This window comes from Onychomys torridus, chromosome 1 (assembly GCF_903995425.1).
Source record: "Onychomys torridus chromosome 1, mOncTor1.1, whole genome shotgun sequence".
Lineage (NCBI taxonomy): Eukaryota > Metazoa > Chordata > Mammalia > Rodentia > Cricetidae > Onychomys > Onychomys torridus.
In genome coordinates, this window is record NC_050443.1 from 97,590,265 (window position 1) to 97,653,016 (window position 62,752).

Consider the following 62,752-nt stretch of genomic DNA (forward strand, 5'->3'; position numbering starts at 1 on the left):
CAGATAAGAAGGCTGAAGTCCAAACAGTGGAGCTTCCTTGGGCTGAGTTTGCCTGGGTCCATCATGAGTTGTGTCCCGGGAAATTTAACTCTTCTCTTTCATGAGACCATTTTCTTCACCTCCCCATGAGCAGCAAGGGGTGGTTAACAGAGATGATGCAAGTGGAAAGATATGGTGATGCTTGATTCAAGGCAATTCTGTGATGGATGCTTTGCTGATATAGAGTTACAGAGATAAAGTCACTAGAGATGGAGCCACAAGCTACATCTTCTGACCCAGTCCCATGCAGGTGACAACTCAAAACTTGGTAGAATAGATGTCAGTATGTTGAGAAAAATTCTATACATGTACACTTTGACTATGTAGGAAGCATAACAATGGCCAACACATTGACTTTCTTGGGACATACTTTATTATGTCCTTTTCATAATTTCCTAGAAGTGAAAGTTCTAGATCAAAACAGTGTGTACTTTTAAGAATATTAATAGCTCTTTTCAAACAGCATTCCAATGGTATTTTTAAAATGAATTGATAGGAACTGAGGATGTAGCACAGTTGTTGGAATGCTTGTCTAGCATGCACAAAACCTTGGACTCAGTCCTTAACACAGCATAAACTGGGTGTGGTGTAGTCAGAGCCCTTGAGAGTAGAGACAAGGGGATCAGACAGAAGTTCAAAGCCATTATCAGCTACATGGTGAGTTTGAAGCCAACTTGAGCTGCATGAGACCCTGCCAAAAACAGTATAATAAAATATAACAACAAAAATAATAACAATTTATAACCTACCCTCTAGTCCAAATTGGAGAGAGTATATACTGTCTCCTTGGTTGGGTTGTCGGGTAGGGCTACTGTTCCCTGCTCTGATCACCCCAGGAAGCCAGCTGGGACCCAGAAAACTGAATACTGCTGCCATTTCCCAGAACCCACTGAAATTTATGAAACCAACCAGTCCTAAACTTGTTTAGCCCACCCCTCCTTTCCTACCTGAAGAAACCTCAGTAGGGTACTAGGAAAGGAACTCAGTCACTAAAGTGTCTGCCACACAAGCTTAAGGACCTGTGTTCAATCCCAAGCACTCACATAAAAAGCTGGGTATGAAGGTATGCTCTTGTAATCCCAGCACTGGGAAGCAGAGACATGCAGATTCCTGAAGCTTGCTGGCCAGCCAGTATAGCCTGCTTGATGAGTTCCAAGCCAGTGAGACACCCTGTCTCAAAAGCAAAGTAGATAAGCCCTGAAGAATGGCACCCATGGTTGGCCTCTGGCCTTTACATGCTCATGTGCACATGTATGCACACTAGCACATCACACACACACACACACACACACACACACAGAGAGAGAGAGAGAGAGAGAGAGAGAGAGAGAGAGAGAGAGAGAGAGAAAACAAAGATTTGTGCACACCTGTACCACCTATACCTCCCCCTTCCTGACTCCTCTGGTACTTCTGCACATATCTTCCTCCTCTGTTCCCCTGGCCTCCATGGCATGCCATGTCACCTTACCTTAGGATCCATGAACATAACAAACTACCTTGTTGATGACAGTGTCATCCTGCCCTTGGCCTTGCCTTATCATCATAGTGCTAAAACTCACATTTAAGACAAGAACCACCCTTGGTGTGTCTCCATCAGTCATTTTGTTGCTCCTCCTGCCTGCCTCAATCCTGTCCCCTCTCGCCAGTTATGCACACTAGATGACGTCCTGGCATCCTTCATGTTCTCTTCATCTTCTCGGGCTACCTGCATCTCTTCTCCTTGGGATGAAGGCCACATCATTCACTTCTTGGGAAGATCCTTCTCTCCTCATGTGTTCCAATATCTTCCCTTATCTCCATTTATTCCCTCCTTCTTATATAGACTAACCTTTGGAGACACTCCTTTGATCCCACACTTGCCAAGCTATTTTATACCCTACTTTTCATGACCAAACTTCTCAAAGGATGTATATACTCTCCAATTCACACCAGTATGCTTTCTGAAGTGCCAGCTCTACTGAAATTACTCCACACCACCAAAGACATCCATGCTGCCAAATGCAGTGTTATTCCTCACTCAGTATATACTTGGTCTTAAAGGAGATTTGGATCCCTTGAAATACGCTTCTCTCTTAACTCACCAACACAGACAGGGCGTTTGATTTGAGTGATGTGATAGCCATTGCTTACCAAGTGCTTCTCTTGGGTGAGGCAGTGTTTCTTCTTCTATTAAAAATAGATTTTTTTATGTATAATATACTTTGATTAGGGTGTCCTCTCCCCTGCTCCTCCCACTTCTTGTCCCATCCAGGTCCACACTGTTTCTGTCTCTCATTAGTAAACAAACAGGCTTCTAAGGAATAATAATAATAATAATAATAATAATAATAATAATAATAATAAAATAAAAAATAAACAAATCAGAAAATGACAAAACAACCAAATAAGAAAAAGAGCCAAAGAAAAAGCACAAGAAACATATATAGGTGCAGACACATGCACATTCCCATACTCAGGAATCCCATGAAAACCCCAAACTGGAAACCTTAATAAATATGCAAAAGACCTGTAGGGTAAGAAGGAGGCGGGGAAAAGCTCCTTGACTTAACATTATGAAACAAAGAACTCCAAAAATAACATTGAGTTTGTTTTGTACTGGCCATCTAGTGCCAGGCATGGGGCCTACACTTGAGTGGTTTGTTTACCCAGTGAGACTCCCTTGGAAGAAACTAATTTTCATGTGCAAGTGATTGTCAGTTGGAGACTGCTTCTGGGTTGGGGTGGGGGCATGTGTCTGCTTCTCCTTTAAATTCTAGAATGCATCTGCTGCAGACCCATGCAGGCCCTGTGAATGCTTTCACTGTCTCTGGGAGTTCACATGTGCTCCCTCCCTGTTGTGTCTAGACGGCCTTGATCCCCTAGGTCCCTAGCCCATCTGGTCTCAGGTTCTTGCCCACCCAAGAACCATGGAGTATGTGTTCCCTCTCATGGAGTGGGCCTTAACTCAAATTAGATATTGCTTGGTTACTCTCACAAGCTCGTGCCATACTATTGCAGCAGCATATCTTGCAGGCAGGTTACTCTTGTATGTTGAAGGATTTGTGGCTGGGTTGGTGTTGACCTTTCTCCTTTGGTGGAATACAGAGCACCTTCTAGGACAATGAATACCAGTCTGTAGAGGTGAAAGCTCTTTGTTGACACCAACTCAATTTCTCCACATTCAGTGAGTTATATAGGTATTGTCTTCTGAAACAAGGCTTTTTATTATCAGCTTGTGGAGAGCCACCCAAAGCCTTGGTAATAGTGTGGGTTGTTTGGAGTTTCCCACTGGGCCCTTTTGGCCAACGATTGGATTGGATGTCACTCATCCTTGGCACTGGAAACTTCCTTTGGTGACAAGAGATGTCCAGATGCTGTTTTAATGTTGTCTTGGTGAAATGGGCGGGAAGACTGAAGTTCAGAGAAATGAGTAAGTTCCCAAGGTTACAGAGCTAGCTAGTGCTCACTGCAAACTGCAGCCCAGATTCTGTTCAGGTTCATCACTTCAGCCAACTTTGTTTCCTGAGGGGTAAAGAGTGTCCCATGCTCAGCCACAGAAGGGTCTTAGAGTGACAGCTGGTTCCATCTTTTTCAGTAGGCTGGAGTTGAGGGGATGGTGGCTTTTGAGAAACTAAGCAGACAAAACAGAAGAGGTTTGACTGACAGGTAGATTCATTGGGAAGGAACAGGAAATGAGCCAAGAGAGAAGTCCTTCCCAACAGAGGGGTATGTATGCCCCATCTCTCAGCTGTTTCTCCTCTCCCCAGCTCTGAGGCTCCAGGTACACCTGTGGAACGTGCATGTTGCAGCCTTGTTCTCCACCTAACTGCTTGTCATGGGCTCCTATACACGTGATTTAGTCTCAGCAGCCCCCATGGACCACTCCTTTGACCGGCAGCCACATGGCTGTGAGGTGGAGGCAGGTCAGTCTTGCACTGTGTCCTGAATACTAAAACCTATCCCCATAGGGGATCTGGCTCCATGGAGTTCCAGGGCCCCAGGCTGTTCCCTGCCTCACCTGGATGTGAGCAAGTCAGGTATGGGGACAGGAGGTGGGGAACGGCTTCTGGGGGTTTAAAAACACAAATAGACTTTGCTTTGTATGATAGGTGGAAAGTACAGCAGCCCAGAGGGCTGTTAGAGTGCACAGTCCCTATAAAACCCCTCACTTCCCTAGGAGTCCCATTAGTCCCCAATGAAATGAATCATAGAAACAGCATGAATATAAAGGACTAAATAATGACCCCCAAATAAATATACCGACATCCTAATCCCAGGGACCCGTGAATATTGCTTTGCAGGATAAAAAGCATTGTGGGGGTGTGATTAAGTTGAAGAGAGGTGGAGTAGGGATCCTAAAGGTTGGATGTGATCACAACAGTGTTTAGAAGATGGATGCAGAGGAACGAGATGTGAGGTTGAGACATAAGGTCAGAGTGATTCCAGGATAAAGAACAAGCCAAGGCATACAGGCAGCCCCCAGGAGACTGCAAGGCAAAAGCTTCTTCCAGAAGGCACTAACCCTGATGAATCTTGTTTAACCCAGTGTGAAAAAAAATTGAGACAAAATCTTACTAGGTATCTCAGAATCATAAATCATAATCTCCCTGCATCTGCCTCCTGAATTTTGGATTTACAGGTGTGAACCATGTCTAACCCATGAAATTGACGTTTGATTCTGACCTCTCAAATCATCTGAGAATAAGTCCATGTTGTCTTATGTCATTAAGTGTTAGTCATTAGTGTGTTAGAAACAGTGAATGCAGACCCAGCCTGGGTCTTGGGACAATGTTCTCAGCTCTTTCCTTGGGGACAACTATGAAATAATGTATCTCCCAAACAGAGGGTGCTACATGATGATTCCACTTGCTCCAGGGACATTTTTATTGAGCAGCTACTATGTACCATGCAGAACACACAACTGGCACTAAGAAAGCGGTATCTGTGTATTTGTGGGTCTGGTCATGGTAGGGTGGGAGCAGGCATTGTGCAATCACTTGATGAAATAGCAAAGTGCTTTCAAATATTAGGGTCCTGGAGGGCCTCTTAGACATGGCAACATCTAAGATCTGAATGATGAAACCACAGCTGTGTGAAGATGGGGAAGGGGGGCAGAGGAAGGTATTCTGAGGACACGCACTCGGATAGAGGAAACAATCCCATGGAGAGAATTTATTGTGTTCAAATAATACACAAGAAATGTGGATGATGCATAGAAACTGGGAGAACTGGAGAGAATAGCGATCCGCAGGGCTACACCTCTCAAGACACCGTGGGAATAAAAAGAAGGTTGGAAATAGTCTAAATGCCACGAAGTTAAGGATGGAGACAGGGCCAACAGTAAGCACTGAGAGCTACGGTGCTTGGAAATGTCTCCAGAGTTGTAAACATGTGGGGTGTGAGGGGGAAGTGGAGAGAGGACACGCAGAATATCAGGAGAGCAATGAATTCTGAGTCTTCTGCTCTCGAGCAATTCAGGGAAGTTAGGTAGAGTCATGTGGAAAGAAGTGAGCAGTCACACAGAAAGAACAGCGTGAGTCACATGAAAGGAAGCGGTGGAGTCCCCTAGGAAGTATGTGGAGTCACATGGAAAGAGGAGAGTGGAGTCACATGGAGGGGGAACAGGTAAAATCATGTGGATCTTCAAGTTTATAGTTGTATGAGAAAAGACCACAGGGCATGAGACTTTTTGATAGTAGGTCACTTACTGGCATGTAGACAGAGTTGGATCTCTCATGGTGCCACATTGTGCCATAAGCCTGTCAATGCACTTCATTTGCAAGACTTAGCTAAACTCCTGAGGGCCCCATGAATGGGAGGTGGCATGCATAGTGAAGAAGCAGACTAGCTCTAGAGTGATGTAAGAGATACAACTCTCAACAGTCCTCAAACTTTGCAATTCGGAATGATTACTCATCTCTTTGTGCCTCCATCTTCTCATCTGCAAATGGGAACAGTGGAACTGGCCTCTAGGGATGGAGGTGAAGGGTGGAGAGTTGAGAACACTTAGTCAGTATTGCTAGCATGGCTCCGTTTGCAGCCCTGGCTGAGTTCCAGGCCACATGACTCTTCCAGTTAGCACCAATCAAGAAACATGAGAAAAGAAGGTCAAAGACATTCATGGACTTTATTGTCTAACCCCACCCACTAAGCCACCCTACCGTATGATATACAGCATTGTTAGAGTAGATTTGCTCAGAAACTGATGTCAGGACCTAGGACTAGGTTCCTTCCTTCCTCGATTCTGAGAAGCTAAAGTTCTTCTTTGACTTCCGGTTTCCTCCCTGGTAGAGGCGGTGGCTTCCCCTGAGCTGCCACCTCCTCCTGCTCAGCTGTTTCCTTCCTTCCTGCTGGCTCTGCCAGCTTGCTCATGCTCTCCAGCACCGGTGACTCTTTCGCTCGCCTGTCTTGTTTGCTTGCTTCCTCCAGCTTGGGCAACTGCTGCTCAGGCGACTTCTCTGTGAGCTGGGTCTCTGGCTCAGCTATGACTTCCTCCTCTAGCTCTTCATTTTGCTCAAAGGACAATGGCTATTAAAGAAAATGTGGGAACAAGAAAGGGAAGGGGAATAAAGAATTACATGTGGTCATTGTGGTGACAATTGGTAAGGCTCTTCTGCACATGCCCAGAAAGAATCATGTTTGGCTTCAGTGTCCTCATAGATACAGTGAGATGACCAAGTACCCAACTGTGGTTTGGATCCCTTCATCAGGGGGCACACTTCTGCTATGACAGATGTGACGGCCCAGCCCCTAACATCAAGACAAAGCAGGTGACTTTGGGTTAGTTAGCGAGATCCCTCTCCAGCCTACATGTTCCAACTACCGAAAAATGGATCTCATTAAACCAGGAGGAGGTAAGTTTGGAGCCATGGGCTAATAGTTACCGTTTATGGGGAAGTGACTGATTGAGAAAACTGCCAAGATGAAAAAAAAAAAAAACACATGAGAAGACAGAGAGCAGATGTCAGCCTCTGGATCCATCTGTGCCAAATGTCCTACTAGGTAAGTGGGATTAAATACCCATTGCTGCTGAAGCAGGTGAGGAGTGTCTTTCATATTAGCAACAAAAAAATCATCCTAACAGATTCAAATGGCACCTTCTATCTCACTGTGGCATGGTTAGGAGAAAGGGGAAACTGTGGTCACATCCATCAGGACAGCGATGCCAAGGGCAGACTTCCATGAGACATTTGATTGCCATCTCAGGAAAGTGACAAACAGACTGTTTTGAAGGCTGTGTGTTACTGCAGATTCTGGCTTCTAGTGATTGCCATTTCTACTGCCTTGTGACAAGATCCCTTAAAATAACCAGTGAGCCCACTCAAAGTGGATGGTTGTCCCTGCAGCCTCAAAACCATCTCCAGGAAGAATGAAATAATTGATAGAACGCAAGGCATAGTTTTTAGATGGGCCATTGGCTTCCTGGGAATTGTGTGGGGGAGATAAGACCCGGCCTGTAACTGTGCCCCTTACCTCATCCTCTTCCTCCATCCTAATCTTGACATGGTGTTCCAGGAAGTCACAAAAGCCCTTCATCGTGTGTTCTCCTTTGTACGGGACAGCCTAGGAAGACAACAGAGAAGGGTTAGGATGGGAGCCTCCTCTTGTAAGCTGCTTGTATAGTGTTACAAAAAGAAACTCAGGATCAAATTCCTGACAATCTGGACCAACAAAAAATGCCTTAGCCTCTCTAAGCCTCCTTTCCCTTGCCTCTGGAATAAGGATAAAAACTCTTTCATCAGAGGGTATGAGGAAAGGATCACATATAAACGATGAAGACCTATGTATGACACATTATAGGTCTAACCCTTGGCTGCATTACTTACCAGTGTGGCCAGCTTACTGGACTTACAACTCAGTTTCCTCATGTGGCATTAATTTCAGGAGCTTCCCTACAGCATTGTTGGATTAAATGAACTAATATAGGACATGTGCTTAAAGCAGTGTTTGGCTTATTATGGTAATTACCACACCCATTTGCTCCTAGGTATTAGTAACGTTATTACAAGAATAAAAAAAATAGCTGTTATTTTATAAAACACCTACTGCATGGTCAGCATTCATTCATAATAGTTTCCTTTCCTTTGTGGGTCTTTAAGGGAATTAGAAAGCTACTTACTACCCACTGGTTGTTTAAGCTGTTTACTGTATAACTTAAGATTGGTGACAGCCTCATCCTGTCAGTCTAACCTCATTTTCTACAGCTTTTCTACATGTACTTTCTGCACTGGGATGGCATCGCACAGTGCCCTGAATATCCTGCCCACCTCATCGCTCATGGTACACATCCTACTTACAGAGTTCATGACCACTCCCTTAACTTAAATCTCCACCATTCTCCAGAGCCCCAAGTCTGCATGGAGACTTTACCCATATCTCTCCTCCAGATTCTACTCGTAGGTGGACCCGTGTCATTATGACTTTGCTTCCCAGTCATCCACTCTTGTCTGGAGTAAGGACCTTGGCTCATGCTCCTTTGATTGACACCCTTCTCCATCAGTAGAGAGTATGTTCCACCAGCCTTGGTGATGGTTTCACAAGAACCAGAATGCCCAGGTGTAAAGAGGACTGTCAGTGTCTGGCACACATTCTTTAATTTGGTAGCATTCCACCCCAATATTCCTATAAAGAGGTCCTTACTTTATTCTCTGTAACTTGTAGAGAGCTCAGCCTCAATACTAGAGGAAACTCATCACTGTCCAATCAAAACATCCACATCCATTTGTCATAGCAATTGGTCAACAATAAGCAATGGACTCAAATTATGTGCAACTATAACAAGTCCCAGAACTTCAGTGGAATATGCTGGAAAATACTCTGAACTTGAACATGAGAACATACTAGGGACTGGAGCTGAGAATGTTCAGTAGAGGGCTGAGCTGGAGAGAAGCTGAGTTCTTGGGGATGGTATAACATTTTCAATTATGTGGTCCTAAGAGCCCCTCACCTCTTCTGAGTCGGTAGGGAAAAGCCTAAAGAACGGGTACTGATCTGGGTTCTCCAGCTGAATGTCATTTGCTGTTATATCAATCTTGGCGATGATGACTGTGGAGTGGTTTTGATACTTTATGCCCAACTCTTCCAGCAGCGGTAACAGTACCTTGCACTTCTCAGACCAAGGTGCATCTGGAAAAGAAGGTTCTTGCTCAGCTCCTGCTGTCCGGGACTCTGAAAGCTGATACCACATAGCACCACTGTGTTCTTCTTACCATGCATCTACTCAGTGAGCCACATACTATTTCACTCATGCCGTAGGTTATTCGTATATCTCAGTATATGATCACTATTAAGTAAATCAGAATAAAAAATAACCTAGTCCTGTTCCTCCTGGACATTAACATTTTCCAATGTGTTTATATGTTCTTAAAAAAAAAAAAAAAAAAAAAAAAAAAAAAAAAAAAACCTTCCTTTTGACATAGTGTTCCACTCTAGTTGAAGAGAAAACCAGGGAAAATATTTATGCTGCTGTTATGTCTGAGAGAGAATGTGTGTGTTTATAGCACAGAAGTTAAGCTGCTTGACCAAGGTCATCCAGAAAATTAAGCAAAGGGAATAGGACTTGAAGACAGGTCACATGGGCATGATTGTACTACAAATATGGCATAGCATAATGTTACATAATATATATTAATACATAACAATATAACATGTCTTTCAGTCCCTTGGAAGAAAACATGCCCAAAATACTGAACAGGTATGCTCTAAAATTGTGACAACTACCCTTGGCAAGGGACTGGCCTTTCTTGTGGAAAGTTCCTTGAGCTGTGAGTGGCCAGACAGCTGGCCCTTTGGAAAAAGACCAGAGCACAGATCCAAAACAGGGAAAGCCAGATCTCACTGGTTTGCCTTCATCTGAAGCTCAGAATTCAAGAGCTTTACTCTGTGAGAGGAGTGACCTCAGAGGCCCTGATATTACACTTTTGCAAGCCCATCTATCCATTTACCAGCCAAGTGCCCCCTATGACCAAACCCCCTGGAGCCTGATGGCTAGGAACACAGGGGATAATAGCTGAAGCCCTAGGGTACAATCCAATAGCCCTACTTCCAAGAAAATAGGCTGGTCTTGCCTTTTATTAAAAGCAAATGAGTGTTCTCAGAACTCTGTGTGTCAAGTAAGTACAGAAAGGCTGCCCCAGCTCTGTCATAAAAGGGACCAGTTTGCTGTGACTCAGCTGCACAGCTCTCAGAAGCACTATCAGTGGACAAGTATCTGCTTCATGGAGGTTGTGACAAGGTGCATGATGGAATCAGCACAGGAATGGCTTCACTTTTGGTCTTCACACTTACCAAGTGACCTTGACCTGTGTCACGGAGAATGCCACCGTGCCTTCCTTAAAGCCCTGCTGTAATACACCACATGCTACACTTCAGCCTAGCTCAGTGTACAAGCTCACTAAATAGTACCTTTGCCTGTCTGAAGTAGCTTTGGAGTCACCTTCTCCAGTGTCTCATGGAGAGAAGGCTCCAGTTTGGGGGGCTGGCATATAAACTAGAAATGACGGGAAAGGGCTGTAGTCCTTGGACAATCAGTGGGGATGGTTATAATGGAAGTAACAGCAGTCATCACTTGCGGAGTGCTTGCAACATGCTGTACACTATACACAGTCCTTGATGTGAAACATTTGTGCCCCTTCTTCACAGGGGCCATTAGATGAGTCATAAGGCCCAAAGTAGGGAAATGTTAGGTGATAGTACGAATGTAGGTGCCAGAGCCAGACTAAAAATGTTCAAATCCTATTCCCAACACTTAGTGATACTGGGAATGCTTCTTCACTGAGATTCTGCTGAGTGATCCATACATGGGAGGCATATGAGCTGCTTCTACAAGGATGTGGTAGGGAATTAAATGACATAGGTATACAATGACTCAAGCCTGAGTCCTAACGCACTGTTGTATCCAACAAAACCACATTGATGTTAACCACCAGTGTTTCTGTTACAAATTGTCATAGGACTAGATTATGTGGAAAGTTGTCATACATGCTAAGAATTAATTTGGGGGCACCAACTTGCCTGTAGCTGCTGGTGTCTTGATCTTGAGAGAGAGGAGAAAATATTCAGCATGGTTTCAGAGTTTACAGGTTTGGAGACTGCACCGCCCAAGAATTCAGAAGCAATACTTGAAAAGTAATATTGGGGCCCTTAGCCTAATTTGTCTCCATAGAGATACTTACAGAACATCACAAACACGTCCTTCTCCTTATCCAAGACAACCACATTGAAGTTCTTCCCCACGAGCTTCTTAACTGGCCCTAGGTCCCAATATTTTGGAATCTCTTCACTGGTTTTGTGTTTCTAGGAAGCAAATTTAAGAGGTCTAACACTCTCCACTCCAGCAAAGAACAAACAGCTGGGATTTCCCATACACACACACACACACACACACACACACACACACACACACACACAATTACAAACAACAAAAGACAAACTCCCACTCAGTGTTAGCTCTTCATTGTCCAGAGTAGACAGGGTCAGAAAGCTGAGGGGGGGTCAGAGCGCTCAAGGCAGGCAGAGCACTGAAGGGAATCAGAGCACTAAGGAGGAGTCAGAGCTCTGGGCTGTAATTTATATACATCTATGATTCTCAGGATTCTCAGATGACAGTAGAACTTGTGCCATTAGCATCTCAACTAGACTGCTTGAAAACAACGCTTGTCCCCAATAACTGTGAGAGTCAAGACCAAGGCATTTCTGTGCCAGCCTCCCCAACTTCACTGCTATTTTGTGTCTTGGCTTTCTTTATCTGTACTGATAATCAGTTGGCACCAAAGCCTAATTGTCTTCCACCTCAGGCTGGTGTGTTCTTCCCATGGCCTGGAAGGCCTTCTCCAAGCTTTACTCTCCTTTCTCTATCTAGTGAACTCTAATTTATTCTCCAAGATGATAAGTTCTTTGAAATGTCCCTTTGTGATACTTTCAGAACATTGTCAATTCCTTTCCTATTTTTCTGCCATGCTAGAGGGTGCCTTAAAGGACCTTCTCATCAAGTATCAGCACATAGAAAGACCTCTGTAAAGAATTTTTAAATGGACAGAAAGAATGGATTCATCAGCTGTTTTGGCTTAAAGATTGTTTTAGAAATCTTATATTTTTCTATACCACCACTGACTCCTGGGTATCTCTTAAGTCTATAACCTCTTTTCCATTTTCCCTGCAACTATCCTAGTCTAGACAGCCCATGCTTCTCACATGGATTCCCCCTGCATCTTCTCCAAATCCTCTCCATGCCTTTACTTTCTACAGCTAGGGTTCTATTTTTATCATGGAGAGCTGCTTTCTCCTTGCATATGAGATGCCAAGTCTTTAGTGTACATATGAAGTCCTTGCTGCCTGGCTTCTGTCAAACTTTAGCTTTCCTTTAGTGGTTCCAAATCCTTCCTCTACCACATAGCCTCTAGAAATGACTTCAAGGCTCTTTCATTGGATGCATAAAGGTGGGTGGGAGGACTGGACATGGAAGATTTGCAGTGATACAAACAGCAAAGAATTAGGACCAGGCAGATCAGGCAGAGATCACTGGCCATGTGGAGGATGTTTATCTGTATTCCAGGAGCACAAGAGAACATGTTGTCCTCTGAAAGGTGGAAAAAGACCTTACATCTGACTAGAGAGAAAAGGCTAGGGAGAGTCTCAGGCACATTGAGGATGTGATAATGGAAAGTGAGGTTCTCTTTCCTTGATGATGTGTGGGTAGAGTGATGAGCCAGGAGAGAAGGTAGGAATGAGACTGGAAGAGAAATTGACCTAAAGATAACGAGATAAATATCTTTAGAGGGATTTAAACAGAAATGCCAAGGCATTTCTTGGTAGAGGGAAGTTTGGTTGGTGTGTCCACAAGGTCAGTCAGACTCATGGTAGAGTTGCTCTTCTCCAACATTACTATAGAAATATAGAACTTAAATGGGTCAGCAGGAGTTGGATTTTTTGCTTGGAGGTATATACACCTTCTACACCTTCAGGGTATAGAAGAAGTGAGACATGGAAAGCATGAGGAAGTTATTAGAGTGACAAACCATCAACTCCAAGTTCACAGAGAAGGCACCAGAAAGACTAAAATAGGATCCAAATGTTGAAGGTCATGGGTGAGGCTCTTTAGTAGTGTGGTCAGTGGAGAAGGGAACTAAGAGGAGAAGAAGCTTGAAATGAAGCCTTTGGAGGAACTTCCAGTTATAGGTAATGAGCACATGAGCAAACGGCTGAAATGCTGTATGCATACCAACCTGTGGAGAACAGAGATAAACATGTTGGATGTTAGTGCCTGGGAATGATGGCAAACCAGCATGGAGGTAGTCTGCACTGAGGAGCCCACATCCTCAGAGAGAGAGAGGGGAATGGTCAGAGGACAGCAATAAGGGATGGGAAGCAAGTGGTATGATGCCCAAAGCATGAAATGGCATTAGATGCTAGAAGGAGAAGTGGTTTGGAGGTACCAGGAAGGACACCAGCTTTTCCATTTGACCTCACAATCATCTGAGTCAGAGAAGAGCTTCTCCTTGAGAAGGATGTAGAGAAGGAAACATGGAAATAGGGAATAGGCAGAAGGAAATGGAAGCTGCCAGAGGTAAGGTCTCCAGAGATGTGGAGTTACTTGAAGACTCTCCCTGAACTCCTGTCATTATCCAAAACATGTTTGAAGGGTTCTCCATTTACACTCAAATATATTTCAGTTTGTAAAATAAAAACTATTACTCAGAAGGTGTACTTATAGTTAACTTCCTGAACCTACCCTTTCAGCAGGATGGACGATGTCTCTCCACCCAACCCACACAACCTAAAAGTCTCTGAAGCTCTTGAAGCCAAATCCTGCCTGCGGTTTGCTCCATCTCCCTCTCCTCTAACCCAAGGTCAAGTGGATTTTCCAAAAAGAGGCTGCAGGGAGGATTAAAGCCTCCTTCAGAAGACAAGTCAGTTTCTAGTATATCTGAACTTCTACTGGGAATTTTAAGAACTGGTAGTGAATTTCCAGCCTCAGAAGAAGCCACAAGCTGCAGTGATTGAAGGTGGAAAATGGAGAGACTGTGCCACATTGGGATGGTCTTCCTATAGGTTAATGAAACCAGCAAAACTGTAAGGAGGTTCTGTGGTTCTAGACAGGACTTACCTGAGAGCAAGCTTACCTTGGCAGTTTTGCTGAGGAAGCTGAGGCAGAATTTCTTTAGGCTTTCATAGGTTATGTCATCTGTGGGCATTTTGTATCTGGTATCAGAGGTTAAGTTCAGGATTTGAACAGATGGGACATTGACTGTTGAGATCCGGAAGTGCTCGAAGACGCGTTTGTTTTTGGGTTCATCCGAATTCACAAGAATGAAAAGGATCTGCCAAACCAAGCAAAACCTCCTGAAGTTCTGGACCCCTCATCAAGGGAAAGGAACAGCTGAGAAGCTAGGAGCTAAGGAAACTCAATAACAAGGCCTAGGAAGTGCCTCCAGGCAGACTCCCTCCCACGCCCAGGAGCAGACAGATAGCCTCCCCAGCCTCCCTGTGCTAGGTGTAATCCACACAGCTTCAGGAATTGAGCAAGCAGTCCTGAGCATTCATCCTTGTTCCATGCCTCGATTTTCTTGTCTGTAAAATGGTGATTCTGATCATATTGCTTTAGAGGATTGCTTTAAGAATGTGTTCAAAGTCCTGGTTTGGAGTGGCAGGTAGAAGAATGTTTATTTACCACATGTGAATTCAAAATTACTCTATGAAGGAAACCCAAAGTCCATTATTCACACATCCACATATCGAATATTCACATTTAACTGGACACTAGGGACACAATATTGTCCAGGAAAGATGGAATCTCTGTCCTGTGGAACTCACATTCTAGTGGAGGAAATGGATAGGAAGTACACGTAACAATGGCAAGTGAAGATTAGAAAGCACGTCCGAGGGATGAGGTGGAGTGACAATGCAGATGAGGTGAGACACCGGCTCAGTAAAGTTAGAGGCCAGGAGAAGGATCTGTTAGCAAACAGAACAGGGAAGAGTGACCCAGCAAGCAGAAACTCAATGCAAAGGAAAGCTATAGTAGTGAAATGAGCATAGAGAATAGAACGTTCTAGAAAGGAGAGACATCAGCACTATGGTGGAGAGCATCATAGGAGATGAAATCTGATGCCATAAAAATGAAAAGTGAGAAGTCCAACAAGAAGCTTGGGTCTGGTTTGATCAGAATAAAGATGGAATCAAGCCAGAGAGTGTTGTGGTGGAATTTTTCCAATAGTAAGAATAGCTGCAGAAAAGAAGCAAGTGTGGATGCAAGGAGATGAATCAGAGGCTCTGCAGACACCTGCTGTCACATACATGGATCACTCATCCTTCTAAAAGTTGGCCCACAAAAGACAGTGTGCCAGCCTTCTGGATGCTAGGGAAACTCCAAAAACCAGAACAGACTGTTAAACCATCTTGAACACACCCAATAAGTACCAGTTATTTCTATATTCCAGGTGCTTGAGTCTAGTGGGTGGGAAGATGGATATAAGATAAGGTTTAATGGGGAACTCCCATCTGGACCACAGGTGAGTGCCTGGGTTATAGTCAGAGAGGCAACTGTGCCTGGGTCCCACTGCTGGACACAGGCCACCCCAGGAGGACCTGACCAACTTGGCCCCAGTTGCCTGCCAATCGGCGACGGGCCCTTTAGGAAGGCTACCCTGCTCCCACACCCATTTGCCCAAGACCCCAGCCACTTCCTGAGACTCAGAGACCAGCCCCCAGTTTCCGTCTGCCCCGGAACTCCCATCTGGACCAGAGACCAGAGGAACTCCCATATGGACAAGAGGAGCTCCCATCTGGACAAAATAAGGAGACATCAGGGACTTCCCGAGACTCAGAGTCCAGCCCCCCAGCTCCTATCCGGCCAGCACTCTCATCTGGACCAGCACTCCCATCTGGACCAGAGCTTCCATCTGGACCAGAGAGAGGCTCCCTAAATCTGTCAACTCTCTCTGGACCAAGTACACTGATAAGACCAAGAACAAACGCAAGAGGAGATGGGCAGACATCAAGGCATAAGTACATAAAACAAAATAAAGAGCAATACAGCATCACCAGAACCTAGCCCTTCTCCAACAGCTAGACCTGAACATCACGGAATGGAAGAAGAAGAAGAAGAAGAAAACAACCTTATAAGTAACATCATGAAGAGGCTAGAGCCTTATATAGAAGAAATCAAAAATAAAGTAGAGGAACAGACAAACAAAAAATGGGAAGAACGCTATAAAAAACTAGAGGAAAGGACAATTAAAGCAGAAGAAAACAATAAATCCTTGAATGAAAATCATGAAAAAGCAAGGGAGACAATCCAAGACCTGAAGAGGGAAATAAAAAAAATGAAGAAGACACTAGCAGAAGGAATGTTGGAAACAGAAAATCTGAGTAAACAAACAGGGACTTCAGAGGCAAGTATAACCAACAGAATGCAAGAGATGGAAGAGAGGATCTCTGGTGTTGAAGAGACGGTAAAAGAAATAGATTCATCAGTCAAAGAAAACACTAAAACCAACAAAGTCATGACCCAAAATGTCCAAAAAATTTGGGACACCATGAAAAGACCAAACCTACGAATAATAGGGATAGAGGAAGGAGAAGAATACCAACTCAAAGGCACAGAAAATGTATTTAACAAGATCATAGAAGAAAACTTTCCAAACTTAAAGAAGGAAATGCCTATGAAGATACAAGATGCCTACAGAACACCAAACAGACTAGACCCCCCGAAAAAAGTCCCCTCGCCATGTAATAATTAAACAACTAAACGTACAGAATAAAGAAAGAATATTAAGGGCAGCAAAGGAAAAAGGCCAAGTGACTTATAAAGGCAAACCCATCAGAATAACACCCGATTTCTCGATGGAGACTTTGAAAGCCAGAAGGACCTGGACAGATATAATGCAGACACTAAGAGACTATGGATGCCAGCCTAGACTAATATAGCCAGCAAAAATTTCAATCATCATAGATGGAGTGAACAAGACCTTCCAAGACAAAACCAGATTTAAACAATACTTATCCACAAACCCAGCCCTACAGAAGGAACTAGAAGGAAAATTCCAACCTAAGGAAGGCAGATACACCCATGAAAACACAGGAAATAGATAACACCACAGCAGTAAACCCCAAAGAAGAGAAGTACACACACACTACCACCAGAAAATAAAAATAACAACAGGAACGAACAATCACTGGTCATTAATATCCCTTAATATCAATGGACTTAATTCACCTATAAAAAGACACAGACTAACATAATGGATACGAAAACAGGACCCATCTTTCTGCTGCATACAAGAAACACACCTCAAATTCAAAGACAGACACTTCCTAAGAATACAAGTCTGGGAAAAGACTTTCCAATCAAATGGTCTTAAGAAGCAAGCTGGTGTAGCCATCCTAATATCCAGCAAAATAGACTTCAAACTAAAATCAATCAAAAGAGATGATGAAGGACATTACATACTCATCGCAGGAAAGATCCACCAAGATGAAGTCTCAATTCTGAACATTTATGCCCCAAACACAAGAGCACCCACATATGTAAAAGAAACATTACTAAAGCTTAAATCACATATAAAACCCCACACATTAATAGTGGGAGACTTCAACACCCCACTTTCACCTCTGGACAGATCGGCCAAATCGAAACTTAACAGAGACATAATGGACTTAACTGATGTTATGGCACAAATGGACTTAATCAATATCTACAGAACATTTCACCCAAACAAAAAAGAATATACCTTCTTCTCAGCACCCCATGGAACATTCTCTAAAATCGACCACATACTTGGCCACAAAGCAAATCTCAAGAAATACAAAACAATTGGAATAACCCACTGTGTTCTATCAGACCACCATGGTTTAAAGTTAGATTTCAACAACAAAAAAAAAAAAAAAAAAAACTACAGAAATCCTACAATTTCATGGAAACTGAACAATGCTCAACTGAATCACCAATGGGTTAAGGAAGAAATAAAGAAAGAAATTAAAGACTTCCTAGAGATCACTGAAAATGAATACACCACATACCCAAACTTATGGGATACTATGAAAGCAGTGCTAAGAGGGAAATTCATAGCACTGAATGCCCACATAAAGAAGCTGGAGAAATCTCACGCTAGTGACTTGACAGCACACCTGAAAGCCCTTGAACAGGAAGAAGCAAAGTCTCCCAGGAGGAACAGATGCCAGTAAATTATCAAATTCAGAGCTGAAATCAATAAAATAGAAATAAAGAGAACAATACAAAGGATTAATTAAACAAAGAGTTGGTTCTTTGAGAAGATCAACAAGATAGACAAGCCCTTATCCAAACTAACCAAAAGACAGAGGGAGAGCATCCAAACTAACAAAATCAGAAATGAAAAGGGGGACATAACAACAGACAATGAGGAAATCCAGAGAATCATCAGGTCATACTTCAAAAACCTCTACTCCACAAAACTGGAAAATCTAAAAGAAATGGATAATTTTCTGGATAAGTACCACATACCTAAGTTAAATCAAGACCAGAGAAACCATTTAAATAGTCCAATAACCCCTAAGGAAATAGAATCAGTCATTAAAAGTCTCCCAACCAAAAAAAAAGCCCTGGACCTGATGGTTTCACTGCAGAATTCTACCAGATCTTCCAAGAGGACTTAATACCAATACTCTTTAAATTGTTCACACAATAGAAGAAGAAGAAGGCATATTACAAAACTCCTTCTATGAGGGTACAATTACCCTGATTCCCAAACCAAACAAAGATGCAACAAAGAAAGATAACTACAGACCGATCTCCCTCATGAACATTGATGCAAAAATACTCAATAAAATTCTGGCAAACAGACTCCAAGAACACATCAAAACAATTATCCACCATGATCAAGTAGGCTTCATCCCAGGGATGCAAGGGTGGTTCAACATACGAAAGTCCATCAATGTAATACACCATATAAACACACTCAAGGAAAAAAACCACATGATCATCTCACTAGATGCAGAAAAGGCATTTGACAAAATCCAACACCCCTTCATGATAAAGGTCTTGGAGCGATCAGGAATACAGGGAACATACCTAAACATAATAAAGGTAATCTACAGCAAGCCAACAGCCAACATCAAATTAATGGAGAGAATCTCAAAGCAATACCAGTAAAATCAGGAACAAGGCAAGGCTGTCCCCTCTCCCCCTACTTATTCAATATAGTACTTGAAGTTCTAGCCAGAGCTATAAGACAACAAAGAGATTAAGGGGATACAAATTGGAAAGGAAGAAGTCAAGCTCTCCCTATTTGCAGATGACATGTTAGTATACATGACTGACCCCAAAAATTCAACCAAGGAACTGATGCAGCTAATAAAAACCTTCAGCAACATTGCAGGATACAAGATCAACTCAAAAAATCAGAAGCCCTTCTATATACAGTAGACAAACAGGCTGAGAAGGAAATCAGAGATACATCACCCTTTACAATAGCCACAAATGTTAGAAAATACCTTGGGGTTACTCTAACTAAGCATGTGAAGGACCTATATGACAAGAACTTTAACTCCCTGAAAAAAGAAATTGAAGAAGATGTCAGAAAATGGAAAGATCTCCCATGCTCATGGATAGGCAGGATTAACATAGTATAAATGGCGATCTTACCAAAAGCAACCTACAGATTCAATGCAATTCCCATCAAATTACCAACACAATTCTTCACAGATCTGGAAAGAATAATACTCAACTTCATATGGAAAAATAAAAAACCCAGGATAGCCAAAATAATCCTGTACAATAAAACAACATCTGGAGGCATCACAATCCCCAACCTCAAGCTCTACTATAGAGCTACTGTAATAAAAACAGCTTGGTACTGGCATAAAAACCAACATGTGGACCAATGGAATCGAATTGAAGACCCTGACATTAACCCGCACACCTATGAACATACAATTTTTGACAAAGAAGCCAAAAATGTACAATGGAAAAAAGAAAGCATCTTCAACAAATGGTGCTGGCATAACTGGATGTCAATGTGTAGAAGGCTGCAAATAGATCCATATCTGTCACTGTGCACAAAATTTAAATCCAAGTGGATCAAAGACCTCAACATAAATCCAGCTACTCTGAACCTGATAGTAGAGAAAGTAGGAAGTACTCTTGAACTCCAGCATTGGCACTGGAGATCACTTTCTAAATATAACACCAGTAGTACAGACACTGACAGAAACAATCAATCAATGGGACCTGTTGAAACTGAGAAGCTTTTGTAGAGCAAAGGACACAGTCAACAAGACAAAGCAATGGCCTACAGAATGGGAAAAGGTCTTCACCAACCCCACATCTGACAGAGGGCTGATATCCAGAATCTATAAAGAACTCAAGAAATTAGATATCAAAATGCCCAACAGTCCAATTAAGAAATGGGCTATAGAACTAAACAGAGAATTCTCCACAGAGGAAGTTCAAATGGCTGAAAGACATATAAGGAATTGCTCAACATCCCTAATTATCTGGGAAATGCAAATCAAAATGACTCTGAAATACCACCTTACACCTGTCAGAATGGCTAAGATAAAAAGCACAGAAGACAGATTATGTTGGAGAGGATGTGGAGCAAGGGGAACTCTCCTCCACTGCTGGTGGGAATGCAAGCTTGTACAGCCACTTTGGAAATCAATATGGCGCTTCCTTAGAAAATTGGGAATCCATCTCCCCCAAGACCCAGCTATAGCACTCTTGGGCTTATACCCAAGGTATGCTCAATCATACCACAAGGGCATTTGCTCAGCTATGTTCGTATCAGCTTTGTTTGTAATAGCCAGAACCTGGAAACAACCTAGATGCCCTTGAACTGAAGAATGGATAAAGAAAATATGGTACATATAAACAATGGAGTACTACTCAGCAGAGAAAAACAATGACATCATGAGGTTTGCAGGCAAATGAATGGATCTAGAAAAAATCATCCTGAGTGAGGTAACCCAGACTCAGAAGGACAAACTTGGTATGTACTCACTCATAGGAGGATACTAGATGTAAAACAAAGATGACTAGACTGCTACACAACTCCAGAGAGGCTACCTAGAAAATGGGACCCTAGGAAAGACCCAAGGATCACCCAATGACAGAGAAATGGATGAGATCTACATGAACAACCTGGATGACAGTGGGAGTAATGAAGGGCAAGATTTGAGGGAAAGAAAGCTTAGGGGATCAGGAGATCCCAGCTGGATCAAGAACAGAAAGGGAGAATGAGGAATAACAGACCATGATAAATGAAGACCACATGAGACCAAGAATAAGCAGAGTGCTGGAGAGGTCCCCAGAAATCCACAATGATACATCCTCTGTAGACTGCTGGCAATGGTTGAGAGAAAGCCTGATCTGACCTAGTCTGGTGATCAGATGGCTAAACACCCTAACAGTTGTCTTGGAACTCTCATCCAATAACTGATGGAAGTGGCCCTAGGCGGAGCTCCCAGTGTCCAACTGTCAAGAAAGAGGAGGGTCTGCAAGAGCGTGAATTGTTGAATCCAAGATTGCAAAAAGCACAGGGACAAATAGCCAAAGAATGGAAGCACATGAATTATGAACCAAAGGCTGTGGAGCCCCCAGCTGGATCAGGCCCTCTGGATAAGTGAGACCATTGAATAGCTTGATCTGTTTGGGAGGCATCCAGTCTGTGGGACCAGGATCTGTCCTTAGTGCATGAGCTGGCTGTTTGAAACCTTGGGCTTACATAGGGACACTTTGTTCAGTCTGGAAGGAGGTGACAGGACCTGCCTGTACTGAATCTACCAGGTTTAAATGAATCCCCAGGGGTGCCTTGATCCTGGAGGACATGGGAATGGAGGGGAGGAGCTGGGGGGAAGGCGGGGGGGGGGGTGGGAGGGGTGAGGACACGGGAACCCATGGCTGATGTATAAAATTTAAAACACATAATAATAAAGAAAAAATTATTTATTAAAAAAAAAGATAAGGTTTAATGGGACAGTTTCAGCCAAACTCTTAATCTGTAGCTCAGATAGTAACAGTGATGACAACTGGGACACTCTCTGGCTGTGGCAACAAGAATTTAGAACCGCATCCCCCAATTTGTCCCCAAATAAATTCCAGCTGCACTAAAAGGTTAAAGAAAAAATGAGGAAATATAGTTGAGAGCCAACAAGATAGCTCAGTGGGTAAAGATGCCTGCTGCCAAACTTGACAACTGGAGTTCAATCTCCAGGACCCACAAGGTATAAAGAAAGAACTGTCCCCTGACCTCCACACATGTTGTGGAATACATATGCACATCTACATACATACACATACATATACTAGTAATATTTTTTAATTAAATGTGGTTAAGAATTGACAATATAGCTTGTGAGAAGTCAAAAGAGCCATCAGGTCACTGTCAGTCACATTAAACATCCAGAAGTATAACACTGAAAAACAACAAGATAGATTAATATTCACAATAGGTATCTGTGATTAGAATCATCTTTCTGAAAACCAGTGTGTTGGGACAAAATATACCTGTTAAGTGTGTTTATGCCTCAGTCTTTACTCCATGTTTACATTTCAAGATTATCATTTCATTTAATTTCAGAATAATTTTAAATGGGAAAAAAAGACCTTTCATAGTCCAGATGCCAGTATGGTAGGTGAGTTACACATAGGTATAGGGCATAGGGGTGAGGATACCAATTACAAGCACCAGGAAGTGTACTTTAGCTCATTGTTTGGGGTGTGAATTTTCTAGGTTAAAGTTAGAGTATAAACATACAAGTTGAAGGAACACCTTTAGTGTATTTATTAAGATGAGTGAAAGACTGTAGGCTTGGCTCCCTGCAAAGAAAGAATGGAACAGAGTTATCTAAAATAAAATAGTAAACATTATATAGCACTGGTATGTAAATCATGAAATATATGCAAATTATGCACAAATCACTCCTGAATTAATTTATAGTGAGTAGAAAAGACAACTACCCTCAGAGTCTGTAGCTCCTGTGTGCCCATCAAAGTGTCTCCAACAACAACAAGTTGGTCTACAAACCTTGTTCTGGAAGTCCTTTGGAATCATTCTATAATGCCGGATTATGACGCTGTATGCCTCTGAGTTTTTGGAGATAAAAAGCAGCATGTGATTCAAGATGTTCAGTTCATAAATCAGTTCCTTATTCTGAAATTGCAAGGAAAACACGTCCTTCAAAGTACACACAGGGGTCCCTGAAGTCCTCCCAGGACCCTTTGCCCACTGACCTCAGGGTTATATTCAATCACAAAATCTGTGAGCTGCTGTTTCACAACCTGATTGAGATAATCTTTGTCGGTATTGTCATTAATAAGCTCTTGACGTTTCACAATTTTTCCCTTGAGCCAAAGAAAAAGCATGTTAGAGGGCAGTAGCTTTCATAATATATGCACCTAACAAATATCAATAGCATCCCCTCACACCCAGGATGAAGGTAAAACACTAAGGATGTCTGCAGGTATAGTAGATAACCCAAGTACTTAATGAATAAGAACATTGAGCAAACCAGTCCATGTGTTGAATGTGGGTGTGTGATAAGGAATCTGACTGACTGACAATCCCAGCTGTTGTGCTCTGAATTCCATCAAAACACGTGTACTATGGCTGAACATGATGCCCCACTGCCACCAAACAATGGCCAAAGGCATCAGGGGTACAAAGGCAAACTGAGGTCAGGGAGACCCTGAGAGGTATCTCTGATCAGAGGTGATCTATCAGCATTCCTAACTACAACTTCACATGGTCTGAAGGTTCTCTAAGTCCCTCACCTCTAATCCTGCTATGTAAAAGCTTCCAGAAGGATCTGGATAAACATGGGGGTAATATGATTGCTTACAGTCTGAGTATTCCATACTCTCTTCATCCCCACCAGTCCTAATTTGGTACAAATTTCTCAGCTAGTCTCTCCAAGTGCTCCCCCTACTGACTTCCACACACAGACACACCCACCACCACCACCACCACCACCACCACCACCACCACCACCACCACCACCATCACCACCACCAGCTAGCCTGATGTTGTTAGAACACAAATCTGATTCTTGTTATCGTTTTCTTGCTTGTTATGGCCCCAAGTTATCCTCTGGATAAAGTTCCATGTCTTTACTGGTTATACCAGCAGTCAATACTGACTAGAGAGCTCGTGCAATGCCAGCCACAGTTGCAAACATAGTATACACATCAATTTACTTAGTCCTCACAGTATCTCCCAAACTCTGCTCTAATATTGCCCTCCCACTTTTCCCCTTTCTTCTTTTTCTTTATTTCTTTCTTTGTTGTATTCACATCTCTCCCACTTTGCACATGAGGAAACTATGGCAGAGAAGTAAAATAACCTCTCTGAGATTACTAAGTTATCTAGTTAATGCTAGGATTGAGTTCTGAGTTTTACATGTACTAAGCATATACTCTACCATTGAATCATACCCCCAACCCCAGAGCCAGGATTTAAAAATGGGCAGTCTAACCATAGTGTTCATATTCTTAGTTGCTTAAGATATACCTTCCTATAACATTATATGGGCTCAGGGGGTTGTATCTATGTATTTAGTTATGTAATGTATATATGTGTATATGTCTAGACAACTGAAGAAAAAGAGGCCATGAATTTGAGAGAGAACAGGGTTCATGGGAGGGGTTGGAGGAAAGAAATCAAAGGGATGGATTGAATAATTGTAGGTATAATACAGAATCCAAATACTAAATAAATGTATTTATCATAATAAATACAAAAATACCTGGAATATATTTGTCGTAGTTGTATTTGGCTTTTGATTTTGTAATTGGTTTACTCTGCAGAACTTTAGATATGTAGACATGTAAACAGTACACATTTAATAGAAGTTTTATAGGGCTTCTCCAGGTGAAGGGACTCCCCAAACTTGGTGCTGGAGAGATCGTTCAGTGGTTGGGAGCACCAGCTGCTCTTCCAAATGATCTTGGTTCTATTCTCATAGAATAGCTCACAATCTTTTGTAAATCCAGTTCCAGGAGATACAATGCCCTATTCCGGTCCCCAAGGCGCTCAGATATACATAGAAGCTAAACACCCACTTCTGTACAATAAAATTCAAACAGTAACAAAAGAAGGAAGCAAACTGTCATATTCCATCACACAGAACCATGGTTTCACGAGTTACAGTTTTGAATTGAGGTCTTATGGTGTACTGCCTGGTTACAGCTTCAGTGTTTTCCCCACTCTGCTGCCTGCTGATTCTCAACATCCTACATTTCATAAGTCTTTTCTCCTCTAGTCTCAACTAGTATCTTTGCCATATACCAGAGTTCTATATGTATTTGGATCTATTTCTAATTCCATGTTGTCCCATGCAAAAGATATTTTAGTCCCCATCTTAGAACTTTTCAATGAATTCTATGGGCCTGAGAGAAAAAGACAAGGCTGAGTGCCCCCTCTGAAGGCCATGAAGCATCACTCCACATACCAAGTGTGGCCTCAGATAAGTGGCTAACCTCATTGGTGAGTAAAATAGCTATTGTACAGATCTGACTTTGTGTGGGGAGACGGGAAGGCATGACTTGAAGGCCCACAGAATGCTCTGCAATGGAGAAAATGCTCTAGTGTCTGTGCTGCTATGCACAGCAGCCAACTGGCCCCAAGTGGCTCCAGGGTAACGGAAATATGCCTTATATGGCCGAGGAACTCTAGAAGCCTATCTAGTATCAGTTTGATTGGAAGATCAGTAAGACTTTTCTGGGTGTGTCTGTATGGTGTTTCCAGAGAGGATTAACTAAGGGGAAGATGTGCCCAAATGTGGGCCGCACCATCCACAGGCAGGGCACCCAGACTGAAAAGAAGGGGAAAGAGGAGGAGGCCATGCAGCACAGACATTCCCTCTCTGTTTCCACTGCTGTGCTGTGAGCACGCTGCTCCACCAGTCCTCCCAGGAATGATGAATGGAAACGATGAATGTGAATATTTCCTCCCTGACTTGTTTTTCTCAAGTATTTCAAGGATGAAAATCTGACACAGAAACTAAAACTGTAATTTAATTACTTTTCATCTAGTCATATCATCCATATAGTTAGACTACCACATGGAAAGCTCAAGTCTAAATCTCAGGGCTGAGGGGTAGATCACTAAATGAGCTCAGGCTGTGGGAAGTCTTATAGACCTGATTAAGAATTTGAGTCTTTATCCTCCTAACAAAAGATCAGTGAGCTTCCAGTTCAGTGAGAGACGCCGTTTCAAGTCAATAAAGGAGGACACCAATATCCCGCTCTAGCTTCCACATGTACACAGATACACATCACATGCATGCACCATACATACACACCACACATACCTTCTTACACAAAGCATTAAATGACTTTCTGAGAGGAGGAAGGACATGACCATCAAATTTAAATTTTGGGAACAATATTCTTCTGCAGACCAGTTTGAAGACTGTTCTAATGGGCTATTGGAGAAGGTGGTCACTTCATCCAGAATGGTCACAGTAGATACATGGAGAAGTGGTAGACCCTAGGGACATCTTGCATGTGAATATTCAGATTGATTATGATGGAGGGCTGGAGAAATGGGAGATATTAGAAGGAAACCTAGAGTTTCTGGCTTCCTCCACTAAATGAGGGGATTGTGGCACTCTTCACTATGACTCTCCAAGTCTTTCTTTTTTTTTTCCTCTGTGTAACAGCCCTGGCTGAACTGGTTCTGTAGCCCAGGCTGGCCTTGAACTCACAGAGATCTGCCTACCTCTGCCTCCCAAGTGCTGGGATTAAAGGCATGAGCCACCATGCCTGGCAACTCTCCCAGTCTGAAGAGAACTTGGAGAGGAGATTATGACTTTGACATGAACCATGATGGTCTATCTGGCTCTACATACCAAAATCTGGAGTTAAGTGAAGTCTAGATGGAGATGGTAGTTGTTGACAGAGATGGATAGGAAACCATGAACCAGAAAAAAGGAAGTTAGTGGGATTGAGTCTTGATGAATGACAGATACTGGCAAAGGCAGAGAAGCAGGAAAGGTGGTGGGGGTGGGGATGGGGGCCCAGGAAACAGAAATACTTACAAGTCAACTAGTCCAGGAACACTTAGTTCACAGGTAATGGAGAAAGGGCGTGTCCCCAAATGCCATCACTTAGTGTGAAGTGAAAGGCCCTCATTATCATATAGGATGAAGACCTACCTTTTTAAACACCAGGACACTGTCAAGGATCACCTGGAAACGCCCAAAGGCATTTTTTATTTCTATCATTCCGAACGTTAGCTCTGGGAAGTCCTTGACGATGTTATAAAACAATTCTGCCACTTCTTCTTCTAAATCCTATTTGGGAAAGCATGTTCTGTAATTCTCTGGAGGAGGTAACAGTGCCTGGCTTGAGGGGAAGGTGGAAATAATAGTTATCTGTTCCTTTGTTTTTCTAAGTTCTGGGTTTTTGCTGGGTGGCCTAAGTCCCCTTTTATGGATGTTTCCTATCTAGAATGTTCCTCTAGCTATGACTGAACCCCACACAGGCAAATCTCAGAGATCAATGGAGAGAACCACGTGTTTTTACTTTTTCCTGTTATTAAAATAAATGTTGTTCTAACCTGTGAATTAAGAATATTTCTAAAATTAATTCCTGCATCACTTTCAAAAGAAGCCATTGATTTGACTGCAGGTAACACCAAATGTGAACTGGTGTCGAGATGCAGCTGCTCTTTTGGCCTTTGAGACTCAACATTCAGCATGAGAGAATATTTGGGCCAAAAATACTTTTGAGGAAGCAGAAAGGAAAGAACCACATGCTCTCCTCTCATGTAATATGATAGCAAAGACTGACATCTATTAAGAGATGAAGCACTGTGGACCTAAAGTATATCAGTTAAGGCACATGAAAAACTCATTTTCTACAAGTAAGTATACTTGGTAACATTTATAACTATAAAGAATAAAATCAATAGAAAATGATCATAAGACATTTCATAACCACATTTAAATTATTTATGAGCTATCCCAAGCATCTCCCTGCACTTAATCTGGATGAGGATTGATTGACCCTCCAATGGTGCATGCTACAGTGTTGATAGTCTAGTTGATATGGAAGCTTGGAAAGTGTTTATGAATAGAAACTGGCTTAGCGTAAGCAGACTAACAAACACCTGTTAGAATCATAGTTAAAATATATAGGAGTCTGTGGGAGTCCAGTTCTGACCTGTTCTCACCTATCAAAGGGTTCTTGGGTGGAGGAGGAATGAGGAAATATTAGGTAGAAATATAGACCTAGACAACAAGGAGAAAGACAGAAATGCAGGATAGCTTCAGAAGGGCCTTGGGTTGATACCCAGCCACCCAGAGCTTTATTCAAAAGGTCTTTTTATAATATGCCCAAAGACCTCCCTCTTGCATGATCAAAGCACACTTTATAGCCAAGGGTAGACCCTTCTAAACACCTGGTAACCATGTCCATAGCCAAATCATCTCATGATGCAGCCCTGTTGGGTAAAGCAAGCCCAGATTCTCTGACCCTGAGTAAGGTCTCAGTAGGAAGCCTCTGTGTGCCTCCACAAAAGTAGTCCTCAAACCAGAAAACAAAGATATCCTCTTATTCTCTGACATTCTAAATAGGTACCCCAAAGATCCGGTACAACATCCAGACCAGCTAAATATGGATGCCAATCTCTTATTCTCTGTTCTAAATAGATACCCCAAAGATCTATTATAGTATCCAGACCAGCTAAATATGGATGCCAATCTCGTATTCTCTCCATTTCTTCCCATCTTCTAACTAATCTCTAACATTTCAGATTCCATGTTTTCTTTCTTCACTTGGAACCAGGAGCTCCCACAGGACACCAGCTCAGTGGATAGGAAAATTGAGCAAGGACCCTATACAAGTCAGAAACCCTCCTCACCCCAAACCCTCCACACACAGTATTCACCATGTGAAAACTACCTCCCACCCCTTAATCCCAGTACCTGGAAGAAGCCAACGATGACCAGGGGCCTGGATTTCACAAAACCTGCCACTTCTTCAGTGTTGTTGAACAAAGGTGCTTTGTGGAGAATCTGTCTTCTCAACCAAACAACCATAGCTGTAGATTCAACCACGTCTGAAGAGAGACATTTAAAGGAATCCCATCAGAACTTTCCTGAATTCAATGAACAGAAGTGTCTTGTCTTGAATTCCACCCTTTGCAGACCAAAGGCAATACCTCCATTTTCTTTTTCTCCCAAACTCCAAGTCATGACTGTATTAACAGAAGCTAATGTCTCACCATGGCTAAGACCCTGAACTGAGTATTGTGCTTACATTAAACCTTCACAGCAACTCTAAGGAATGGGGGTTCTCAATCTTCCCATTTTGCAGGTGAGGAAATCAAGGTTCAGCTTGCCTACAGCTGGTTTACTGGTTTACCAGACCACCTGGGAAACTAACCTGAGAGGAAGCAGTCCCAACCTTCTCTAATATGATAGGAAAATAATTGGTTTTCTTGAAATATAAGTCAAAAGTTCACATATTTCTGTAACTTCAGAGAACATCTCATTTCTGCATCTATGATTCTAATGCTCTCACTGAGACCCAAATATCCCCTAAGGTTCCAGAATCCCAGTTCTATTACTCAGATACTACATGGGAGTATCCAAGTGCAGAAGTCCTGGCTTCTAAAATGAGGACATCTATTCCCAATCTGGAAAGACGTGTTGGCATACACATCTGTGTACAGTTAGTTGTGTTTTTCCCAGGGACATCAATTTCAAGACAGAAAATGAGGTAAGCTCCTGTTTATGCCAATGTCTGGTATAGGGTGGGAAAGAAATTTTTAAATAATTCTTTAAATAAAGCAAAACTTTAAAAATGAGTTTGGGGTGCAGCCTGAACTTTAGTAAATAACTCATTAATTTTTTAAACTATTCATTTACTGGACATATGTATATTAGACTTCCCCTCATAGGTGTCAGACTTAGTCTTGGGGATATCATTGTGAGTAGAAAACAAAACACATCACCACTACTTTGTATGTTTGGGAAGACAATAATCAACTGATTGCACAAATAAGTGTATCGTCACATCCAAAGAAAGTATTTTTAAAAAGTTATATGAGCTTATAGCAAAAAAAAAAAAAAAAAAAAAAAAAAAAAAAAGACCTGACCTAGAAGCCAAGGTCAAGAACCATTTCCCGGGGACAATGGTATAGGAGCTGAAATCTGAAAGATGCCCAGGAAGGAAGCAGAAGATGGCAAGATGAAGAAAAATCCTGTTTGTGCCAAGGCCCTGAGCAGGACAGACTGCCTCACAGGAACTGACTGGTGCACCCGGAATTGCAGCGGTAACTGCAAAAGGCTGTCAGTATCATAGTTTATGGTTTTGTCTTTGTGACCATTCTGCCGCTAGGACAAAGGCACCCTGGCAAAGGCAGTGTAAGAGGGAAAGTGCTTCTTTGGGCTCAGAGTTCAAGGCCAGTCCACCACAGCAGGGAAGTCAAGGTGGCAGGTAGGAGCTGGACATGGGTCACATGGCATCAAAGTAAAACACGGAACAGCACATGCCAGTGCTCGGCCTTTGCCATTTCTTACACTCTAGTACCCAGCAAGAGAAGGCTTCTGCTGGTAGTTAACATGGATCTTCCCACATCACTTAACCCATGGAGACAGTCGTCTACAGGTCTTCCTAGAGACCCATCTGCCAGGTGATGCTAGACTGCTTGAGATGGCAGCATTAACCATCACAACTCCTGAGCCAGTGGTTCTCAACCTTCCTAATGCTGTGATCCTTCAGTACACTTTCTTGTCCTATGGTGACCCCCACCATAAAATTGTTTTTGTTGTTACTTTGTAACTGTAATTTTGCTAATGTCATGAATCATAATGTAAATATCTGATATACAGGATATCTAACAGGCAACCCCTGTGAAAGGGTCATTCACCGCCAAAGGGTCCCGACCCACAGGTTGAAAACCCCTCTCCTGGGTGCATTAGACCCTATGCAGTAAAAACAGGTAGAAGTAAATGATTGTGTACATTTGATGACTTTTCACAAAATAAACATGTGCGTGAAACTGCTACCCAGATGAAGAAATGGGGTGTGGTCCTGGCCAGCCCTTCAGAGTCTTAGTATGTAGAAGACAATCACACAAATACATCTGAATGCTGAGTGCGCCACTGAAGCCTCCCACCCCACATCTAACTGTGTTCTTAACCTCTAACAGCATGCACTGCTCACCTGTTCCTAACTTCCTACAGCTGGGATACTAGAGTATGTTTATCTGGAGCACAGTGACTGACTTCCATCTGTCTGATGGGCCATGAACAACATTTCTGGGCACAGAAGATATCCTGCTTGGCTTTGGTAGATACGATTAAGATTGGAGTGAGGGGGTGATGCCTATAACCCTAACACTTGGGACTGACACAGGGAGATCTGGAGAACCAGGCCAGCCTGAACTACACAGTGACTCCATCTCAAACACGATGAAGCAAAGCACGCACACTCAAAGATATAATTAAGAAAGCCTCCAAATGAGCTTAACCTTCGGGTCATGAGACCCATGGCCGCAGCCTCGATCCCCGCCCCAGCCATTTCCCCACTCATCTCCTCCGTGCCCCTAGTCATTCCATGTCTTACCACTCCTCCCCTGTCCTGCCATTGTCTTAGGACTTCATCTCTTTGCTTCTGTAAGTCTATCACTTTCTGAAACTGTTGGTATGGCTTAGAGTAAACGTGTTCACTGTGAGCTGCCAGCCACATACTTGGTGTTCAAGAAATCACTGGAGGAAGAGGGAGTGAAGGGAGTGGACCACCCGAAAAGCCAGCTTGAGGGAAGTTGCCCCCAGGCCTCTTCATCCAGGGTACATGGCCTCAGCTTGCCCCTCCTGAGCCTGTGGAGCTCAGGTAGTTCTGAGCTTGACTGACATCTTATCCCCAAGTGCCTGCAGCTTGGGCACTGCCCTTGCCAGGCATTGTGCCTCCCCTGGTTCTTGGCTCTGTGCCAGAGGACACAGTGACAACTCAGGTGTGAATGCTGTGTCAATGATTGACTTGGCCAGAGCTTGGCTGCATATTCCAAGCACAAGCTGTGAATGCATCACTAATAGAGGCCCCAGAGGCCATTCGAGTCTCCTTCCTCCAGGGAGGTAGACAAGGCCAAGGCTCCCACCATCAGTCCCTGGCTATTAGAGGACAGGACCGGGATTTGACCCAGCAAGGACTAAGTCCCACCTGTGTCCTGAGTGGGGCTCTGTAATTAATCACGTTGCAGGTGGAATTCCAAAAGGTCCTGTCAAGTAGGCCTTTATTCCTTCTATCTAGAATGAGCAAATATAAGCTGAGGTCTACGGCTTTGCTCAAGTACTCAGAGCCAGAGTGTTTCCTAATTCTGGAGACTTGAGTCCCAGACTCCATCCTGGCATCCCATTTCCTCTTTCTGTCCTTGGGAAGTAACATTGAAGAAGAGGGAGATGCGTAAGTGTGTGTTGTCTTCCTGCATGTGCCTTCCTGTGGTGGGCTCTTGTAATTGCATCTTGTTCAAACTAAACACCTGTTAAGAATGTAATTGTCCCAAGCACTGGACTAGGCTTAAGCAATTAATAGTGAATAAACATGTCTATTTAATATACAGCACAATGTAGAACAGAGTTCAACAAACTATAGCCCAGGACCAAATCTTTCTAACTGTTCGATTTTATAAGTAAAACTTTATTGGAATCCAGCCATGACTGTTCACATTCTACATAGCAGAGTGGGTAGCTATGACACAATTTTTTTTTTTTTTTTTTTTACCTCATAAGGCTTAAATTCCTATTACACAGCTCTTTCCAGAAAAATCTTCCCTGACTTTACTGCTTACTAGCTGGAGTATTGTTTTTATTTTTAAAAAGTTCAGTATTTCAGTTTATTTATTTATGGGCGTGGGTGTACAGGTACCATGGAACATGTCTGGAAGTCAGAGGACAGCTTGTTGGAGTCCAACGTGTGGGTTCCAGAGATAAAACTCAGGTTACCAAGCTTGGCCGCAAGCACCTTTACCTGCTGAGCCATTTGCCAGCCCCAGCGAGGGAGCTGTGTAGAAGTTGCTCCACTCTCTGTGCTCCATCTGTAAAGGTGATTGCCATGCTAGGCTGCTATGGAGCAGAAGCAGTACCTGGAAGCCAGTGCCAGCTGCAGGGATCTGTCAGGCCCTGGGCCTTGCAAACACTGCTTTATTTTCTCAGCAGTTGGGGCCATTGAGTTTTCACATTCCCCGGTTCCAGATTTAAAAAAAAACAACAACAAAAAACCGAGGCTGGACAAGAGGGATTGACTGCTCCTGAGGCAGGAGGTGAGGATGTAGATACAGAGACTGGAACCCCAAAAACAGAGGATAGCGCAGCCTCTGCCCTTGTGGTGCTCATAGAAGACACAAAAGAGCAGAAAGCATTCTGTGAGGCAGTGTCTTGATCGTGATGCACAGATACTGTAGGAACACAGCTGAGGAGCAGGCTGCATGCCCTAAGCACTCAGGGCAGACTCTCTGGGAGAGGAGATGGGGAGCCTCCTGTATGGCAGAGGAGGTCCCTGCCACTCGTGGCCACCACCAAGACTCAGAAACCCTCGAGTATCTTCTCTACCAACATCACACAGGGTGTAGAAGCTCCATCTTGTTGTCTCTTGATAGAATCAGATCTCAGCTTCCTTCAACAGGGAAGGGCAAGCCAGCACCTGAGCCATGCCATAAGCAGATATGGACTTGCACAAAGTAACTCGGGCCTGCTTCTCCGCAGTCCTTCCTGAAGCCAACACATCATCAAGGGCCCCTTGCCTGGGTTAGATGGATCTCTAGAGCTGAGGATCGTTCCTCCGAATTCCTAGCAATCAGATCCCCATCTCTCTCTTGCCATGTCTCCCCACTGGTTTGCACATGCTACCCTCCATTTGGACTGTGGGGTTTGTCTGCGCTGTCCTCTAAGTTTTCTCTCTGAAGCTCTTTCCACAGCCAGCCTGCCCAGTGTCTCTCCCATGCCCTCTTGTGAGCATCTTGTTAACTGCAATGTACTTTTTTATTTCTTGCTCCCAGTGTCTCTTCCTAACACTTGGGCTCCTGCAGCAACATTCCATCAGGTTTGTTCGAAGCTAAAACCCCTACCTGCTCTCCATCTCCTGGGGTAGACTCATCCTTTGTTTGACTCATTTAGTTCCTGGGCTTTTTTGTGCTCACTGCTTAGAAGAAAGCTTCAGAAATGCCAAAGCCTGTAAAAGGCAGAGCCTGTTTTCTTATTCTGCCATTCAACACATATGCCACAGCACCAGTCTGTTGGCATGGTAGAGGATGGGTTAGGTTTCCTTGTTGTATTTATTGATGAATTAACTATCAAGGGTGTATGCCACAGCTTGCCTGTGGAGGCCAGAGAACAACACTCAGGCATCGGTTGTCCCCTCCCACTATGTGGGTCACAGGAGTTGAACCCAGGTTCTGTCTTGGTGGCATGCACCCGGCCACCGCAGCACCCCACTGCTGAGTCCCTTTGGAATTCACCAGTTTTGTAACATCCAGCAGTGGGTCGGCCCATCCACCTGTCTGTAGCCATCTGTTCCACTGCTGTTGACACTGAAAACTTAGGATCGGCCATGTCACACACTGAGCTTTGCAGTTCTCCAGAGAGCTTCAGTACCACAGTAAGCTGTCAGTGAGTGGGCGCGTGGATAGCTGTGAGTGAAGGTAATGGAGAGACACCCCTCCTTAACCTTTTGTTCTATCTCCAGGGCCTCTAGCTTGTCTCTGTGTACGTGCACAGATGTTCTGTAGACACCATCTTTTTTTTTTTTTCTCAAATAGGGCCTCTCACTGGCCTAGAGCTTATCAAATATGTTAGTAGGTGGCTTGCTAACACCAGTCATCTGTGCCCATTTCTACTTCCCCAGCTCTGGGATTGCGAGAAGGCACCACCAACCTAGCATTTTCCACAGGAGTTCTGGGGAATCAAACCAGGTGCTCTGCAAGCACTTTACTGCCCAAGCTATGTCCCCTTGCAATCTCCGCTTTGGCCCAGTGGTGCTTTTCTGTCAAAATCCTCTACAGTAGAAGAGCGGAGTTAGAGAACCTTTAGTCTGGTAGTCTAAAACCCATGTCCGTCCTTAGCTGAGAAGTCATGGTAGAAGCAGGCAAACATTAGCCAAGTCCCATTTTTCCTTCTAGACGCGGACCTGAGCTATATTTTTCAGCCCTCTTGCATTTGTGTGGGGTCATGGATCAGAATTCCAGTCAGCAGATGGCAAAGAGGAGTGATTTTGCCACTCTACAGTCATGCACACCACCTGTGGTGAACTCCTACATCTGGATATCAAGGAAAGAGCAGGTGGCTCCAGAGCTAAGCAAGATGGAGCCACAATGGAAAAGAGTCTGTATCACTAAGAGGCCATGTGGATTGGCGCCTCCCACATCCAGCCTTGAACTGCCCAGCAGGCTTTCCATGAGATGAAATTAACCTAACCCCCAATGACCATTACCTTTGCAACTGATGGGGTCAGACCTGTTGCCTTCATAAAACAGCTTTAACTCCGGGGCCTGCTTGATGTCAAACTCCCGCTTAAGCTCCATCTGCACAGTGATGTCCACTTTGCCAAAGCCCAAGCCATTCTTGCCCTTGCCGAAGATCTCCGAGGCTTTGCCCAGCTCCTCAGCCAGCTTCCTGGACTGCTTCGAGGATGGATTGTCTGAAAGAACCAGTGTGAAGACAGGCTACAGAGTCCCTCTCCCTCGTACCCCTCTGGTCTTTGTTTGCCCTGGGAGCTCCTAGCTTTTCCTGTGTTCACAGCTAAGGAGTGGGTTTCAGAAATGTGACAGGAGATGAGACAAATGGGTCATAAAAATGGAACAACTTTGGAGGTGACCAGAATCAAATGAAATTAATTTAGCAGTCAGTTACATGATGTTTAGTATTTTCTGAGGGTTTTACAGGTACTAAGTATGTTGTCCCTTTCAATAATCTTATGATGTAGATGTTATTATTTTATCTCAGTTTTATAGGTGGGGAAACTGAGGCACAACAGAAGCACATACTTGCCGGAGGCCCTGATAACAGAATGTACTCAAGCAGGCTGCAAAACTCCTGGTTTGTTTGTTTTTTAAACTTTAACTAGGCATGTAAAAACACTTAAATTAATGCCTGGCACATACAAAGGACATAGTACATTTTAATTGCTATTGTTATTAATGGTGTAAATTTTTCTTTGCCTAGAAATTAAGGGCAAGTGATGTGGTTCATTTGCGCCATCTGGTGGAATATTTTGGAACTAAGCAGTCATTGCACCCCCTCCTGCTGTGTCTGGGAACTCTCTCAGACAAAGGTGGGTGAGGTGTGAGGAGCAGGTGGGTAGGTTACACAGTATGCTCCCTCCCCTCTCTGACCCAGCCACCTTGGGGAGGGGTAGCTAGAGAGACCCCGGTACTCTGTTAAAGTATCTGATATTCTGGAATCCTTGGTTGTTCACATAGCTGGGTAGTGAAGTGAGGTAGGGGCTTCTTACTGAAAACAGCCTCTGAGACTGACTTTGGCCATGGGGATGGGCTGTCCTAGCTGGAGTGGGAGGAGCCAAAATAGCAACCTCCTGATGACCTTGCCAGGTTTCAAGTCCTTGCTGTCAGGGCTGGGGGAAATGGATTCTCTTTTAAGCCAGAATGTTCTATCCTTTCCAAACCTCTTGTCCATCTGGAGCATTTGGAGAGAGTGCAGGTCACCTCCCGGCTGTGGGCAAGGCCACATCTGACAGATCTGCTTCATAAAGCTCAGCCAGGGAAGCTGGGCCCAAGGACAGCTGGTGCTGGCTAGGTTGCCAGTCACTGGCTCAGCAGTGGAACCTGAGTATGAGTGATCATTCTCATTAAAGTCCCCACACGTGGGTGGGAAGCAAAGACTTCCTGCCTCCCTCACAGATCGATGCTTCTCCCATCTGCTTCACCACCATTAGCGCCTTCAGTACACCTCTCCATCGCCAGGAGCAAGCTCTGGCCTCTTTGCTGGTTACTCTGCTCTGTGGCTTCTCCAGCCTCCCTGAGGTCCTGGCCATGCTGGGCTCATGGTTGCTGAATTTATGAATGCCTATGCTCAGACAAAAGAAGCATTGGAATGGTTCTCAATGGTGGAGCATTTCAAGAGTCCATACACATCCCAAGAGTCCTGGGGTGTCTGAAGTAAAGGTAAGGGAGACCGTGTTGCCACAGCCATAGACCTCTCACACTTGTGTCACATCCCAGCCCCTCTGTTCTCCATAGTACTTTTAGCCACAAGAAACAACACATAATTCACCTCTGGATTTGCTAAGCATTTGTCTCTCCTCTCCTGCCTGTGAGTTCCAGGAAGGCCATGTAGTTTACCACTCATTCTTCAGTACTGAGAATATATCTAGGACATACCAAGCACTCCATAAATACTTACATGTAAGTACATCTTCTGAAGATCGGTGCAGTGGTGTAGGATGGATTGAGCAGCAGTTTGGGTGTAAAGCTGAGTTTTTAAGTTCATACCAACTATGTGACTCTAGGCAAATTATCTAACCTTTTTGAGACTTGTTTCATGAGTGAGACAAGAACCATGGTTCTGAGTTCAATATTTGCAATGCAGGTGTTTGATAAATGTCCATTAAAATCAACACTTCCATACTTAAAAACATGACAGCTGTCAGCAACAGCTCATCACCACAGTCATCATCGCCATCAGCATCTCCATCACAACCACCATCATCATCTACATCATTATCACTGTTTCCATCATCATCATCATAATCTTTATCATCATTACCATCATCTTCATGACCATCATCTTCGTCTTCACTGGCATCACTATCCCTATAATTATCTATATTCTGGATCAGTTATGCTTTTTCTGGTACACTAAAAATACTCTGACCAAAAGCAACTTGGAAGAAAAAAACTATACTTGCCTTATACTTCTGGGTCATAATCCATCATTGAGGGGAGTCAGAGCAGGAACTCAAACAGAAACCAAATCATAAACCATGGAGAAATACTGCTTACAAGCTTGCCAAGCACCACCTATCCAAGGAATGGCAACACATTCCACAGTAGTTTGAGCCCTCCTGTATCAATTAATAGTTAATACAGTACCTTATAGCCATGCCCACAGACCAATGTGACCTGAGCAATTTCTCACCTACAGCTTCTCCTTTCAGATGACTCTAGGCTAAGTCAGGTTGGCAATCAAAGCTAACCTGGGCAGTTATCACATTGCCATTATTATATCTATCACCACCACCATCTCTATTATTACCTCCATCATCACCAGTTATCATCATTATCCCAATCCTAATGACCATCTTCATCATGACCACTGTCTATACCTACTGTAATCCCAAGGCAGATTCTCCTACCTTTGTTTTAGGGACAAGTGTCAAATAGCCCTAATGATAGCTACTAATCTTTTCTTTGTCACTTTCTACCAAAAATAGCCTTTCCTTCTCTCTTTGACTCATTCAAGTTAATTGTCACAGTGAAAATGAGGATCCAAAGAAAATATTCATTCATTTATTCATTCATTCATTCACTTGACATGTGTGGAGACCTACCATGTTCTAACAGTGTCAGATCCAGGGCTCAAGACATGGTAAGGTTTGTGCCCCGACCCCATGGAGCAAGCAAGTTTAGAAATGCTTTTCACATGATGTGACAAACGCTCCTAGAAGGAAGCCTAAGAAGACTGGGAAAGACTCCTCCCCAGTCTAAACAGGAAAAAGAAGCTTCCTCACAAGAAACTTAAACTCACAGTCTAAGTGCAAAAGTGAAGGAGGGAGGCTACAGAGCAAAGTGCATGAGGAAAACCTAGAGACACGAGCTAGAAGATTCCATTCTGATGACTAGAATGCATTCTAGAACCCAGTCTCTCTGAATGCTTTCAGAGCACACATTGGAAAGAGCATGGACTCCACTGGAGAGCCTGCCTCAGGTCTCAGGTGCGGAATTGTGAGAATGGAACAGAGGCAGTAACGGAGGGTATGGAAAGAGCTGGGGACCACAGAGCTTGAGATGAAGAACCCATAGGATACGGAGATACACTCTATATGAGGCTACATCAAATTTGCGATGACCTTGAGGTTCCTGACTTTGGCATTGAGTGCTTGATGGTGTCATCAGTGCACACAGGATGTTAGAAGAAACAAATGAGCCAGGCAGTGGTGGGTCACGCCTCAGGAGGCAGAGGCAGGCAGATCTCTGTAAGTTCGAGGCCAGCCTGGGCTACAGAGTGAGTTCCAGGAAAGGCGCAAAGCTACACATAGAAACCCTGTCTCAAAAACCAAAAAAAATAGAAGAAGAAGAAGAAGAAGAAGAAGAAGAAGAAGAAGAAGAAGAAGAAGAAGAAGAAGAAAGAAGAGGAGGAGGAGAAGAAGGAAAAGAAGGAGGAGGAGGAGGAAGAGGAGGAGGAGGAGGAGGAGGAGGAGGAGGAGAAACAAATGGTCAGAACCAAATCCCAAAAACTGAAGTTTGTTTTAGATGCAGGCAGCATTTGAAACCTGAGAAAGAAAGGTCTTGCTGAGCATCAACCTTGAGTTCTGGAGTCATCAGAAGGATGAGAGACTGGCCAAAAGGAGTTGAAAGTCACTGAGATGCCCCCTGAAAACTCTCATGCATAAAATGCCCATTTACCTTTTAGGAAAACATTTACAATCCTCCCCTAAAATGATTTTCCCAGAGGCCACTTTAGAAGGCCTACCAGATTTCAAAAACTTATTTTGAGTTCAATTGTGTATTGACAAAATCAATAATGGAAACATAATGAGTTTCATTTAGAGTCTCTTTTCAATGACAAAAATCTCTGTTGGTATGAAGGGAAGTATTCAAATACTTTGTATTGTTTATATTGGTTGCTATCAGAGTAATTAAAAAATGTAAAATCAAGAGCTAAGGGTATAGTTCAGTGGTAGAAGGCTAAGGAGAGAGAGAGAGAGAGAGAGAGAGAGAGATGAACTTGGACTTCCACTGAGATAAAAACAGCTATGTGGGAACAGAACTTTGCATTCTTATGGGGACAGGCCTTTCCTCAGCTGTGAGTACCAGCAGTATTTTTGTGTTTTTCTATGCATTTGATAGTATACAGAACTCCTGTGGTGCCCAAAATCAATGAGACTAGCATCACCCTTCATTGTCAGAGCTGGATACTCACGGAAAATCACCATTAGGAAACGGGTCTCATTCAGTGTCTGAGTCAGGCCTGCAGGAGTCAGCACCATCAAGTTATGATCCTCCACGATGTGCACAGGCCGGGAAATGTTGATGTTGGTGTCTATCCCTGGTGAGCCAAGGACCTCAGAGAGGCAAACCGCCACCATCAGTAGTGTCCAGAGCAGTTCCATGACTGGCCTGCAGGAGGTAGTGGAGGAAACAGAGCTCTTCCTAAACCTTCTGTATCTGACCCTTCCTTCTGCCTGTGGGAAAGGGGAAGGAGCAGGGCTCACAGCACTATGCAATGCATACAGTTTGGTAGCAGTCCTAAGGCAAAAGACAGGTTGTCTGGCCAACCTCAACCCCGGGCACTGACTGCATAAGGGAAGTTAGAACAGCTCCCACTCATCAAGGCCTGGAATCAAAGAGGCTGTTGCAGCCCACTCTTTTCCCAGTCCCACTCCAGAATCCCAAAGCGAGCCTCTGACTGGTCCCCTCCACCGCCCCCTTGACAGACACTGATGCTGCTTCTTGTTCCTCCAACTCTGCCCAGCCCACTGCCTGGTAATATACACTGTATTTGGCCTTTGAAATGATCTCAAGAGTACAGACTGGACTACATAGTGAGTTCCAGGCCAGCCTGTGCTACATGGTGTGATACTGTCTCAAACAAACAGCAACAATACAAATTGTCAAGTAAAAAATAAAAATCTACCCTATGATCCCTCTGAGGAGAAAACTGCTCATTGGTAATGAATCCCCACTAATGTTGAAAATACCTATTGCATGTTTTTTTAACAAACACAATCAGATTATACATATTGTTGAGTGCCCAACGCTCTTTTCTTTTTATTAATTTTTTAAATTTATTTTACATACCAACCACAGTTCTGTTTCCTCCCCCACTTCCCATCTACCCCCATCCACTCCTCCTCTGTCTCCCTTCAGAAAGGCTCAGGCCTCCCATGGGAGTCAACAAAGCATGGCATATAAAGTTGAGACAGAACAAAGCTTCTCCCATTGCATCAAGTCTGGGTGAGGCTTCCCATCATGAGGAATTGGTTCCAAAAAGTCAACTCAAGTGCCAGGGACAAGTCCTAATCCCACTGCTAGGGGCCCCACAAACAGACCAAGCTATACAACTGTCACCCACATGGAGAGGGTCTAGGTCAGTCCCATGCAGGTTTCCTAGCTGTCCGTCTAGAGTCTGTGAGCTCCCATGAACTCAAGTCAGCTGTCTCTGTGAGTTTCCCTGTCATGACCTTGAACCCCCTGGCTCATACAATTTCTCTTCCCTCTCCTCAACAGGACTTCTGGAGCTCCACTCAATGCTTGGCTGTGGATCTCTCCATCTGCTTCCATCAGTTACTGGATGAAGGCTCTCTGATGACAGTTAGGGTAGTCACCAATCTGATTACAGGAAAAGGCTGGTTCAGGCACCCTCTCCACTGTTGCTAGGAGTCTTAGCTGGAGTTATCCCCATGGATTCCTGGGAGTTTCTGTGGTGCCAGGTTTCTCTCTAAACCCAAAATGCAGCCCCCATCAAGACATCTCTTTCATTACTTCTCCCCCTCTAACCCATTCTCAACCCACCCAACCTGATCCCTCATGCTCCCATTCTCCCCCACACCCACCCACCCCCAGTTTACCCAGGAGAACTCTTCTATACCCCCTCCCTAGGGAAACCCATGCATCCCTCATTAGGCCCTCCTTGTTACCTAGCCTCTCTGGGGCTGTGGATGGTAGTCTGGCTGTTCTTTATTTTACAGATAAAATCCACTTATGAATGAGTATATACCATGTTTGTCTTTCTGGGTATGGATTACCTCACTCAGGATGTTTTTTTTTTTCTAGTTCTATTCATTTGCCTGCTAATTTCATGTCATCATTTTTTTTTCTTTACCACTGAGTATTCTCCATTGTGTAAATGTACCAATTTTCTTTATCCATTATTTGGTTAAGGGGCATCTAGGTTGTTTCCAGATTCTGACTAGTATGAATAAATGCTATGAACATAGTTGAGCAAGTGTTCTTATGGTATGTTTGAGCATCCTTTGGATATATGTCCAATATTGGTATGGCTGGGTCTTGAGGTAGATTGATTCCCAATTTTCTGAGAAACTACCATATCAATTATTGATTTCCAAAGTGACTGTACAAGTTTGTACCCCAGTGGAGGAGTGTTCCCCTTACTCTATATCCTCTCCAACATAGGCTGTCATTAGCTTTTTTTAATCTTAGCTGTTCTGACAGGTGTAAGATGGGTATCTCAGAGTCATTTTGATTTGCATTTCTCTAATAGCTAAGGATGTTGAACAATTCTTTACATGTATCTTGGCCATTTGAGATTTTTCTGTTGAGAATTTTCTGTTTAGATCTGTACCATATTTTTTAATTGGGTTATTTGGTATTTTGATGTCTAGTTTCTTGAGTTCTTTATATATTTTGGAGATCAGCCTTTTGTCAGATGTGGGGTTGGTGTAGATCTTTTCCCATTCTGTAGGCTGTCATTTTGCCTTATTGACAGTGTCCTTTATCTTACAGAAGCTTTTCAGTTTCAGGAGGTCCCATTTATTAGTTGTTGATCTCAGTGTTATATTCAGGAAGTTGTCTCCTGTGACAGTTAATTCAAGGCTACTTCCCACTCTCTCTTCTATCAGATTCAGTGTAACTGGATTTATGTTGAGGTCTTTAATACACTTGGATTTGAGTTTTGTGCATGGCGATAGATATGGACCTATTTGCATTCTTCTACATGCCAACATCCAGTTATGCCAGAACAATTTGTTGAAGATGCTTTCTTCTTTCCATTGTATAATTTTGGCTTCTTTGACAAAAATCAAGTGTTCATAGGTGTATGAATTTAAGTCAGGCTCCTTGATTCAATTCCATTGATCATTCTGTCTGTTTTTATGCCAACAACAGGCTGTTTTTATTACTATAGCTCTATAGCAGAGTTGAAGTCAGGGAGGATGATACCTCCTGAAATTCCTTTATTAAACAGGATTGTTTTAGTTATCCAAGATTTTTTTGTTTTTCCCTATGATTTTTAGTCAGTACTCAACTCTTTCCAGGTCTGTGAAGAATTGTGTTGGAATTTTGACTGGTATTGCATTGAATCTGTAGAATGCTTTTGGTAAGATTGATAGTTTTACTATGTTAATCCTACTACTCTATGTCAGTGCTCTTTTCTTAACCCTGGATCCTCTGAAAAATTTAAAGGACATGACTGATACCCCACCTCAACCAAACTCAGATTAATTCAGAATTTCTCAGGATGGGACTGGTATTAGTTATAGTTATTGCTATGATGAAACACCATGACCAAAAGCAAGCTGGGGAAGAAAGGGTTTATTTGACTTACACTTCCATATCACTGTTCATCATCAAAGGAAGTCAGGACAGGAACTCAAACAGGGCATGACCCTAGAGGCAGGAGCTGATACAGAGGTCATGGAGTGGTGCTGCTTACTGACTTGCTCTCCATGTCTTTCTCAGTCTTTCTTATAGAATCCAGGACCACCAGACCAGGGTGGCCCCACCCACAATGGGCTGGAGCCTCCTCTATCAGTCACTAGTTAAGAAAATGCCCTTCAGGCCTGACTATAGCCCAATCTTACTGAGGTATTTTCTCAATTAAGACTCCTTCTCTTTAGTAACTCTAGCTTGTTTCAAGTTGGCATAAAACTAGTCAGCCCAGGACCCAAATGTTTATGTACTTCAAAAGTTCCCAACTTGTTGTTGTTGTTGTTTTAGCTCTTTACTTGGGAAATTTTGAACACATACAAACTAGGGAAAATGGCATTATGTGTCCTCAAGACACTCATTCCTAAGGTCCATAGCACCACAAATTATTCCATTTATAGTCTTATAAACTGTCTGCTGAGTTACTGTGAAGCTCATCTCTCAGGCATTTAATATATCACCTATAAATATTTCAATGTGAATTTATAAGTGATAAGAAACTTTTTAAAGTACCATTATCATATTTAATGAAATAATAACATCTTTGTTTCATCAACTATCTAGGCAGTGTACAAATTTTCTGGATAATCTCGTGAAGTTTTGTTTGTATGTGTATTGTGTGTGTGTGTGTGTGTGTGTGTGTGTGTGTGTGTAGTATTATACATATATGTGTGAATGTGTGGGTGGGTGCAAGCTATCATTTGTATGTGAAAATCAGAGACACAACCTCAGGTGTCATTCCTCACTTTCTACCTTGCTTAAGGCAAGTACTCTATTTGCTTTCAAAGCCCCGGAGAACAGACCCTACTAGCTGGTAAGACAAGCTCACTATCTTAGTCAGTGTCCTATTGCTGTGAAGAGACACCATGACCATGCCAACTCATGTAAAGGAAAACACTTAATTGGGACAGGCTTACAGGTTCAGAGGTTTAAGTCCATTATCATCATAGTAGAGAGTAAGGTAGTATATAGGCAAATGTGGTGTTGAGAAGTAGCTGAGAGTTCTACATCTTGATCCACAGGCAACAGGAAGAGAAAGCCTCTGTGCTTGGCTTGAGCTTCTGAAATCTCAAATCCCACCCCCAACCCCCAACCCCACCCCCCACCCCCCCGTGACACACTTCCTCCAACAAGGCCACACCTCCTAATTCTTTCAATAGTTCCACTCCTTGATGACTAAACATTCAAATACATGAGTCTATGGAAACCATTCTTATTCAACCACCACATTTCATTCCCTGGCCCCCATAGGCTTGTAGCTATCATAATGTAAAAGTACATTCAGTCCAATTCAAAAGTCTCCATGGTTGATAACAGTCTCAAAACTATTTAAAAGTTCAAAGTTCAAAGTCCCTTCTGAGACTCATGGCAATCTCTTAACTGTAACCTCCTGTAAAATCAAAATAAAAAAAGCAGATCACACACTTCCAACATAAAATGGCACAAAATGTACAATACCATTCCAAAAGGGTGGAAAAGGAGTATAGTGAGGAAATACTGGACCAAAATACAACCAAAAACCAGCTGGGCAAATTCCCAGCTCTGCATCTCCATGTCTGATATCAAAGAGATCTTCAGATTTCTAGCTCCTTTCAGCTTTGTTGATTGCAACACATGTCTCTCTCTTGGTCTGGTTCTACTCACTGTTAGTAGCTCTTCATGGAAAGTATTGAACAGCTCAGGCATCTCCAACATCTTGGGGCATCTAACACAATCCAGGCTTCACCTTCACAGCCTCACACAATGGCCTCTCTGAGCCTCCATGCAGGACACACCTGACATGTGCCTGGCCTCAGTGGCTTTCCATAGTCTCATAGGAATGTTCCATAATACCTTTCTTCTATCCTTGACTCTAAAGCCAGAATCACATGGCCAAAACTGTCAAATTCTGCTGCTTGATGGGGCTAGAACTTGGCTCCCTCATTCAAACATTTTCATCAGCTTTCTGAATCCAGTGGTTTCTTTCACTGTTTAAGCTTTTCTGTAATTCCTTTTCACAAGTTGGAAGCTTAGCTGGATGGGGTCTTGCCCTGAAGTCACCTCTCTCTTTGTTCCATTTCTTAATCTGTTTATCTCCTAGAACACAGGACTTAGCTGCATTACACTACCCGATGCTCCTTTTCTCCTCAAAGTGTACATTTGTATTTTTTTTCTTTCTCAGCTTGCTCCTTTTCATTATAGATCTGCAGAAGATTGACCAGTAATAACCAAGTGATAGAGTCAATACTAAGCTGTCTTAAAATCTCCTCTGCCAGTGCCATCAATCCAAAACTCTTCGATTTAGCCTCAGGCAGATTTTATGGACAAGGGCAGAAAGCAGCTGGATTCTTTACCAAAATATCACAAGAACAGTATCTAGGCCATTTACTAATATTTTTCCCCTCTGAAACTTCTTGAGTTGGGCCCCCATATTCCATATCACCCTCAAAAACACTGTCTCCCATGCTCCTACTAGGATGGCCCATTAAGCCCCATTTAAAGCATTCAATTGCTTTCCTAATCCAAAGTCCCAACAAGCAGCATGGTTAGGCCTGTCACAACAATACCCCAGTCCCTGGTACCAACTTCTATTTTAGTTGGGACTTCTATTATTGTGAAGAAACACTATGACCAGTGTAACTCTTATAAAGGAAAGCATTTAATTGGGTCTTGCTTACAGTTTTAGAAGTTTAGTCTATTATCATCATGGCAGGGAGCTTGGCAGCACACAGTCAGACATGGTGCTGGAGAAACTGAGACTTCTATATCTTGACCCACAGCTAGCAGGAAGAGAGAGAGCCACTAGGTCTGGCTTGGGCTCTTGAAATTTTTGAAAGCTCACCCCCAGTGACACACTTCCTCCATCAAGGCCATACCTACTAATCCTTTCAAATAGTGCCACTCTCTGGTGACCAAGAATTCAAATCTGTGAGGCTATGTGGCTCATTCTTATTCAAACCACCACACTCACCATCATCAGCTTTCACCATGTCAACCTTGCTGTCTCATTCATTCATTCCCTGTCTTACTTATGGCTTCTGTAGCAGTTAAGAGACACCATGACCATGCCAACTATTATAAAGGAAAAAGTTTAATTGGGGTTAGTTTACTGTTCAGAGATTTAGTCCATTGTCATCATGATGGAAAGTGTGGTAGCACTGAGGCAGACATAGTGCTGGAGAGGTAGCTGAGGGTTCTACATCTGGATCCATAGGCAGTAGGAAGAGAGAGTGACACTGAGCCTGGCTTGAACATTTGAAACCCAAAACCCACCTCCAGTGACACACTTTCCACAACAAGGCCACACCTACTCCAGCAAAGCCATACCTCCTGTTAGTGCCACTCCCTATGAGCCTATGGGGACCATTTTTATTCAGACTACCACATTCATTCATTCGTTTGTGTTAGAATTCCTAGCCACTCCCCTAGCTACATGACCACAAATGTGCTGTCCAGGAGCCAGGCAAGGTGCTTAGTCATCCTAGGGCCTTACATCCTACATAATCTGTGTGCTGTGTGGTCATGTAGCATGGTCATGTAGCATGGTCATTGTAGAGAGCCGCGTGTAGCCGCACCCTAAAGATGGTGCTGGCTTCTACCCTCTGCCTTCCCGATGGCAAACACTCTTTATGGTAAACAGCTCCTTATTTGGCTGTGGCTGGATTCGTGTGTTGCTGGCATATGCGTGAACCTGTGGACAGTGCCCACGTGGCTGCTTGGGGTTGGCAGCCCAGCCCTACTTAGGTGCTGGGAGAGGCTTGCCCCAGGGAGAGAGACACAGTGTAACTAATCAAAGGTCTGATTAAACTGTGATGAGAAGGATCCAGGTGTCGCGTCTTCCTTGCTGGTCGAGGCGGGCGCGACAAGTGGTGGCCTCCTACGGGGACAATTACCACGGCTCTCTCCGGATTCAGAACTCATTTACAGTCAGGCGGTACCGGTAAGTCCTCAGAAAAAACTGGGGATCCGCGACAAAAGCGGGTAACGCTCACCTGTAGAAGGGAGAGCGGGATAGCAGAGCCGCGACTAGAGCGGACGGGTAATTAAAATAACAAAGTCAACAGGTGGAACCTGTTCTGCGACTACAGCAGACGGGTAATTTGCATAACAAAACCCGCGGGTAAAACAAACCAGCAGGTAAAACAAAACAAGCAGGAGCCCGGAGGGCTGGAGCAATTCTGCAAAGGCTCTGAGAAACCTCCGAGAAACTTCTCAAATTGAGAAAAGAAAAAAGTAAAAGTATACTAACATGGGCGCCTCCTCCTCGCACCCAATTTTTTTGGCTCTTAACGAGCTGCTTCTCTCTAAGAAATTGAAAATAAAAGGAAACACCCTGGAATGATTTTTACAACAGTGTGATGTAATTGTTCCTTGGTTTGCAATTTCAGGAAGCCTCACAGTGCCTTCCTGGGAGAAATTGGGAAGAGACCTAGATTTGGATACTGGAGCAGAACGCAGGTGCAGATCGCAGTATCATAGCTAGCAAAGATTGGCCTCGAGGTTGGCCTATACAGGCTTCCTCACAAACATTGCAGGGACTGGGTTATGCCAGTGTTCCAAATGTTAGTGCAAATTTGTTAAATTGGCAAGATTCCGAAGGTCACTCTGGCGTTATGCAACCCTACGTCCTTGAGCTTCCAGTGTCCCTCTGGGGGAGGGATCTTATGAAATCCATGGGCTTTCAGTTAAGTAATGAATACTCCAAAGAATCTAAAAATATTATGAAAAACATGGGGTGTCATCCTGATTTTGGCCTGGGAAAATTTTTACAAGGCAAAAAGGAGCCAATACAAACAGTACCTAGGAAACCCAAACAAGGGTTGGGTTTTTCCTAGGGGCCGCTGAGGAGGGCATTCCCATAACCTGGGTAACAGAGGAGCCAGTTTGGGTTCCTCAGTGGCCACTCTCCTCTGAGAAATTACATGCAGCATATCAATTAGTGAAAGAGCAATTGGAGAAAGGGCACATTAAACCCTCTCTTTCTCCCTGGAATACACCCATATTTGTCATCAAGAAGAAATCAGGAAAATGGAGATTGTTACATGATCTTAGAGCTATAAATGAACAAATGAGAATTATGGGACCTGTACAGCGTGGTCTTCCATTGCTGTCAGCCTTGCCTGAAAATTGGCCTATTATTGTGGTAGATATTAAAGACTGCTTCTTTTCCATTCCACTGAATAGCAAGGACAGTGAGAGATTCGCTTTCACTTTACCGTCCACTAATCATGAGGAACCTGATAAAAGATATCAGTGGGTTGTATTGCCACAAGGCATGGCCAACAGTCCTACAATGTGTCAATTATCTGTAGCAACTGCTTTAGAACCTTTGAGAGCACGTTTTCCTGGCTTGAAATGCCTCCATTATATGGATGATATACTGTTAACAGCTAAAAAAGAGGAGAGCATTCTTCAAGAAGCATATAGCTCACTTGTAGAACTGCTAAAGCAAAAGGGACTCTGTATTGCCCCTGAGAAGGTGCAACAGAGCAAAGTTGTCAATTATCTTGGCTCTAAAATAACTAATCATCATATCATGCCACAAAAGGTAGAGTTAAGGAAGGATCATCTTTGCACATTGAATGATTTTCAAAAATTATTAAGAGATATAAATTGGATAAGAGGAAGTTTAGGAATGGCCAATTATGAGTTAAAACCATTATATGATATTTTAATTGGAGATACAGCCTTGGATTCACCGAGGCAATTAACCAATTCAGCCCGAGAAGCCTTAACAAAATTAGAAGATAAACTACAAAGAGCTTTTCTTCAAAGAGTACAAAATAATGAGGATATTACCCTGTGCATTCTGCCTACCCAATTACAACCTACGGGAATTTTATGGCAGAAAGGACCCTTGTTATGGATTTATACTAAAATCTCACCTGCAAAATCAATTGAGTATTATCCTGTTGCCGTGGCATTACTTGCGCAACAGGGTATTCAACAATGTTTACAATATTTTGGGACGTCACCACAAACGCTAGTTGTTCCTTATGATTCTACTCAAGTCAAGGTATTATGTGCTGCCATAGATGATTGGGCAATACTGCGTTGTTCCTATCCAGGACACATAGATTGCCATTATCCTAAACATCCACTATTAACTTTCTTTAAAGAACATCCTGTAGTTTTCCCTAAAGTAACTGCTTCAAAGCCCATTCCAGGAAATGTTATATTTACAGATGGGTCTAAGACAGGCTGTGGTGCTTATATGGTGGATTCTAATGAACCTGTAAAGCATCAATTCTTGCCAGGTGCACCTCAATAGGTGGAGCTTTCAATAGTTCTTGAAGTTTTCAAGGCTTGTCCATTTGCATTTAATTTAGTGTCAGATTCTAGTTATGTTGTTAATGCTTTGAAAAGCCTTGAATGTGCAGGGCCCATCAAATCTTCTAGCCCGGTTAGCTCATTGTTTCGCCAATTACAGAAACTGATCTGGCAACGTAAACATCCCTTTTTTGTGCAACACATCCGTGCACATACCAGTCTGCCAGGTCCATTGGCTGAAGGCAATGATATAGTAGATCAGTGTACTAGACAGGAATGGATGTTTGTGGCTTCTGCCATACAACGAGCACATGCTTTCCACAAAGAATTTCATGTTAATGCAAGGACATTACAACAAAAGTTTTCTATCTCACGTGCAGAGGCACGAAAGGTGGTACTAGATTGTTCCCAATGTGTCATTTTTCATCATCCTTCTAGATTAGGAGTTAACCCTCGTGGTTTGCTCCCCCTAAAAATATGGCAAATGGATGTTACACACATCTCTGAATTTGGACGTGTCAAATATGTACATGTATCTGTTGATACCTGTTCTGGAATCATTCATGCCACCCCAATGGCAGGAGAAAAAGCCTCTCATGTCATTGCTCATTGCTTAGAAGCTTGGGCAGCATGGGGTAAGCCTCAACAGTTAAAGACAGACAATGGTCCTGCATATACTAGACAGAAGTTCACTTCCTTCTGTCAACAGATGAATGTGCAACTTGTACATGGCCTACCATATAATCCACAAGGTCAAGGCATTGTGGAGCGTGCTCATCGCTCCTTGAAGGAGTTGCTTCAAAAACAAAAAGGGGGAATAGGCTATGGCCGTACCCCTAAGGACAGACTTTCTCTTGCATTATTTACTCTGAATTTTTTGAATTTGGATGCTTCCAATTGTCATGCTGCAGATTTATCTAAAAAGTTGTCTAGTTATCTTTTAGGTAATTGGACTGGAGAGTTCAATAACCTGATGGACCAGCTGAGAGTGGCTATTGTCACGGTGAATTTGACTCGAGTGGATACCGGACTGGTGGAGGGATTGTCTTCCTGGATTGCTACAGCCATGGACCACATGAAGGAGTGGGCGGGAATAGGAGCCCTAGTAGGTTTACTGGTGCTCACCTCCCTAGTATGCTTGTGGTGCATTTGTCGCATTAGGATCTCACAGCGTCGCCATGCAGCCATGATTGTCCAAGCCTTTATGGCCATTGATGCAGGACAGTCTCCCCAAGCCTGGTTGGCTACTTTAAAAGATATTTAGGCACAGGATGCGAGGCCTGCGCACTGCACTTGAGGTTATGATACGCTGACCTCAAGAAGAGCAAGTCTGATTGCATGTGGGTTGGTACCCTAACTCCCACCTCTGTGAAAAGGGTATCGGACGGGTCTAGTGTTCTCTGGGTGGACGACGCCTGGACAAACATTAGTACATGTTCTATTTTAACAGAGATCAGACCTCTACTCTTGCCTGTTGCTTTGTAAAACAAAAAGGGGGAAACTGTAGAGAGCTGCGTGTAGCCGCACCCTAAAGATGGTGCTGGCTTCTACCCTCTGCCTTCCCGATGGCAAACACTCTTTATGGTAAACAGCTCCTTATTTGGCTGTGGCTGGATTCGTGTGTTGCTGGCATATGCGTGAACCTGTGGACAGTGCCCACGTGGCTGCTTGGGGTTGGCAGCCCAGCCCTACTTAGGTGCTGGGAGAGGCTTGCCCCAGGGAGAGAGACACAGTGTAACTAATCAAAGGTCTGATTAAACTGTGATGAGAAGGATCCAGGTGTCGCGTCTTCCTTGCTGGTCGAGGCGGGCGCGACAGGTCATGTAATCTATGTTCATGCATGGCATAGCTACATAAGCCCATATGCACGTGGGGGGGGGACCTATAAAAGTGAGTTCTATCTATTCCTTCCCTCTCTTCCTGCACAGTCATCGCATAGGCCTATGCACACCCCTTGTATTCCCTTCCCTTAATAAATTCTTATAGTGGGTTTTGTTGTGCCTCATGACTTCTCTCACATGGTAAAAAGTGCTGCTTAATAATACTGGTGCTGAGATAAAGTGGGCCCTCCTAGCACCCTGCACCCAGGATCCTGTACCAGAGTTTGCTCTACCTACAACTGCCCACTTCTCCATTTGCCTGGCAACCACTTCACACAACACTGGCTGCTTTGACTGTGAGTTTTCCCTTTACCAGCCAGCATAAACAGTTCCCTGGACCTGTGGGAACAACCATAGATCATCTGGCATCCTTCTGGTGTCCTGGGGACTGGGGGAGCCCCCACCAACAGCCCTCATTGGCTACAGTTGGCCCCCATCACAAGCTGAAATCTCTAGCCATTTCCCATGACTGTGGTCTGAGATATTCTCACTGTCAGACGCTTGTCTTGGGCTGCATATGCCCCCGGCCCTCATTCTCTCACTTGCTGAAGCATTGAATGACTTGTGCCAATCGTTGATCCTCGTTTGATCTTGGGGACGCCTGGGATTGTAGCCCTTGGATTATGTTTGTTTTTTTACTTTTATTTTTTATTTTTTTTCTCTTTGCCACAGCCACGGGAAACGAGGCTTCCAACCCTATTAGTTCCAGCTCTCCTCTGGGATGTCTTCTAGAAACTCAAGCCTCTCAGCCTAATGCCTTATTTAAAAACCTCTAAGCGTGTCTGCCTGTGCACTGAAAAATGGCCTAAATATCCCTTAGATAACGATAAAAAATGGCCACCTAATGGCTCACTGAACTCCAATATTTTACAGGAATTATCTAACTTCTGCCAGCAAATGGGCAAATGGAAAGAGTTACCTTACATCCAAGGTTTTTTTTTTTTTAATCTCATCTCTAAACCCTCTTTTCTTGATTCCTTCTCTCTGGCCCACATGCTCCTAACTATATGCAACCTGAACCTGAGGAATCTCTGACTACTGCTCTGGACCCTGGCAAAGAACTTCCATCTCCTGATCCTGCTCCTCAGGCATCTGCCCCTTCGGATCCTCCTCTAGCCTCCTCCTCCCATCCAATATCAGGCTGCTCCAACCACCCAACTCTGGCTCCAACCTTTGCTCCTCCTGTCACTCACTCTCAAACTGCTAAAGAACCTGATAGCCAAGCCAACCCGACAACCATTCTCCCTTTGTGAGAGGTGGCCAGGGTGGATGCACTGGTTAAGGTTCCCATCCCTTTCTCTCTCTCAGAAATTTCTCAGAAAAAAAAAAAAAAAAAAAAAACAAACAACAAGAACAACAACAACAAAAAAAAACCTGGGCTCTTATACCTCTAATTCTGCTTCCTTTATTAAACAATTCCAATATATTACTCAATCTTATAGCCTCATCTTTCATGATATATATAGGATACTTTCTAATAACCTACTTCCTGAGGAGCACTGATGAGTTTGGGAGCAAGCTAGGATACATGCAGATGAGCTTCATCAAACTAATGCTGCCCAACCACCTGGGGCTGAGACGTTCCCAATCAGGACCCACATTGGGATTACAATACCCAGGGTGGATCTCTAGCTAGGGATAGGTTTATAACCTGCCTCCTGGCAGGTCGTTTGTAAGGCTGCCCTCAAACCAGTAAATTATGAAAAGCTAAAAAACAAATTCAAGATAAAGAAGAAAATCCGTCTCATTTTTTAGAATGGTTTACAAAGGCTCTCTTACAATATACTAGTCTGGATCCCGAGAGTACAAAGGGCAAACAGCTCCTTTTGACCCACTTTGTCTTGCAAAGCTCTCCCTACCTTAGGGCTAAACTTAGGCATTTGGAGAGAGGGCCTCTGACTACACAGGCAGAGTCTTAGTGGTGACATTTAAGATGTACCATGGACAAGATGAGAAAGCCTGTAAATAGAACTACCAAATTCTGGCACACACTATCTGACCAGCCATCTGAAGGCCTCCAGGTCCCTGTTTTCAATGTGGTAGAGAAGGCCAGTGGGTTCATGCCTGCCCTGCCTCATGTGGGCCACCATCTAGGCCTTGTCCAAAGTGCCACCAAGAGGGACACTGGTCAGCTGACTGCCCCCAAGCACCTAAGGGGCATGGGGACATTGATTGAAGACCACCCTCCAGCTGATCCCCTAGGCTTGGTGATGGGTGAGGATTGAAGGTGCTCAGTTCCCAGCCTGACACAGGGGACTGAGGAGAGCCATTACAGTATCAGGGTGATCTATTTCCTTCCTTTTGGATACTCAATCCTGAAGGGGTTTTATAGTCCCATCCCTCCTTCTTGTCTCCCTATTGTCAGGGTAGGGGGACAGCCTTACCCACCTCACCAGATCTCACCACTTAATTGTATTTTCAGGGGTATCCCTCTCACCCATACATTTTTAGTTGTGCCAACCTGCCCTGTGCCCCCTAATGGGAAGAGATTTTCTAGCTAAGGTAAGGAGTTTTTATTTCACTTGCTCCTTCTGTTTGCCTGACCCCAGACTCAGCAGCTGCTCCTCTCCTCCTCCTAGCCACCCAGCCTACTAGCTCTAATACCTCATTTCCCTTGCCAGCCTCTCAGGTGGATCCCAATGCCTGGGACACCCAGAGCCCTTCTATTGCTAGGCACCATCCCCCTATTATTATCCAGTTGCAGGATCCTACCAGGTACATTACCCAAGCTCAGTACCCTCTCTCCCTCCAGAACTTTAGGGGACTTAAGCCTACTATTTCTGACCTTCTCAGAAAAAAAGCTACTTCTCCCAACCTCTTTGCCTTTTAACACTCCCATATTTTCAGATAAAAAACCTAATTAATAATAATAATAATAATAATAATAATAATAATAAATTAAAAGCATGTTCCAGGTTTCTCTCTCTTCTCTCTTCTCTCTCTCTCTCTCTCTCTCTCTCTCTCTCTCTCTCTCTCTAATACTAACAAAATTCTGATAACAGAGTACTAAACATTATAATACCATGGCTACCAGCTCTAGATTTTAAATTCCCTGTGGCTGTTTCTTAATATGTTAAAAAAAAAATTCTTCCAAGCTCCAGAGCCAGCTTGAATCTACCTGGACAGGTCAGATCCACTTCAGATAAGTATAATTCAAACTTTCCTGGTCCTAGGACCACCACCCCCCTTTCTGGGACTCCTCGGGAACCCCCCAAGGTAAATTTTTTTCTAAACTTTTTCTTCTCCCTCTCTAGCACCTTGTCAGACCCAAACTTTCAGATCCAAGTGGGCAATTCCATAGGGTCTGAAGCAGCAGAAGGTGATGGACAATTCCCAAAGCAGCGGAGGACAATCAACTAGCTCAGGAAGTCCAGCTACCTTCAAAAGTCCCCTTCCCTACCCCCAAAAGTTAACCGACACCCATCAAGCCAGCTGGAAGCAGTTTCAGGAGACACAGCATCCCCATTCCTGTTCACCCACCATTCTTTATAAAAAAAAAAAAACCCAGAGTCCGGAATGTTAGAATTCCTAGCCACTACCCCAGCTCCATGACTGCGCATGTGCTGTCCGTAGCCAGGCAAGATGCTTAGTCATCCTAGGGCCTTATGTCCTATGTAATCCATGTGCTGCATGATCACGTAATCTGCCCACAGCGTGGTCACGTAATCTATGTGCATGCGTGGCATAGCTATGTAAGTCCAGATGCGCATGTGCAGGGTGGGGGCCCTATAAAAACGGGTTCCACCTACTCCTTCCCTTTCTTCCTGCACAGTCATCGCATAGGCCTATGCGCACCCCTTCTATTCCCTTCCCTTACTAAGTTCTTAGAGTGAGTTTTGTTGTGCCTTGTGGCTTCTCTCACATGGTAAACAGCGCCGCTTAATAAATAACATTGTGTAGCTTAATAAATAACAATTTGTTCACTCACTAAGTATTTTTGGGGTCATGAAGCATGCTGCCTTCCCTTTTTTTTTTTTTTTTTTCTTTTTGAGCTGAGGATCGAACCCAGGGCCTTGCGCTTGCTAGGCAAAGGCTCTACCACTGAGCTAAATCCCCAACCCCTGCCTTCCCTTCTAAACACAGAAGACACAGAAGTGAATAGGACAGACTAGAGTCTTTGTGTTCTGCTGGGAAACAAGCAGATAAGACAAAGAGGAGAAGGCTGAGAAGGGATGAGGGACAAAAGCCAGCAGGAAAGACTGAAACATGATGGAGGTTGGGGTCAGCTCAGCATGTAAAGCAGGGTGATGGTAGAAATCTTTGTTCAGGGAACGCGGGGCTACCTCGAACAAATAAATGAACTGTTTGCACTCTCGAGGAGTGGAGAAGTCCCTATTCCAAGCCATCACTTCCGCGCCTCTTGCTCTCTCTATTGAGAGTCCCTTGAAACCCAAGCTTCCTCTACATCATCTCTGGGAGATCTTCAACCTCGGCACCCATGCTGGCACTGTGCCCCGCACATTCTTTACCTGGGTGTGGACCTCATTCTTTCTGTATCTGCCTGTTTCTGTGGCCAGCATCCTTCGCGGGTCCTGCTGGAGTCTTCTCACCTAAACACCTCTCACCTGCTCAGTCCTAAAAATTCCAAGCTCAGATTCAATGTCAGTCCCCACTTCAGGGGAAAGTGACTGGAATGGGAACCCCCTTGGTAAGAACAGCTGACACTAAAGGGGTGTTCCCAAGCAGCCCTTTTGTGGGATCTTGTCCATCAGGATTCCACCAAGACCCCCAAATCCCAACCACCATGGGCTCTTATCCAGACCATATGATGCTTGATGGTTTTCCATTTTTTGTAGTCCTCATTCCCGACACACATACAACAGTCAAAGATCTCCATTTTTAGTATGAACTAGACCAAGTTGCTTCTCTTTATGGAAAGGTTCCTGTGATCTGTCAATACGAATCATCCAAAACCTGTGTTATTCTGTTGGGTCCAGTGCTTCTAGACCTTGTCCTTAATGCCCTGTGACCTTGGTTCCTCCCCCATTCCACTCTAGGACTTTGCCTCTGCCTACAACTTGTTTAATCTCACCTCTTGAGACTCTTAGGAGCCCTTAGATTCCTACATAGAAGCCCCTGCTAGAGTACTCACCCATGGGCACCAGGAGTCGCCCAGCTCACATACCAGCTATCAGGGGAGGAGGCTTCCAAGGCCACTTGGTCTCACTTCCCTCCACCTGCAGCACTCTGCCCTCCTAGTCACCAGCGTTTGCTTCATATTTCAGTTTGCTTTTGTTTACTTGGGTACTTCTTGTTTCATTTTTGAACTGTCTTTTTAAAGACATGGTCACACTAAGTAGCTGAGGTCAGTCTGGAACTCACTTCGTAGCCCAGACTGATTAGATATTCCTCATCTTTCCACCTTCTCAACTTCCCAAGTGCTGAGATATGAGATAATAAACCACCGCATCTGGATCTTTAAAGTTGTTAAATATAAATGAATAGAATTGTTAGTGGCTGTTTCCCCACCTCCTAGAACCATGCCTGGACCTATTTTAATGCTCAGTGACTGGTGAGTAATTGGATGGCTTCATTTAATCCCCACAACGAAGTCCATGGCCTATTTGAGTGAGTTTTCAAATAGAGGAGTTTCTCACAAGTACTAATGCTTGAGTCCAAACCCAGCAGGTTCTTATTTAATAGGTCTGGGGTAGGGTTATGCTGAGCTTATAAATCCATTGCATTGACCCTAATGTGTAGCCATCTTAAATATACTCTCGAGAGAAGGAAGGTCACCTGTCAATCAAAATGGTCTTATTCCCAAAGTTCATACCTGCAAGGAGCTGGATTACCCTCCTGCTCTTGGGCTGTAGGACCACGTTGAGCTGGGGCAATCAGCTCTGTGGCACTTCAGAGGGGATATGGGAGTCTGAAGAGCAGGCCTTAAGTTTCTCCTTCTGATGAGAGCAGGACCTGTCTACTAATGGATGTTCCTGAGAAATCCAGGGGCAGAAATGAAGTTCCTACTTGAGCACATGGAGGCCACAGCTGCCTCTGAAGCAGTGTTCTGAGTTCTGAGGTTCTAGAGGGTCAGGCTGGGGAAGCTGGAGGAGAATGGGCCATTGTTGGGTAAGAGGGGCCTGGCATAGCAGCCCTGCTGAAAGAATTGTACCCATGGTCACCAGGGACAAGTTTCTTTGGGGCCAAAAGCCCAACTGGCTGTAGCGTATTATAGGGTGTCTGTGAATTGGAGTTTGAGCCCCTGCACTGTCCTAAGTAGTGCGACTTTAAACATGTTGTTTACTCTTTCTGAGGCTTGGTTTCTTCTACCGTTCAATGATGTGGAATTCACTGGATGTGGGAAGGGTTAAACAAATTGATAGGTGCAAAATGAGTAGCTGAGTGTATGTATTGAAGGCAGTAAGCAATCTCTTCCATCTCCACCACTACCTGTCTCTCAGTCTGCCCCTCTGCCCTCCTCCCTTCCCTCCCTTCCCTTCCCCTTCTGAAGGGCTGGGGATCAAACCCAGCGCTTTGCACATACTTAGCAAATACTCTACCTCTTATTTTACCACTGAGCCACACCCCAGGCCTTCTTAGTGCCTTTCCTTGACTGTCCTTAGACACATCAACCTCCTCCTTCTTCCTCAAATATTATATCCACGTCCCTACCTCAGGGCCTTTGCACTTATGTTCTCCTCGGTCAGGAAGCTCTTTACCCAGGAATACTCATTCTCGTGGCTTCTTCAAGTCAAGTGAAGTGTCACTTTCCCAGTTAGCCCTTTCCAACTACTTTGTATACAAATGATGATAGCCTCACCCCCATCTCGGGCATTCATCACTTCCTAAATTACATGCATTTCCTTTGCCTAGCATATGGTAGAACCCAGAAAATATCTGTTAAATAAAAGCTGTGCTGGGCAGTGGTGGCACATGCCTTTAATCCCAGCACTTGGTGATAGGAAATCACAACATGTCCACACGGTTGGGCTTTCCCAGTGGACCGCCTAGTTATTTCCGGTTCAAAATAGCCATTTCCAGGTCAGAACATCTCGCATGGCTAGGACTCCGTGGCTTTACATGGTTGCATAAAGAGCGTACGGCCATGCAATCTATGCGCATGCGTGGAGTAGCCACATGCGGTCCTGTATGCATACGCGGCTCACTCTTTAAAAAGCCGGCGCCATTTTGCACAGGTCTCTCCTCTCTCTCCTCTTCTCTCTCTCCTTCTCTTCTCTCCTCTCCTCACTCACGTGTGTGCTTCACACGGGCCTGTCATGTCTTTTCTATCCTATATTAATAAACAACTCTTCTGTGGATTTGTCGTGTTTGGGACGTGTTCCTCGCGGGGTAAGAGCGCCGCCTAAATAACTAACACTTGGGAGGCAAAGCCAGGTGGATCTCTGTGAGTTCAAGGCCAGCCTGGTCTACAGAGCAAGAAAGGAAAGGCGCAAAGCTACAACAGAGAAACCCTGTCTCGAGAAAAAAAAAAAAAAAAAAAAAAGCTGTTTGTATTATTAGTATGACATTGTTATGGCCAGAGTTTTCAGCCTTAGATGCCCTGGCTCTTATCAAATACTGATAGAAATAGAGATAGTGAAATCATCTTACCTGAAGATAACTCACTTGTTATATGCCTGAGCATGAAGATCATATCTCTAGAAATAGCTGCAAATTCAGGCGTGAGTTTATTGCCTGGGGCCAGTAAGGATGCTGTGGCCAAATTAGATCAGGAAAAAGAGAAGCTGCCCTTGTGGAAGTGGGCCAGGTTGACCTGACCAACAAATGAGATGGGAGGGTGGCACAGTTAATGTTAGATACCCTGTGTGAAGTCCAGCATTTTCTCTATGAGAACCCCTCATCCCTTCTAGGGTTAAGGAAGATACACTGATGTCCCCCTGTGCTGGGGTTTGGGGACTTCACCAGATTAGATTTTATTCCAGGAACAAAAGCAAAACACAGCTTTTCATACCTATAATATCAGAAATCAATTTGTACCTATTCTTCATGGAAAGCCCCAGCACAGTATCTGGAAGTGAAAAAATATTGAATGAATCTTGCTTTTACCACTTTTAGACTCATCAAATAATCATGAACTCCCCCAAATGTTCTGAGTGCAGTTGTCTATGGGAGTGCAGAGGATCCCAAACCCACATCCACACGGAGTTCATGTGTAAAGGGGATAAACACAGTGAATTAACTAAAAATATACAGTGTTAGAAAAGTGGTCTGCCATAGAAAGGAAAAGCTAGCAAGGAATGGTGGTCAAAGTCTCTGTGGGGAAGGATGGCTGAAGGAGACAGTTCTAGTCTGAGGGAGAGCCTTGTGGCATTCCAAGTAAGACCTTGACAAGCAAGGTTTAAAAACAAAAAACAAAAAAAGTGATTCTCAACCCACAGGTCGTGACCCCTTTGAGGTCTCATATCAGCTATCCTGCATATCAGATATTTACATTCATAGCATTCATAACAGTAGCAAAATTACAGTTATGAAGTAGCAATGGAAATAATTTTATGGCTGGGGTCACCACAACACAAGGAGGTGGAAAATTAGGAAGGTTGGGTATCACCAATGTAGAAGAAAAAGTTGGGCAGAAAGGCAGGGCATGCGGAGGTGCTAGGTTAGAACCAATCACAGTGGGGAGTCGGGGACACACTTGAATCTGGGAGGCTCTCAAGCAAGTTCTGGGGACAATTACACTATCTGCATTTCAATGGCTAGGGATCAGGATGGGTTTGGTAACTATCTGCATTTCAATGGCTAGGGATCAGGATGGGTTTGGTAACTATCTGCTTACACTATCTGCATTTCAATGGCTAGGGATCAGGATGGGTTTGGTAACTATCTGCATTTCAATGGCTAGGGATCAGGATGGGTTTTGCTGCTGTTCTCGAGGAAGCAGCCTGCTGAGCACCCTGTCACAACTTTGGCTTTGATCCTTGTGGAAACAGAGACCCTTAGAAGGCTTTTTATCTAATTCAACAGCTTTATTAGATAAGATGCAAATTTTCTTTTTCTTCTCTTTTTTTTTTTTCAGCAAATTTATGTAATTGTGCTGCCCTGGCTCCCATCCGAGAGCCATTTCATTAACTCAAAGAATCTGCTCTGGTCCTTAGCAAGGCTGCTCATTCACATTCTCTCTTTATAAGCTTGGAGATCGGGGGAGGTCTTCAAGTAGGAAAGAGATGCATCTGGCTGGCTTTATGTCCTTTCTGTTAAAGCAGAGCAAAGTTCTTATTCCAGTTTCAGGCTGTTGGCCTGAATTCTGGGGAGTAAATGTCCTAGTCCTGAGGAGGCTGAGTCCAGGTCAGAGTTCGGTCTTGTCGGCACTGTGTGTCAGGGAAACTGGCCGAGAGTCGCTTTCACTAGTTCACAGTGTCCTGACTAGTTGGAAGTTGAAGCTGCGTGTCCCTGGCTGACTTTTAATCCTCTCTCCAGACTGTGTTTGGGGGCTAAAGCTCTGGGTCCAAATCCTTTCTTCAGCCTCTGGTGAACTTTTCAGGAGTCTTCAGGTCTGCCCTGCTGCTGAAGAGGAACACAGATAGCTTGGATTTTAAAACAAGGTAACTGAACAAGAAATTCTTCACTGGCAGGTGTCACTTGCCCAGAGGTCTTTGGTGATGAAGTCAAGGGCAGGCACAGCATGAGGTGACCTTAGGAAAGTGTAGGAAAGGCCTGGAGACTCTGGAGTTTGGCCACCAAGGAGGGAGAGCCAAAGGAAAAGATGTGGGACAGAACCCAGGGATGAGGTCGTGGATTGCTAAGCCCCAAACCTAGGGTTAGCAGCTATGACTGTGCCTGAACTCAGGCTTTTCTGGAAAGTGAGGCTTGGGGGTCACTTTTCCTCTCGTGGAGAAAGTACAGTCTCGGCAGAGTTGTCATAAGGCTTAAGGAAGAGCTTTTTTAGAATTTCTATTGTTGACTAAGCATGTGCTATTATACATTATAATGGGTTTCACCACGGCTTTTTCAGACACAAATAAAATGCTTTTTCATAATAAACATCCCCTCCCAACCTTTTCTTCCTTTCTGCCCCCAACAATCTCCTTCTTCTCAACTACTCACTCTGACATTTTTGTTCTTTTAAGTTATTATTTCTGGAACCCAGTGTGTTTAATAAGGGTTGCTTACAGGATCATGAACGGTTAGTTCCAGGAGCTTGGGCAATCTATCGGTGTGAAATAATGACGATCATTCAGTGGTTGTGGGGATGGGTTCTCCTGTTGTTGAAACACATTGCCTTTGTTTAATGTTGCCCTGTTGTGTTATCACTAGAGGAACTTGGCCCAAGGGACCAAACTGGGAGTGTCACCACTCAGGTGACACATCTGGCATCCTGGGAACATACAGAGTCACACTCACAGATACGAGCTGGGGCTCTACATCTGTCACAGACTCTGGAGACCACTTGTGTGTTCAAGGCCCATGCACTGCCCACTGGCAGCTCCTGGCACTTGACACACAGCTGAGCTAAACCTAGTTATGCATATTAGTGTGAAGTGCACATTGCATTGCCCTTGGTGCAAAAAATACAAATATCCCCTAAATGATTTCTCACAGGGGTGCCATGTTGAAGCGATAATGTTATTCATCTGCCTGGTTAAGTAAAAGATATCACTCAAATTAATGTCTCATGTTTCTTTTTTACTTTTCTGCATCTAAGTGGCAGAAAGCTGCATGTGTGGTTAGTAATTTGTCTCTGTTGGGCAGTGTTGGGCTGTTTGAGGTGACAGCTATGTTAATTACACTGACCTACCGTCACACACAGCACAAAGTAGCTGAAATGTCACAGTGTGTGCCCTAAATCTGTGTAATTATAGATCAATTAAAATAGTTAAAATATCTGTGAAGGGGCTAGGGAGATAATTCAGTCAATAAAGTGCTTGTTCCAGAAGTATGAGGACCTAAGCTGATCTCCAGAATCTACATGGAAGAGATGGTAGATTTTTAGGGTGTGCTGACCAGTCATCATCCTAGCCTAACTGGTGAGTTATAAGTCAATGAGAGACTATGACCCAACAACAACAAAAGGACCTAAGGAACAACAGCCAAGGTTTTCCTCCAGCTTCCACATGTACTTGAACACATGTACCTGAACACATATGTGCACCTGAACACACATAC

The 62,752-nt window shown here is 43.8% G+C and overlaps 1 protein-coding gene across 1 annotated transcript; it reads right to left on the reverse strand.

The window, feature by feature from the left end:
- Positions 1 to 6,128: 6,128 nt before the first annotated feature.
- On the reverse strand, positions 6,129 to 57,697 carry Pdilt (protein disulfide isomerase like, testis expressed). The gene is made up of 12 exons (XM_036179384.1): positions 57,462 to 57,697; positions 40,096 to 40,292; positions 35,429 to 35,635; positions 28,924 to 29,057; positions 27,151 to 27,288; positions 23,228 to 23,338; positions 23,022 to 23,147; positions 14,139 to 14,336; positions 11,193 to 11,313; positions 8,966 to 9,144; positions 7,492 to 7,581; positions 6,129 to 6,546 (listed from the first exon to the last, which is right to left on the reverse strand). Exons 2-12 carry the CDS (start codon positions 40,283 to 40,285, stop codon positions 6,271 to 6,273), a joined length of 1,770 nt encoding a protein of 589 aa, XP_036035277.1. The 5' UTR covers positions 40,286 to 40,292; positions 57,462 to 57,697; the 3' UTR covers positions 6,129 to 6,270.
- Between the last annotated feature and the right edge of the window lie 5,055 nt (positions 57,698 to 62,752).

Coding starts and splice junctions, on each gene's coding strand:
- Pdilt (XM_036179384.1), bottom strand. CDS start 40,285: ATGGAACTGCTCTGGACACTACTGATGGTGGCGGTTTGCCTCTCTGAG. Junction 23,339..27,150: donor GTGTCCTGGTGTTTAAAAAG/GTAGGTCTTCAT, acceptor CTTTGGCTCAAG/GGAAAAATTGTGAAACGTCA. Junction 23,148..23,227: donor TGATTGAATATAACCCTGAG/GTCAGTGGGCAA, acceptor TTGCAATTTCAG/AATAAGGAACTGATTTATGA.